The sequence below is a fragment of the Pleurodeles waltl genome, chromosome 5 (genome assembly GCF_031143425.1).
Source record: "Pleurodeles waltl isolate 20211129_DDA chromosome 5, aPleWal1.hap1.20221129, whole genome shotgun sequence".
NCBI lineage: Eukaryota > Metazoa > Chordata > Amphibia > Caudata > Salamandridae > Pleurodeles > Pleurodeles waltl.
The window spans coordinates 1,776,546,800-1,776,618,888 of record NC_090444.1 but is presented as its reverse complement, the minus strand read 5'-3'; the positions used below and the strand labels follow the sequence as shown (position 1 = coordinate 1,776,618,888).

Sequence of the window (72,089 nt, the reverse complement as noted above, 5' to 3'; positions counted from 1 at the left end):
CCTCCCAACGTAGGAGGGGTGGCTCCCGTCAATTCACCCCCCTGATGTCCCGGATCCTGGCGGTGGCCTACCCCGATTTGGATGGGCGCGTGAGGACATCACAGCAGACACAAGGGGGTGAGTACCAGCACATTCTGCTATGTTAGCGCACAGTGGAGGTGTCTGGGTGGGGGAGGAGGGCTGTGGGTATCTCTAGGCCAGGGCGACTTCTGTAGGCTGGTCCCCTCCGTAAGGCATGGCCCTGTGCCCCCGCCCCCCACCTCTGTAGGGTGCTAAGTACAGCTATCCATGGCCCTGGGTCACCTATGTGTGCAGTTGTCGTCCATAGGCTTGTAGGCCAAGTCACAATAATTGAGTAGTGTACACCGAGTGCGCGGCGTAGTGCAGGGGGCTTCTGTGTCTGTCCTCTCCGCCAACGGTGTCGCCAATGCATGCACTCAACATGTCATTTTTTCTCCTCCCCCCCCCCTTTTTTGTGGTCTTCCTGTTCATGTGTGCATTAGCATCATCAGGCGGAGGAGAAGTGGCATCGGAGCACGAGGGAGCTGCATCTCACATGGCCCCGGAGGGCCATGCAACCGACTCCGAGTACACCAGTGAGACGGAGGGCGAGGGGAGCTCCACAACGGGGACCCGTGGAGACGTCAGCGACACAGACACGTCCTCGGAAGGGAGCTCCCTTGTGGTGGCGGCAACATCCGTGCCCACCGCTACAACAGGTACAGCCGCCACCCCGCGCACCAGCTCCGCCCTCCAAGCAGCCCTTCAGTGTTCGCCCCGTGCCCGCTCGGCCAGGAAGGCGGGCATCTCCTTCGCCCCAGGCACCTCAGGCCCTGCCCCAGTTACCCCTGCTGCCCTCAGTGAGGAGATCATTGACCTCCTACAGACGCTCATTGTTGGGCAGTCTACCCTTTTGAATGCCATCCAGGGTGTAGAAAGGGAGGTGCACCGGAGCAATGCATACCTGGAGGGCATTCATTCGGGTCAGGCTGCCCATCAGCGATCGTTCAACGCTCTGGCCTCAGCACTGACGGCAGCCATTGTCCCTGTCTCCTGCCTCCCCCCTCCAATTTCCTCATCCCAGTCCCACTCCCCTGTTCCTCTGCCTATCCCAGCCACACCTACAGACCAGCCTGCACACACATCAACACCCAAGGGCAGCTCATCCAGACATAAGCACCACAGATCACACAAGCATTCACACATGCAACATCCACATGCAGACATGCCAACAGCCACTGCCTCCTCTGTGTCCCCCTCCTCCTCGTCTCCCTCCTCCCTCCCTGTGACGTCTCCACTCACACCTGCATGCACACCACCATCAGCCAGTACGTCCATCACCAGCACACCCACCAGAACACTCCGCACACGTGCAGTCACCACCCCCACTGCCATTTACACGTCCCCTGTGTCCTCTCCCAGTGTGTCTGTCACCCCCTCTTCCAAACCACACAAACGCAGGCAGCCACCCACCCAACAGCCATCCACCTCACGACAGCCTCCGTCACAAGCACCTGCACCCAAAGACAGCACACTTGACTCTCCTACAACCACATCCTCTTCCTCCACTCCCATACCCACTGCACCTACCCTTCCCACTGCTCCTAAAAAGTTTTTCCTCTCCAAAATTAACCTCTTTGCATCACCTGACCCACCCCCTCCATCTCGTAAGAGTCCAAACAGCACCTCAGCCACCACAAGCCCTGCACCTACAAGGACCATAGTCCAGGGCTATTGGAGTCCACCAGCTTCTAGGGCAGCAGCAACGGGACAGCCAGCCCACCCCCTGGGAAAAAAACAAAAAAAGGGAAGGGCCGGCGCGAGAGGCCAGAGACGGCAGCCCCCAAAGGCACTACCCTGGCACCGTCACCTGGCACATCCACAAAGGGAGGCAAGGGCCCCAGAGAATCGGCGAAGGAGGGCAAGGGCAGCAGGGCGGACATTTCCGGCAGCAGGCGAGCTGCCCAGGAGGGCCCCACCAGCCCCATTTCGGGTGTGAAGGAGGACACCCACGGGCCAAGGACTCCAGCACAGGAGGGCCCGCAAGCGAAAGGTCGGATGGCGACTGAGCGGAAAATATTGGCCCGATCTGGTTCCCTGGGAACACATGTCAAGCACTGCCGAACAGGGCCCCGCTGTGACAAGCACCGCTGAACAGGGCCCCGCCGTGACAAGCACCGCCGAACTGGGCCCCGCCGTGACAAGCACCGCTGAACAGGGCCCCGCCGTGACAAGCACCGCTGAACAGGGCCCCGCCGTGACAAGCACCGCCGAACTGGGCCCCGCCGTGACAAGCACCGCTGAACAGGGCCCCGCCGTGACAAGCACTGCTGAACAGGGCTCCGCCGTGACAAGCACCGCTGAACAGGGCCCTTCCTGTCAAGCACCGCTCCGCTGGGCCCTTCATCTCAAGCACCGCTCCGCTGTGCCCTTCATCTCAAGCACCGCTCCGCTGGGCCCTTCCTGTCAAGCACCGCTCCGCTGGGCCCTTCCTGTCAAGCACCGCTCCGCTGGGCCCTTCCTGTTAAGCACCGCTCCGCTGGGCCCTTCCTGTCAAGCACCGCTCCGCTGGGCCCTTCCTGTCAAGCACCGCTCCGCTGGGCCATTCATCTCAAGCACCGCTCCGCTGGGCCCTTCCTGTCAAGCACCGCTCCGCTGGGCCCTTCCTGTCAAGCACCGCTCCGCTGGGCCCTTCATCTCAAGCACCGCTCCGCTGGGCCCTTCCTGTCAAGCACCGCTCCGCTGGGCCCTTCATCTCAAGCACCGCTCCACTGGGCCCTTCATCTCAAGCACCGCTCCGCTGGGCCCTTCCTGTCAAGCACCGCTCCGCTGGGCCCTTCATCTCAAGCACTGCTCCGCTGGGCCCTTTCTGTCAAGCACCGCTCCGCTGGGCCCTTCCTGTCAAGCACCGCTCCGCTGGGCCCTTCCCTTCAAGCACCGCTCCGCTGGGCCCTTCCTGTCAAGCACCGCTCCGCTGGGCCATTCATCTCAAGCACCACTCCGCTGGGCCCTTCCTGTCAAGCACCGCTCCGCTGGGCCCTTCCTGTCAAGCACCGCTCCGCTGGGCCATTCATCTCAAGCACCGCTGGCCCATTGGCAGGGCCGGATCTGTGTCGGCCAGGGCTTCACGAAGCACTCTGGGCACCATGCCTCCTCCAGAACCAGTGGAGTCTGTAATCCACTTGATGGACTGTGGCTTTGCACTCCCCAGGATGGATCAGTGGGCAAGCCACCCACTGTAGAGACTTGAGAGACTGTGGCTTTGCACTCCCCAGGATGGTACAGTGGGCAAACCACCCACTGTAGAGACTTGTGAGACTGTGGCTTTGCACTCCCCAGGATGGTACAGTGGGCATGGAGGCCCCTCGTGGATCTGGCGTCGTGGACTCAACTGGCTGAGGTGCCCCCCTTCCCTTCCCCCTGAGGTGCCTGTAGTTTTACTATCTGATGCCCCTGCAGTGTTCTCTCCAATGGAATCGGGTCTCGTGGGTGGGCTTTGCCCATGTGTTTAGGCCCATTGGCCCACGAACAATGGATGATAGCCAATATGGCCCGGACTTTTGACCTATGTATATATTGTTCATGATGTAATATATTTTATTTATATATTTCATATTTCACTTAACTTCAATTATGCTATAATATACTTCATTTTTAATGATCATTTTATTTTGTCTTTGCATTCTTCCGGGGGGATTGGGGGGTGTCACTCTGACTTGTTGCTCTGCATTGATGTGTGTGTTGTAGTGGGTGAGGGTGGGGGTGGGTGTGTGGCGTATGTGTGTCCCCGTAAATTTTTGCCTCCCCCCTCCCCTGTGTCGTAGGTGCAGTACTCACCGTTGTCTTCTGCGCCGGCGTTCGTGCTCCTGGTAGAGGAGCAGGTAGACAATAGCTGGTAGGATGTGTAGTTCGGGTTCCATGCTGTCCAGATTCCTCGTGGAGTGTGTAGAGGTGAGCGTTTTCCCGTTCAAAGTCTGTTCCCGCCGTGTTTTTATCGGCGGGGCTCCCGCCCCGGAAAAGGTGTCGGATTGGTGAGTTGTGATAGGGTGGGCGGTACATTGTCTGCCGCCTGTCTGTTGGCGGTGACCGCCGCGCTGCTTGTCTGTACCGCCGTGGCGGTCGGAGTGTTAAAGTGGCGGGCTGTGTTGGCGGTTCCCGCCAGGGTCGGAATTCCATTTTGTTGGCCGCCTGCCTGTTTGCGGGTTGGCCGCCGCTTTTACATCGACCGCCAGGGTTGGAATGACCCCCTCTGTCTCTTGTGCCTTTCTCCTTGGGTCTCTGGCCGCTGTGCCCTTTGTCTTCTCTCCATCCCTCCTCGCAGGTCTCTTTTGGGTTCTCCTCTTCTTTTCTCCTTTCTCCGTCTCTTGTTACGTCCCCTCCGCTCTTGGCTCCTTCCCTGGCTCGCCGCAGGCCCTCCTCTCCTCTCACGCTCCCCTCGACAATTTTCTCCCAGAAGTTATAGCAACTTCCGGGAGAGTCGCTCTCTGGTGTGCCCCTGGGGAACGACTTGGTCGGCTTTAGGCTTGCCACTTTGTCCTTGACTGTTCGTTCACAGCCAGCTCCACTGTCACACTGCATCCCACCTACGTCCGGTCGGGACATGAATATGGTAGTCGAGAGAGGAAGTCGGCTGTAGTCTGGCCTTTTCCTGGGACGTGTACGGTCTGAAATGAAAAAGGTTGAAGGGCCAAGAACCACCTTAGGACTCAGGAATTGGTATCTTTGTGTCATGCAAGCAAAGACAGTGGGCATGGTCCGTCAACAATGTAAAGGAACGCCCCATTAGATAATATTGTAGGGTCTCTATTGCCCACTTAATGGCTAAATATTATTTTTCTATGGTGGGATAGTTAAGCTTGTGACCCAACAGTTTTCTACTGATGTAGGTGACTGGATGAACTGCTGGGGTTCATCAGGCTGAGATAGGACTGCTCCTAACCCCAGGTTGGATGCATCGGTCTGTAGGACAAATGGTAGGGAAAAATCCAGGGACCTGAGGAAGGGGTTGGTACAGAGAGCGATTTTCAGGGACTCAAAGCTTTTGCATTCCAAGTCAGTGAGGTTTCCCAGCTTATTAGGACTATTTTTTAAGAGCTCGGTGAGCGGGTTGGCTTTATCTGAAAAATGGGGAATAAAGTGCTGGTAATATGCTATAAGTCCCAAAAAGGATTGGACTTCCTTTTTGGTAGTGGGATATGGTAGGTTTGGTATGGCTTGGATCTTTCCTATTTGGGTCCGTATATGTCCCTCGGATATGTTGTAACCTAGGTATTGTATGGATTCCCTTGCTACATGGCATTTCTCCGGGTTGGCTGTTGACCCTGTATTGGGAAGGGTTTCCAAAAGGCTGGATAGATGCGATAGGTGTTCATCCCATGAGGCGCTGTATACAACGATATCATCCAAGTAAGCAGCTGCATGGGATTTATGCTCTTGGAGTATAATGTCCATCAGTCTCTGAAAAGTGGCAGGAGCCCCATGGAGACCGAAAGGCATAATCCAAAACTGATACAACCCATAACTCGTGGCGAAAGCTGTTTTCTCACTATCTTCTCTAGCTAGGGATATCTGCCAGTATCCTTTGGTGAGGTCCGTAGTAGATAGATATTGGGCTTTTCCTAATTGCTGTATGAGTTTGTCTACTCTAGGCATGGGGTAGGCATTGAACTTTGCTATTGCGTTTAGGTGGTGGAAATCGATGCAGAAACTAACCGTTCTGTTTGGTTTTGGGACTAGTACTATAGGCGAGCACCAGGGGCTTATGGAAGGCTTGATAATTCAGTTTTCCAACATCACTTCTACCTCTTGTTCTACAGCTACTCTTCTGCTTTCTGGTATGCGATAAGGCCGTAATCTTACGACCTTATTTGACTCAGTTTGTATCCCGTGTTGGATTAGCATGGTTATTCCTGGTTTGAAGGAAAATACATCCCGGTTTTGATCGATTAGCTTTAGGATTTGGTTTCATTGTTGTACTGTAAGTGATGACCCTACCATAGGTGTATCCGTACTCTCGTGGTTAGTAACAGGTACGAAATGGATATCTAATGACTTTTTGTTAGTGATCAGAGAAACTTCTTGGGGTACCGGCTGTTTTCCAGCGGGTTCCTTCCACTCTTTCAGGATATTTATATGGAATATCTTTTTGTCTGCGGTATAGAAAGTCTGTATGTTACCAGAGTGACCTGTTCAGTGACGTATAGGGACATTGCCATTTGGCTAGCAGTTTATTGTCCATGGATGGAAGAAGGATCAGTGCTTTATTACCTATGGTTAGCTGGCGAAACTGAGTGTTTCTGTCATACTACTGTTTTTGTTGTTTCTGGCTCTTTTCCATGTGTTGGTGGACCTCCCCCCACAATGTCTGTATTTTATTTTTAACTCAATCCAATAGGGTTTTTTTCCTCATCTTCCTCGAATTCCCATTGTTCCACTGCCATGTCCAATAACATTTGGGGTTGCCTCCCAAAAACCATCTAGAACGGACTAAAGTTAGTGGAGGACTGGGTCTGAGTACGGATGTCAGAGAGTACAAGGGGAAGCTTTAAGTCCCAGTCCTTGCCGGCCCCAGAGATGTTCTTTTTCAGAAGGGACTTAATGGTTTTATTGTACCTTTCTACGAGGCCATCAGTCTGGGGATGGTATACGGATGTTCTTAGATGTTTTATCCATAACAAGTTATATATCTGAGTCATGAGTCTAGACATAAAGGGGTTCCCTTGATCTGTCAAAATTTCTTTTAGAAACCCCACTCTAGAAAAAAGTCAACCATGGCTTGAGCTACCGTTCGAGCTTTTTAATGAAACAGCCTTTGGGTAACATGTGGCAGAGTCCACTAATACTAGGATATATTGATAACCCTTGGAAGAGGTGACTAGGGGTCCTACTAGGTACATACCCACCCTAGTGAACAGTATTTCAATAATAGGGAGAGGTTGCAACTGTGCTTTTTTTGGTACATGTGGGCTAACCAATTGACACCTTTTGCATGCAGCACAATAATTTTATATGACCGAATAAACCCCGGGCCAGTAAAATCGGGACAACAGGTAGTCCTCGATTTTTTCCCCTTCCATAGTGACCCTCTCCCGTCTGACCGTGGGCTAAGTGTAGTACCTGAGTATGAAAGGGGACAGGGACCACTAGTTGGGTCCGTAAGGAATCAATTTAGATTCCGGTATAATAGACCCTTCCGTACTGTAAAGTAAGTCCCTACCTTCTCTTGATTCTTGGGTACTACTTGGGCCCATGCATGTTTTAGAGTTGGGTCCTCTCTCTGACAGACGCGGAAATTTCCTGGGGGTTGCTCCTCTGTGTTTTCTATGGGGGGAAAAGAAAAAACATTAACCTGATGTCCCCAAGGGGTTAGTACCCTATTTCTTCTCTTTGTCTCTGTATGTGTACCTATGGGGTCAGCCTTCTCCGACAGTTCAAGACTCTGGAAGAGGGGACCGAATCCCTGATAGTCGGTTCCCACCAATAGGTCCTCAATCAAATGAGGTATAACCCCTACTCGTGGGGGTTCGTTATATCCCCTCCAGTCTGTCTCTATCTGGGTGACAGGATAAACGCATGTTTCCCCGTGAACACAGGTTATGGCTGCCTTTTCTACTTGCAACCATTTTGTCTGTTGGTATTAACGCCTCTAAAATGACTGAGTGCCTGCACCCGGAGTCGGCAAGAGCTGTAATGGGCCTATTATTCACGTATAGGGAGACGGAAAATGGTGTTCTGCTTACATTGGTACAAAACACTCTTCCGTGTGACAAACCCACTTCCATGGGTTCTGGCATAGATCCCTTCTGGGGGCAATATCGTGCTAAATGACCCCACTCGGCACAATGAAAACACTGAAGCCCTTGTTCTCTCTCTCCGTTCCCGGGCTTTTAGGGGTCCTTGTGACCTCAATCGCCCTCTTAGGGATGCTCCTCTGTATCGAATGGCTTTTCATCATGGGTGTATTAGGGATACTTTGGGGTGGATAGACCTTATTGAATCCTGTGGAGCGGTGATAGGCATAAGCTAGCTCTTTAGCCTAGGGAATAGATACGTCAATGTGTTGTCTTATCCAGCTTCACGTGGCGCTTAGAAGGGCATTGAGAAATTGTTTCAGCAAAATTGTGTTTATTATTTCCTCCTTGCTCGCTTCATTAGGTCGCAGCCGTTTTAGCCCCAGGTCCTGAATCCAATAGAATAATGCTTGGGGTGTGTCCTAGGGACCCCATTTCTCTTACCTGAACTTGATACGATAATATTCAACATCACAGCCAAGTCTTTTGAGTATTGCTTTCTTTACTTCGCTATAAGAGGTCTCCCCTCCTGGGTTTACTGCCTAATATGTGGTCTGTAATTCCCAGGTCAACAAAGGCGCAATGTATTGTCTCCACCTCTCTCTCAGCCAGGAGGCTGAAGTAGCCACCCTTTCAAAATTGACGAAGAATGAGTCTGGGTCTTCCCCTGTCTGGTATGTCTGTAGCACAGTACTGGGTATGTTTGGGTGAACCGTGGAACTAGCAATAGTCTCAGTAGGTTTTTGAAGGGCGTTCTCATGGACCGACTGATTACTTGCTATAATGGTCACTTGGGATTTTAAGGCCTCCTGTAACTGTTCTTTGTCTTTTTGGGTGGTACGGGCCTGTTCTTCTATGACTAATTGTAGGTGTCTTTGCTCTTCGGCTAACTGACGTATCGCCTCGTTTAGCAATATGCGGCCTTCTATGTCCCGTAGGCGTGTTGTAATCTCCTATTTGGCCTGCCACTGTAAGACTCTCGGAGCCACAAAAGGGATGGCGCTATGGATGATATCACACGATGGCATGTCTTAACAAGTCTTTATTGTAAGAGTCATTTAGTTATATCGTTAACCCACAACCCCCTTTTTCCTGTTCTTCTGCGGACCACCTTTTGAGGGTTATCTGGTTGTTTCCAGTTGTTCTTTTTCCAGCTTTCCTGGACTTGTCTTGGAGAATGATACCTCAAGAAAAGTTACAGATGGGGAATTATCAGGTAAGTGCTCCTTTTGTTTAATTATAATTGGGTAGGGTAGTGAGGGATCACCAATATCGTGCTCGCAGGAAGTAGGGAGGGATAAGTGCTCGTGCTGTCTCCAGGATTGTTTTTGGGCGTTCTTACGGGGCTTGACTGTTCTTCCTCTGTATTATTTTTTGCCCCAACACCCCTCTCCTGTCTCTATTCCCCTCCTTTGGGTCCTCCCCTTTCTTTCCCAGTCCTGAATAGGAGTCGTACCTTGTCTAGCCACGATCTTCCTGGAACATGGTTGGGATGTGGCACCTGTAGTCCCCTTCGGGTTGACACTCCATCTCTTGTGCTTTCTCCTGGTGTCTCTGGCTGCCGTGTCCTTCGTCTTCTCTCCGCCCTTCCTAGCAGGTCTCTTTTGGGTTCTCCTCTTCTTTTCTCCTTTCTCTGTCTCCTGCTATGTCCTCTATGCCTTTGGCTCCTTCTCAGGCTTGCCGTGCATCCTCTTCTTGCACTCCCCTCGTCGATTAAGTCCCAGAAGATATAGGAACCTCCAAGTGAGTTGCTCTCTGGTGTGCCCCTGGGGAACGACTTGGTCGGCTTTGGGCTTGCTGCTTTGCCCTCAACTGTTTGTTCACAGCCAGCTTCACTGTCACAGGGAGCTTGACTTTGCTGCTCCATTGCCAGACCGGTACTCTTCCTAGGCTCCTGTTGTTCTCTCCTGCTTTGGGGGCATCTTCCACGGCTCCTCCACAGCCAGAAAACAAAACACCCTCCCTGCTGCACTCCCCAGATTGCACAGCGTCTTGCCTACTTGCAGGGCATCTCTGTGTCAGCAGAGTCAAGGGCCAATCCACAGAAGTCCCAAGAGAACCGTCCAGAGCCCCACATCAGGTCCATTCTCCCAACGAGTAAGAGGGGGCAGAGGCATGGAATCTGATTATCGCTGAGCCAGGGAAATATGACAATTCTAAAAGTGCCTTATGGAATATAGTTATCCCAAAATGACAGTGTATCTGCAATCGTTGTATATGTTTACCCTAAAATTTATAACTGGTCTCCTTAGCCCCAATTAAGGGGAAACTGCAATAGTGCTGATTACACGCATCAGGTATAATGCAAGCGAGGGCACAGCCTTTCAGCAAACACTGCCGACCTGTACTATGAATTCTCACTCACATTAGAAGACCTATACCAGGTCAGCACCAATCCCTGAAGGGTCCCTTATGCAACAGGCTACTTATGTAGGGATAGAGGCTTGGACATCAGGTAGTCTTGCATATTCATCCCACGCATATGTAAAAACATCAAGGTGATGGGTATAATGCTGATGGGTGTAATGCTTGAATGAATCTCAACCACTGGCAATCGCTCGGGCCGCATCCCTATCCATTGTTTTTACCCACTATGCCTCCTCAGCTTGGACCCAGACATATGCACATCAGTCCTGACCTTGCTCCTTATGGGACCAGTCCAGCCCATACTGCCAGGCCAGGTCCTCCCCGAACTGAAACACAAGTAACCTTGGACTAGTTTTGCCCTAGTTAGGGCTCTACAGCCAGGTATAACTTGGTTCCAGTGGCACAGTGAGCCCGAGATCCATGTCTGAGCATACGCAGTACACTTAGGGCGTCAAATGAAAAAACAGCAAGGTGAAGTATGGAATCGTTGAATTAATCTCATCCACTAGCAATTGCTTGAGCTGCATCCCTATAAAGCTCACACATATGAGCACCCAAGTGTAACCAGTCAAGAGACTCTTATCCTAGCAATGCAGCAACATCCTTATCTTGATCAGTCCATTTCCACATAACTGATCGTGAGTGAGACTCAGGTGGCAAAAATAACTCCCAGTAACGGTGCAAAACTGAATAGTCAAAAAGCAAACAAAATCCAAGGAGCTAAATGTGGGTAACCCATTCCCTAAACTGAGGAGCACTAGGTAAATGAACAATATCTTGTGACAAAAAACTTGTGATAACTGCCTTAGATATGGGTAGACCAGATAGGATACAAAATGGACCATCTTTGTCAAATGGTCTACAACTACTAGAATCACTAGATCCTTGGGCGACTCTACAATAGAGTCCATTGGCACGGTATACCAAAGTCTATGCAGAACAGGCAAAGGACTCAACAATCCCTCCGGTTTACTATGTGACCTCTTGAATTGGGCACAAGTTGAACAAGTTAGTACATAGGTTTTAATATAAGCATATAGAACTGGCCACCAAAAGTATATCATTACTGCTGACAAAGTTTTAGCAATTGCAACATTCCCAGCCATTGTTGAATCACAAAGCCAAATCGAAGCATGATGTCTTACCTGATCTGATGAGAAATACACATCTTTTTCTTGATACAACAATTCATACTTTTCGGATCTATTTCCTTGACTTTTACCCAAACCGCTTTATCTTTGGATTGCCTTTCTAAACCTACTTTAATCAAAAAATTAATCTACCTTGAGCAATACAACAGAATGACCACACAACTATTTCGGAACAAAATCAGTGGTGGATTCTTAGTCATGTGGTTTTCATTCTCCAGCAGGTTTTTTCTAGACAAATCATCAGTCATTCCATTCTTTGTACTTGCTCTATGGTTAATCACAAAATCATAGCGAAAAACAAAGTCTATCTGAGTTGCAAAAGTGCATTTATTGACATCAAACCCTGCATTTGTCTGCAATGTGTATATACAATAGTGCAGCGGTCCTTAACCTTTTGACTTCTGTGGACCCTCACAGAATTACTGGTGAAAGCTGCAGACCCCGCCTTAAGCAATTTTATAACTTAAACCTCAAAACAATATACAAAAATACAGGACCCAGTATACATCCAATAAGGACACAAATTATGACAAATGTATTTACTTCACATACAAACAGATATCTAAAAATTGAAATGTAATTTTTTTGAGAAGGTTCAAGTTTTCAAGTATGTAAATTTATTTATAAAATATGAAGCTATATGCTAGACTCTCACGCATTACTTTGTATTTTTTTCTGATAATGCATGCTCTCTTTTTTGTGCATACCCCTGCCACCCATCGTCCATACTAGATTCCATTTGCTGTACTTTTGCTGCTCCCACAAGTAATGCTAAGGATAGCAACTTAACTTATTTTTAGCCTCCAATTTCAAATTCCTTCTGTATTTACAGGGAATTTTCAATGTTTCAATTTTACATTTTGCTCACTCACGTGTATGCACTTTATTAATCTACTAATATTAGTCACAGACTGTCAGAGTAGGCATTGTGGGCCCCCAGGGGCCTTGGACCACAGGTTAAAAAACACTTCTATAGTGTGTTTGTCTCTCACCAGATAATGTCTCTATTCTTCAAAATATTTTTAATGACTAAACATTACTTGTCAGTGATAGTAGCATTTAAATCTGATGTCAAAATGTCTCAGGAAAGTGGACTGGTAAATGAACCTGGCTAGTATTTGGATCTCTATCAGATAAAACACCTCCCATCCCATGATAAGAAGCATCTGTCTCAATGAACCGTGTTACACATTTGAAGCACTGGAAAAACAAGAGAAGGCATGCACTCCTGTAAAGTGCTGAAAGTAAAAGAAAAAATAGTTCCTTGAATGTAAGCAGTTGAAGGATAATAGTCATCCAACCTAAAGGAAGATAAACAAGTAGTGCTCCAAGGGAGGGACAAACAGAAGAGAAAGGAAAGCCTTTTTAAAAGGAGCAAGGTATTGAGAGCAACCAATTGGTAGCACTGGGCTACCAGATACTGGTGTCCCTCTATCTCACTGTTTCTGGTTCTTGCTGTCTCCATCTGTCTAATCCAGCTATCTGCCAGTGGTACTCCCCAATTGTTTTGCTGAAATCTGGCATTTCTTTGCATAGACTCAATGCAATCAAAAATACAAAACTGCAGGATGAAGCTGCTTTTCCTCCTATTTGCAAATTCAGTGTCACATAATTTGGATGATTGTTGAGTCATGCTAAAACATGAAGAAAGCATTTTACAGCAAGTATGAAAAGGACATAAGCTAAGATTATTAGTATTGTCAGAAAGCAGGTGGCCTTGAGCATGTTCTAGAACAGAGGTCTCCAGCCTCGGAAAAATGGAGGCACTACATACCCATGTAGGTTTTTTAGGATTACAACTGACTGAAAACAACTTACATTTAGATGTGTTTTATGTAACTTTCCTTGATGTAAGCAATACCCACTGCCATCATGTGTGATCAAGACATGAAAAGGAGCAGGTCCTGCCAGGTCTCAAACCTGACAGTAATTAAACCTAGCTTTGAAACAGGTCCCTAGCAAGCCCCATATACAAGGCTTTAACTTTACAAACAGACCAATGATCCATTTATCAACAAAGACTGTAAAATCCCTTAAGGCAACGGTTCCCAACCTGTGGTCCGAGGTCCCCCAGGGGTTCGTGACACATTCCCAGGGGATCCATAGGCCTGGGCCAGAAGGAAGGCACTTCTCCAGCTGGGGTCTCTCAACAGAAACAACATGTGTTTTTATATTTATTACTTCATTTGTGCAGCATTTTTAAAAGCACTGCAGAGTTCCTTGTACTTCCAGCAGCTTTCCAGCAAAAATAAAAGTGTCAAGATAACTCTGGTGATTAATGTACCTGCTGGAGAGAGATGGGAATTTTATCTAGTGGCAGTTTTGACTACTGCAAAGAAAATGTATCATGCAAAGAACAGTATTTTATGTGCATGGCACAGTGGGTTACTGCTTTTGTCACAGAGATAATTTGGTTACTGTGCAGATCAAAAGTTACAATCATAATCTAGCACAATGAGCTATGAACTGCCACCAAAGAGCTGCATGCAAACTACATGGCACAAATTAGAAAGTTTTGTTTTTTCCCAGTCTTTCATTTTCCTTATGCTGCTAACAAAAAGGTAGAAATACATTCTTATTATTAAAGTCAATGCTACCCACTGAGTTATGTTCTGAATCCTGAGTTTGTGCTTCTTCAGACCAGCACTCTTACAAAATGCCTACCAGTGTAGATGACATGTGAATCCTACACCTTATAGTGTCCTGTAAAGTGCTCCAACACCCTCCACTGGTATGAGAGGTGCTATAAACTAATTATGTGTGACAGAGGGGCTATGGAGAGGTGAAAGGCCCTTATGGTTTTACTTCCTTTCCACGTCACATATTTATGTGAAAAAGCTTTCTCAGATCTTATGTACCTACAAATTAAAAACAGAAATTGTTTGGGAAATGTAGAATCAGACCTGAGGATTCAGCATTCCTAAATAAAACCAAACATTGTAAAAGTTAGTCACTGAGAAACAGCGCCAACCTTTCCATTAAATGTTTTTGATTTTTGCAATATAAAATAATCACATCTTTAGTAATTCAAGTATTTGTTTGGTGTGTACTTGTTTGTTTATTTTTTGTGAATTACTGTTTTACTGTGTGAAATTTAAATCGTACAAATTGCTTGGGGGTCTACGGCTTCCAGTAGTGATTCAGTGGGGATCCTCAGAAGTCAAAAGGTTGAGAACCACTGCCTTAAGATATTCTATGTCAGCAATGCAGTCCATTTACATTTCACATGTTTTACTTTATCTTGCATTTCCTTAGGGTACTTGCTTTTTAACATGTTTTTCTATAGTTTTTCCATGCAACATGTGACTCTATAGTATAGTTCATACTGTGAACTGAGTCAATGCTAGGTGCCTGGGTGAGTTCAGTTTGTGGGTGGGTGTTCATTACAGTGTTGACGGCACAGTAAACCTTTTAGGTTGAGGCTGAAAGCAGTGCAAGTTTTTCACAGTATCAAAGAATACCAGAGCACACCAAAAGTAGTCCTAGAGTCAATTCCAAGGTGGAAAGAAGAGTCCAAAGTCCAAGCACAATGTAGAGGTTGATGAGATTTTATTCTTCGCGAAAAAAGTAAATTTTTCAGACAGCCGACACGTGTTTCGTCACAAGAACTTTTTCAAGGCAATAATCCAGAAAGGTTATAGGCGAAAAAGTCCAAAAAGCCCCTTCCTGATTAAATGCCCAGTTAAATTATGTTTGTATGTGGGAACTCAAAGTCAAGGGGTGTGGACCATAACCCCTTCAGAAAGAATCCAAACCTTTACAAAAGTGAGAACCCACTTAGATAATTTGTATGATGCACAGTCTTTATTGATAAGTCCTTATATCCATTCAATTTAATTTATAAGTCCATAAGTCCATTCAAGAACAAAGAGTGAGAGTTGGGCCATCTTAAGATGGTGCCCAAACAGGACGCGTCTTCGGCAACTTTTTGCCGTCTTTATTCTTGAGGGATTCCCGTTTGCGGGCATTAGAATCAGAGACCATTCTGATGTGCTGTATTATCATGACAATCATGTTGCCTTGAGAAAGCCCCAGGTGGATTCACCATAGGGGGCGAAACACGTGTCGGCTGTTGAGTCTCTGCAACTATTCAATTTTAAAGACTGGCTCTGTTTGGCCCAACTCTCACTCTTTGTTCTTGAATGGACTTATGGACTTATAAATTAAATTGAATGAATATAAGGACCTATCAATAAAGACTGTGCATCATACAAAATATCTAAGTGGGTTCTCACCTTTGTAAAGGTTTGAATAATCCAGAAATGTTCATGTTCAACGTGACTGGAAAAAAACGCGTTGGTCGACATCTTTGAGTTCTTCTTTGGCTTATCATGGTCCTGTTTCTCCATTTGGTCATCATTATATTGGTACATGGTACATTATCTACCAGATTCACTACATGAACATTTCTGGTTTATTGCCTTGAAAAAGTCCTTGTGACGAAACACGGGTCGGCTGTCTGCAGAATGTACTTTTTTCGCGAAGAATAAAATCTCATCAACCTCTACATTGTGCTTGAACTTTGGACTCTTCTTTCCACCTTGGAATGGACTCTAGGACTACTTTTGGTGTGCCCTGGTATTCTTTGATGTTGCTTTAGCACAGCTCAATTTATTTGATCAGTGCACCAGCACCCGTGGTGGTTGGGTGTTTTACCAGGTTGGCACCCAAAACAATCTCATTGAACTTGGATCTACTTGTCATACATATGAATGCGGATGTGCGAACATTAAGCATCGACCACCAATTGTTTTATCTTTGATACAAGTTTTTCACAGTGCCTGCCAGTGGGACATAAAGGTATTCTAACTACATACTCATCAGAGTACACATACTCATCAGAGTGCGCACAGCAGTGATCATATATGTGCCAACTGCAGTCACTATTTCATGTCAAAGTGTGTGAAGAATGGGCACAACTGTCAAACTATTGACACTGTAAAAGTAAAACAAAATGTGTTTACAGGTGAGGTGAGAGAGTGTGTGTGAGAGAGAGATAAAGATGGCATAGTGAAGGGGAGGTAACGTAAGGAAATACATGCAGAAGGACAGAGTGGAAAGACTGATGGAGTGGAAGATGACGTGAGATATGCAAATGAAAAAGTTCAGAAAGATGTGGGAAGAAAAAAAGGCAAAGGTTACTACAGAGTGAGAGACTGCAGACGGTGTGAAATGAAGAACAGGGGTGACTGAGTGTTTCCAAAGACCACACACCTTCCATAGACCTTAGTGATGTTTTAATCACAGTCTCATATATTAAAAATGTAAACATTTTCAATTCTAATTATTCACGACAAAGATCATTATCACTCATATGTCTAATGAGACTAAGGATTGGAAAAGCCAATAGGGTTTGCTTGTTTTGGGAGTTGTTTGGAGATATGTCTGGGTGCAAAACCAGAATAGTCAGAGAGTGGCAGGTCTTAAGCCACACCCTAATAACATAGGCTATACCCAGGGGCGGCTCCTTCGCTGTGGCGAAGGAGCGTTGCTCCCCTGGCTGAGCCACCAGCAGAAAAATAAAACCATAGTTGTTTTATTTTTCTGCTGCTGGCTCAGCCAGCAGGGAGTGGCAGGACTGGGCCTCGGGAGTTGGGAGGGGGGATGAGGCGAGAGTGCACCTAAGTGCGCATGTGTGTTTGGCAGGTCGTCTCAAGCAGGACTAAGGTTTCTTCAGCCTGGCTGTGTTGAACAGCTGGGCTGAAGAAACTGCACAGACCCCAGGGTTGTGTCTGAGCGCAGTCCGAGCTGCTCACACCAATCCTGGTGCTGCTTTCATGCTAGGTGTAGCATGAAAGCAGCACCAAGATTGCTAGGGAGCCTGTGCTGGTGTCCCAGTGAATGCTGGGACACCACATCGAAGGAACAGGAGCGAGGCGGCGGGAGACAGCAGTAAGATAAATTTATTTTTTATTTCCCACTCTGTCTCACCCCCCCTCCCCTTTTCAGATTTGAGGCAGCCACTTTTCAGATTTGAGGCAGCTGCCGCTGGCTATACCACTTGGAAAAGGATTCCTAGTTACTCTTCTTTGGCCACGTCTCTTTTTGGTACACATATATTTTTCATCCATCTTGAAGCACTGTCTCTAATGCATAGGTTATAAGTTCAAGTCCTGACAAGGCCAAAGCAGCCTTTCCTCGTTTCATGTAAATTGAAGGATAATCTGGGATTTACAACCATTAGAAAATAGAGAAAATTGGTATGAAACATTATGTATTCTGTTTGACCTCCAGTCTAGACGCTTGGGTTTGCTCGACCCTTCCCTCAGGCGCGCGCGTGTCTCCACTTGGGTGCTCACGCGCAGCGCGGGTGCGCAAAGCCCTTCGGACTGCTGCTGTCTGCGTGCCGACGACATAAGGCGTGATCCCTTCCAGGCGGCTGAACACTGACATTCTGCACTTAACGTCACTCACTCCCGGGCTTTCATTGCTACGTCTAAAAATAATTCACCCCAGAGCCTCCATAGCCCGTACTTGCTCCCAAATGGCTAATTTATTCACAGCTCCTATATTTTATCTGTCACAGCGGAGGGCCTGAGGAAAGAGACACACAGAAAGAGTCATGATCGGAGCTCCTGTTTTTAAATCCAAATACTAGTCTATTTCTGGACAGAAAGCCGTCGCAAATGAGAAGAGGAAAAAAGAAAGTAAGAAAAAAGATGCAGTGGATAAAACATTCACCCGAAGTCATCCCCTTTTTCTATGTTTACTTGATTTTCCTTTAAAAATGTTGTTAGAATGCGGGAGTAATGCGTATTTACGCAGGGAACAAAGGACGGGAGACCCCAGGAAAAGATGGAAAAACAATAACAACTTTCTCATTTGAAAACTTCGAGGTAATACAATTCCGAAGGATGCAAATAAAACAGATACGATTGTTCGGACAGTTGCAAACGGAAAATAGTATGTGAGCCCACAAATGCGCAGGTAGGTCACACAGCATTCCGGACAAACAGAAGCACATCCTTGTGGAATGATTATACGAAGGAGCAACCTTGGAGACTTTTTCCTTTTCTACTGAACTTCTGCAGGGTTCAGCCTTGTCAGAGGTGGTTTGTCCAGAAAGAGACCTAGGTGGGACCAGGTGATGTGAAAGCCTGAGTTGGTCCCTGTGCCACTGGCATCTATCGTTTCACAAAAGTGTGGGTGGTATAGGGTGTTCCACCAGTGCTGGCAGGCTGGTGTGCAGGTTCCTTCCAAGTGTTTGTTACCAACTTTAAAGCAACGGCTAAAATAGTGTGTGGGGTTTGATTGAGGTCTAATTACAATAAATGGGAATGTGGCCTTGCGATAGTACCTTACGGTTAGGTTTTACATAGGGTACAGGTCACTCCACATAAGTAGATTAAGCACGGAAAGACAGAGGGGGTCATTCCGACCCCGGCGGGCGCTGCCCGCCGGGCGGAAACCGCCCAAACACCGCCCCGCGGTCAGATGACCGCAGGGGCATTCCGACTTTCCCGCTGGGCCGGCGGGCGATCTGCAAAAGATCGCCCGCCGACCCAGCGGGAAAGCCCCAGCAAAGATGAAGCCGGCTCCGAATGGAGCCGGCGGATTTGCTGAGGTGCGACGGGTGCAGTGGCACCCGTCGCGATTTTCAGTGTCTGCCAAGCAGACACTGAAAATCTTGCTGGGGCCCTGTTAGGGGGCCCCTGCACTGCCCATGCAGTTGCATGGGCAGTGCAGGGGACCCCAGGGGCCCCACGACACCCGTTCCCGCCAGCCTCTTCCTGGCGGTGTAAACCGCCAGGAACAGGCTGGCGGGAAGGGGGTCGGAATCCCCATGGCGGCGCTGCTTGCAGCGCCGCCATGGAGGATTCCTTTGGCCAGGGGAAAACCGGCAGGAAACCGCCGGTTTCCCTTTTCTGACCGCGGCTTTACCGCCGCGGTCAGAATTGGCCAGGAAGCACCGCCAGCCTGTTGGCGGTGCTTCCATGGTCGTTGGCCCTGACCGCCAGGGTCAGAATGACCCCCAGAGTGTGGCATTCTGTCTAGACAAAGTTATGACCTGTAGTGGTCGCAACCTGCGCTGGCATAACAGTGGACTATCAGTCCTGAGCATGGGCATGCGCCGTAGGACTGTCCCATGTGCTGTACCCCCGTGACTAAACAAGGCGAACAAAACGCCTCCACTTGGAGGCTGACACTATATAACTGCAATAATACTCCTGATGTGGCATTTATGTTACTGAAGTTGGAACGTGCAGTATTACCGCAAAACATGCTGAAATCTCATCCTTGAATTCTTCCGCACTTAGGCCGAGATGTACGACCCAAGTTTTGCGACTTGCAATTTGCGACTCATTTGCAGGTCGCCAAACCATGTGTACAACAGTGTACTTCACACTGTTTTTTTTCGAGTCTCAATGGGGTCGCAAATGACCTACCTCATTAAGGGCCAGATGTAGCAAGATATGATTTTGCGAATCGGAAATTGCGAGTCGGTGCGACTCACAATTTCCGAGTCGCAAAATCATATGCAGAATGGTGTCTCAGACACCGTCTGCGAATCGCAAGGGGGTCTCAAAGACCCACCTCATTAGTATTAATGAGGTGGGTCGCAATTTGCGACCCCCTTGCGATTCCCTGCACTCACAGGGATGGTGGCCTGCTGGAGACAGAAGACCTCCATGTCTGTGACTGCTTTTTTAATAAAGCAGTTTTTGTTTTGTATTGCAGCCTGTTTTCCTTAAAGGAAAACGAGTTGCAATACAAAATAAAAAATGAAACCATTTGGTTTCATTTTTTCAGAGTAGGCAGTTGTCCATTGGACCACTGCCTGCTCTGAAAAAATATTTTTAGCGACATTCACAAAAGGGAAGGGGTCCTATAGGGACCCCTTCCCTTTTGCGAATGAGTTAGCACCCACTTGACATGGGTGCTAACTGCGAATTGCTTTGCGACCGCGTTCGCGGTCACAAAGCAATTTTGCATCGCGGTGCGAATCGCAAATAGGAAGGGAACACCCCTTCCTATTTGCGAGTCAGTACTGACTCGCAAAATGGGAATGTGCATCGCGATGCGCGTTTTGCATGGCGCAAACTGCGAATTTCGCACTTTGCGCCATGCAAAACGCTTTCTACATCTGGCCCTAATATTCATGAGGTAGGTCGCAATTTGCGACTCCATTGGGAATGGCCGCACTCACAGGGATGGTGGCCTGCTGGGGACAGCAGATCACCATGTCTGTGACTGCTTTTAAATAAAGCAGTTTTTTTTCAAATGCAGCCCGTTTTCCTTAAAGGAAAACAGGATGCATTTCAAAAACAAAAATGAAAAGTTTTCTTTTCATTTTTTCAGAGCAGGCAGTGGTCCGCTGCCTGCTCTTAAAAAATATTTTCACAAAGGGGTCCCGATCCCTTCCCATGTGCGAATGGGTTACACTTATGAAGTAGGTGGTAAAATGTGAATGTTTTGCTACCTCATTTCAGCCACAAAACATTCCTACATACCACTGCGATTCGGTATTAGGAAAGGGACGCCCTGAACATGTCCCTTCCTAATACCGAATCGGTATACATTTACAATTCACATGTTACAAAATCAAAATTTGGAATTCATACATACCAAAATGCATTTCACCGGTCGCAAACACCCCGATTCTGCTAATTGCGCTGTTTGCGACCAGTAAAATGTATGATACATCTGAATAAAAATGTGTACACACTTAAATATATAAAAAGCATGCAGAAAGTACATAGGAGAACATGTGCCAAATGCAGGTATACAAAACTAATTTAGGTAAAATCATTCCTAAATATGACAAGGTAGTGTTCACAGGTAGTGTTCACAGGTATTTCTCAGTCGCACAGCAGCTTTTTTTAAAACTAACTACGTTCAGAATGATTTCTACAGGGAGCATTTGAAGGTACATAGGAGCCGGTCGAACTTGAGGAAAGTTTGCCTTCTTTAGCAGAGGGATAATAAAAGCCTTTCTAGGGACCACATAAAAATTGCAAAACATGGTGAAGTGTAAGGTGTCCTGCAGACACACATTATCGCAGCTGCAGGACTCAAGGATGTGACCCCTAGTACTGCCCGAGGGGAACGCTAACAAGTAATGCAAAAAATTCAACCTGAACCTAATGAGTAGAAAATGATCATACATGCTTGATACCACTGATAGGTAGGGTTCGATAGCCGGAACTGTTTTCAATTAAAAAAAAATGGTTACATATATGCGTCTTCATTAAAGACACCTGTTATCTACCTTTGCTGCATAAACTGGTCTTTAAGCCATGTCCAGTCAGCCTTGACTATGCGCTCTGGTGTATATAAAGCTCAACCCTGCCTAGATTCTGCAAAGTTTCCTTGATTTACTGAAGCCAGGGGATGTGGTGAGCATGGTCAAGGGAAAGACAATACTTTAAGATCTCTTTATTCAGTTTTGTCTTGGGCTATGACCAAATGTCTAACCAGACAGAAAGAGGGTGAAATGACGTAATGTCTGTTATATAGCCAGCTCTCAGTTCTTCATGTACTGAAAAGGTAGGGGCACTCTAAGGGACACATAGGAGGCATCACAAAAAGGTGTTTGCAGGGCGGCCTGCTTGACATATCCCCATGTCTCACTCCTGTAAACCACCTTGGAAACACATTTAGCTCCATAGACCTGTAACGGGACCCTACTAGGTTTTTTACCGAATCGTGCAGCGCAGGTAAAAAACACAACATTAGCTTGTGCAAATTCCTGTTTTTTCTTGCCCCAGATGACGCCAGGTCAGAGAAAAGTCAAACAATATATGCCCAAATAAGGGAGAAATCTGGCCTTAGGTAGGCAATAATCCCTAGGTGAAACTATTTGGTTTTAGTGGAGTGAGGACCAACCACCATAACAAACGATTTTTAACATTAACCGAGAGGTCCAGTTCCTCCATAAAGCTAGCAAAGGAATTCAACAGGGACTGCAGACCCATTGCCGTCTTGCCCATTGTGACGGCATCGTCCGCATACAAGAGCACCGGTAAGCGGCGAGACCCCACCAGTGGACAATCAGCATTAGTGGAAATCAAGGCCTGCTCTAATTGGTTCAGATATAGATTAAATTTTAAAGAGGCCAAAATGCAGCCTTGCCGCACTCCTCTGAGAATACTGATGCCACATGTGCATTTTAAATCTTTAGAGTAGCTCACCGATGCCATAGTGTTCCTGGGTAAATCCCTTAGAAAAAGAACCATGTCCTGCTCCATCCCCATGGATAGCACGATTTGCCATAATTTGTATCTGCTTATCCGGTCAAAGGCCGAGGTAAGATCCATGAATGCTAGGTGAATAGAACCACGGTGGGCGACTGTGTGTTTACCAAGAATGATGTACAGATTCAAACACTGGTCCACTGTCGAATGACTAGAACAAAAGCCATACTGCACATCAAATTCCTCAGCCCATGTCTCCAGTCTATCCAGAATGACACACCCCACCACTTTCACGACAGAATCAAGCAGTGAGATAGGCCTGTAACATTGAGGATTGTCTCTATCCCCCTTCTTAAATAGAGGAACAATGATTGAGGTGGCCCATGACTGTGGAGGACTCTCGATGACTGCCGCAGTAATGACTGACGTCAAGGTAGAGGCTCAAACCTCATTATCATTGATGGATAAATTGGGGAATTCAGTTGGGTCCGGGAGCCTTGTTCTTAGATTACCCCATAATCCCCATTTTGACTTCATCAAGGGAGAAGGACAATGTAGAAGTCCCCTCCACCCGGTTATCTCCACTATAATCAATGTGGGATGATACGTTGTAGGCCGCCTCAAAATGGGACACCCAACTATCCTCGATGATATGCAACCCAAGTAAAGCTACAGGTTCTGGAGCTAGAAAAGGGCTGTTTATTATGCTCCAGAATTTGGAGCTGCATTTCAATGCGCTCGCCTCCAATAGATTCTCCCAGGCAGTGTCCTTTAGAGCATTCTTCCGCCTCACTAGTTCCTGTTTGTATTGTTTACAACTACTTTTAACAAGAGCAGGATCCTAGGTCTGGCACTGAGGGCACGTTTTAGGTTCTTTAACACCAGGAAGCATCCCGTATCATACCATTTCGGGGTCTCAAAAATGTTCCATGCACCCTTATCTCCATAAGGGAAGACACAATGGCAGAGATCTTTGCAAAGACCCCTAATATGTCACAATAGCTAGGCTTGGTAGACCAACAGATACTAAATTCATTTTCTCAGAGGGAATAAAGGGTCCTGTAAAAGCTGTTGGGGACAACCTGGGACCACCTAAGTCTTCTCCCTTGGTTAGTCTTCTTTATGACCTCAGTTGCACCCGAAGTTCGTGCCTGCAGCGGTATGAACCAACATAGTGATACACACACTGGATTATGGTCACTGAGGGGACTCAATGGTATCTCAGCCTTTGTTACACAAGAAAAAAGTGGTGCAGGAACAAAAATAAAAACAATCAATGACTCACACCCCCTCCCAGTAAACGTGAGGTTAACAACACTAGCTTTGACGGAAATAAGCTTATCAAGAGATAACACTGGGTTGGATTCATTCATAATTACATTAATAGTTGAGTCTTGAGTAGAGTGTTCCATATGTAAACCAGATCGGGACATACAGCCGTAAACACAGTCCCTTCCACCTATGGGCTCCCCACATAGGTGAACATTAAAATCACCAACCAGAATAACATTTAGTCCCATTCAGTTTTCTCATAAAGGAGTCCAACAATTGAATGTGACATACATCAGGCGAAGCTGGCTTGGCATTATAGAAATTCAACAACAGCAGTTTGGTGAAACCAGTCATAGAAAATGAAAAGGCTTTGATGAGGAGACTCCGTGCTACACCATCTACACACGTAAGAATTAAAAACCTGGCTCTTTGACCAAATCTAGATTTAGTTGGCCGGCTTTACTCTCAGTCACTTTGCTTTGAGCGCCAGGACACATCCTCCTGAAGGGGCCGTGCATTGTATCATTGCTGTTGATTGATTGAGCATTGCCACAATCCTCCAACACCCATACAACAGGTAAGTACACCGCTGCACCAATAAACGTGATAAATATAAGATAGCATAAAATGTCAAGCAACTATATCAAGGCGTACTTTTCTTAAGGGTCTGAATGCTTCTGTGCTGCTCATCAACATAGACGCGTAGAAACGCCAAACCCACAAGTATTGTAGTAATCAGTGATTAATTTGAGCCGGTGGTTGCAGGGGGGCACTCCAGCACTCATTTTTGGGGGCCTGCTCTTATTTTTCCTCCTCAGACTCTGACCAAACGTAAGAGAAAGAAAAACACAAAAGGAAGGATTAAGAAGGAAGAGAAAGTCGAAAAAACTGTGACAAAGAAAAAAAGAATGGATGAAAGAAAACCTAAACGAGTGAGATAAAGAGGAAGGGGTGTCTTGCGGTGGGCATGAAAGAGTCATGAGATGGAATCAAGACTATGCAGGCTCGGTATGTGGCAAGCCTAACATCAAATAGTTCTGGCCTCGGGTTTTTTAGCACGACTTTGGGCCTCGCACTTATTCTTTTACAAATTAAGCACTGATAATAATGTACGCTTCAGTACAATATGTTACTCTATAGACATTTGCAAGTATAGTAAGGAAGACCATACTCATGGTGGGACAAGATGGAAAAGACCTGTATAAATGTTTGAGGTTAGATAAGTTGCAGGAGCATAGCTTCTGGGGAGCTGTTGGGGCGTTACACCCCCCGCCCCAATAGATATATTTTCTGGTAAATAGTTGGATACAAGTGATTTCATTCAGTTATGGTGATGTGTTTTCAGATCTCACCAGGAACTTTTACAAACAGACAAATAAAACGCACACTCTCTCTCCCTCGCTCTGTTTTGAAAGTTTTCAAAACTATTGTTTATTTTACAAAATACTGTGTTTTGTCTCAGTTAGTAGCCCTAGAAATCTGTATTTATTTTCCGTTCCACTGAACCTTAAGTCCCTCTCACGGGCCCTGCTTATTGTAAAATGTATTTTAACATTATATGCCAGCCTGATTGTTGGAAAAACTGAAGCTCACCTCCCCACTAATCCTAATGACCAAGCTACGCCCCATAAGTTGGCAAGTCAGGTTTTCCAAAAAGTATTTCAAAAATAGGTATTTCCATAAGTATATTGCCAGGTGCTGTGGACAGTGAAAAACAATCCTAGGTACTGTGCCTACAGGCAGGAACCTCGCATTTTCCATAGGAAAGTACATTTAAAAAAAGGCAGGATGTATCAAGTAAAAAACAGTTGTTTCATTGTATATCTGTGAATATAGCAGCACACGTAAATTCTGGCAAGTTTCCTTTAGGCATAAATACAAAAATATGTGGGGTATTTTTGTGTGTTTAAACTTGCCATGGAGGATAATGTACTTGAAAGGGGTGTTAGACGTTACAACACCTTCCTTTTGCATACTTAGTGAAATCCTATTACATTACTTTCACCCCAAAAATCCGGGCTACACGATGACGATGGATACAACAGAAGCAAAACTTTGCAGAAAACAGAATTTCCCCCCCAAAAAGGCACTTTTATTATGGTAAGAATATTTGTTGCTGAAATCATGGCTTTGGAAGCTGGAGAGAGCTAGGCATGGCATGAATGAGCATGTTCCAGTTAGGAGGTACTCACTCCATCGACAGGTACTCGAACGGTGGGGCCATGTGATGGTCTATGACGGGGCATCGTAGGAAGGGAATGACGTAAGGACCTGGAAGAAGTTGTGGTCCCACTCCTCTGTCAGATGCAGGAGAAGGACAGAATGCCGCGGGCCCCTGCCGCCTTGTGGAGGTCACACAACGCCTCAGCTGATGCTCACTCTGCTGAGTAATATTTGTAAAGTGTGTGAGGGTTTTGCCGAGAACTAGCTGGAATGATGGTCAGATGACGAGCATGTCATTGGTGGTGGTGACAACAGGTGTGTGGGTCAGCAACCTCCAATGGCATTCATGCCTCAGTGTCCCAGGTGGAAGGAAGCCTTAAGTCATGTAAGTTGACAGCGGGCTTGGGAAATGAGTGCCTAATTCCAAGTGCAGAAGTAGAGAAGCAGGGTAGGGTGATCACAAGCAGGTGGCCATCCTTAGATGGTAAAGGAATCAGGCTAACAACGGAACTGAGACGATGAAATGCCGGGTACCAATGAATGTCAAGAAGGTGGAGTGCCCCCGATATAACTATTGTCAAACTCTGCCTGGGACAGAAAGCAGTCAATAAAGAAATGGGGGACACCAGAAGGACTTTGTATGGAATAGTTACAGGTTATGTCACAGGAGAAGTAAGGGCAACTCCGGCCTCCTCCAAATTGGCTCTGGTGAATCCACAAACAATTCCACGGAGGTTGCAAAAAAAGAAGTTTCAGGGCTGAAATTCCAGGTTTGTGTGTCATCAGATCAAAAGGTCAGCATTCAATAAGCGGAGGATGGTGGAATATGGTATAATTGGGAATATTAAAACTCCAAATTAAATTGAAGATCATGCAGGCAAAATTCAGCATCCTTTGTCATTTGTGAAAGATAACACAATAACATTGACACCAACTCGTATGGTGAACCAACAATTAAAAAGCATTTACTGAAATACTGATGTGTGATCTAGGTAGGGTGGTCACTACAATACTCAACACGATAGTACTCTATACTCTATGAAAGTGATTTTTTTTTATCTGGACCCATATATTTTTATGCTAAAAAGGTTCACAGTATCCAATTAATTTCGCAATTTAATATTTTATTATGTTTTAGAACTCAGAAGAGATCCACATAAAAAATAAAAAAAATACATCTTTATCTTCAGCACAACATAGCAGTTCTAATACAAATTTCCACCACGAAAAATGTGCAAAATTCTTACTAATTACAAATACTCAATATCAGTGCTAAATACAGTACTGTATTATAAGTGCAAAACTAAATAGTACAAATACACAATGCATGCTATTCAAGTAATTGCATTCAATGCTCAAGCACAATACAGAAAACAATACACTCAATATTAAAATACACAAGATTAAACAAGTGCACATGAGCAAATAAAGTGCCAACCATACAAATAGGTGCAAGCATGAAATAAGCAGTTCTGCCCACTCAAATAATAAAATGCAGTAATACCATTATATTTGTTAAGCATCCTACTTTAACACATTACATATAATGTACAATAAAACTTGTGTTTGCATGTCAATATTTGTTGTCTTCTACAATACATGCAAGGTACCAAACATAAGTATTCATATACATACAAACATAAAACATGTTTAAAAAAACATGTAAAAAATGTTTACATTTTTACGAAAGCCATTTCATTTGGCGGGGCAAACAACAATGATGAGCTGCAACTGCCGAAATTATGTTATATTTCAGGAAGATCAGTATCAAAAAGTGACGATATGCAAAATGGAGGGCTGGACAGACATAATTTAAACCTTAAACATGAGACATATGAGGCATAATCTTGGACAGCCAACTGACCATGAAACAAGTCATATCAGTCGCCTCCTCCTGTTTCCACACCCTCCGCAAGATCTTCAGATGGATCACAGTAAACACTAGAAAGATCATCCCACAAGCCCTCGTCACCAGCCACATCAACTACGGCAACGTGCTCTACACTGGCATCCCCTCCCAGCTCCTTGGAAAACTCTAGACAAAGCAGAACGCTGCAGCCTGACTCGTCCTGGACCCCCCCAAGCGTGCCCATGTCACTCCTCACCTCAGAAAACTCCATTGGCTCCTTGTCCAGAAAATATGCCAGTTTAAGACACTCACACACACCTACAAAATCCTCCACAAACTGGGACCGTCTTACATCAACCACCATCTTCGCTCGAGACACCTCTGCTCTTGTTCACTCGCCTTCGCACAAGTCCCCCGCTTTTTCTCCTTCATTGCCGCCAAAGCCTGGAACGACCTCCCCTCCACCTCCGAATGGCATCCTCTCTGACAGTCTTCAGAAAGCAACTCAAGACCTGGCTTTTCAAAGCAGACGCAGCACTCTCAGCACCCAAATAGCCCTAGGGGTGATAGTGTGTGCGTCGCAAATGACTGATTGATTGATTGACAGGCAACGATCACAGAACCTCTCATCCTATGGTATGCCTTCCCAAATTCTTGTAATAACTCGTAACTGGAGCACATTTAGGCCCATATTTATACTTTTTTAGCGCCACATTTGCGTTGTTTTTTTACGCAAAATCGGCACAAACTTAACGCAAAATCGGCACAAACTTACAAAATACAATGGTATTTTGTAAGTTTGTGCCGATTTTGCGTAAAAAAACGACGCAAATGCGGCGCTAAAAAAGTATAAATATGGGCCTTAATCTTAAAAGCGGAATAATTCTCTTTGCTCCGTGTGGTAGATTTCATAGGAGATAGGGCTGTTTTTTTGTTTTTTTTTACAAATGCTACTTTCTATTATAAGTGCATACCTTACATACTGTAAACAGTGCAAGATATCCATTTTCCTACTCAGTGTGTACAAAGATTTTTTTTAAGTTTTGGGAAAGGAGAATCCCCACTATGAGTAATCTCAAAGATTTCCGGAGCTTTTATAGAATTAGAATAAAGTGCACTTCTTCCTTTCAACCTATGAAAAATTTCAAGTTTTAGTGCAGCTCAAATGGAACTCATTTCACTCCCCAACAGACTGTTCCCCCATCTCAGGCCAGCTCACACAGTGAGGAAAGTTGTAGAATATAGCCCAAATTCAAGCCCAAGGGCAAACGGAGAAGCCATAAAATTCAGATTACAAATTTGGCGCCATATGCATGCCTCTATTTTCTCAAAAAAGGACCAGTGACGATCATTCATCACTTCACAGGCATAACTCGGTGTAGACAGTATTTTTACCGTGTAGTATCCATAGGGAAAATGCGAAGATTAATGTGAGTGTCAAGAGTGCAAGAACCTTGTTTTTGTTTCTTAACTCTAGTGAGCCCTTTCTTTGGGTTCATTATTTAGTGCTTACCAATAACAAGTTTCTTTGACTGCCCGAGCTTTTATAACATTATGTAGTCCAAGTCACTGGTCTCTGATAATGCTGAAAGCTGCCGCTTTTTAGCATTATCATGGATTTACCACACTTGCCACATAATCTGTCATCTGTTCCAAATTCTTCTGGTTTCAATAAAACATGCGTGGCTAGTTTAAACTAACCAAAAGCTACTGACAAGAGTGTAACACCTAGTGCCAGGCAGTGGCAGGCAGGTTTGCAAACTTAACAGTCACTTTGCAGGGAATGATTGGTGTATTCAGTTGTTAAGCTGTTGCTAACGAGGTGAAACTTTTGCCCAGACAGAATTCATGTGTGTTAAAATGACAAAATAGGGAGAAAATAATGCCACAGAATGTACTGCACTATGCCATATATTTTGCCTTTTGTTTTCACATTAAATAGTTAACAATGCCACTTAATTTGTCCCCCTCTACCACATAATTTCCAGTTGCCATATATATAGGTTATACACGATCTACCCTCTATTCTCACAGGGTGAACGCCATCTCCCCTGCCAAGAAGTTGGGTACCACGGAAATATGCTGAGCTCGCTCGGTGTAACTCTCAGACACCGGGTCACTTTCAGCAGTGCATGCATGTTGTCTGTTTAATTTCGAGCATCAACATGCAGGTGAGGAGACTTTGTTATTTTAAATTCCAGCTGAGCCCAAAACAGTGGCATAAGTTAAGAGGCCAGCAGTCCTCCTTTTAATTGAGTATCCTGGCAGGGTAGCTATCTGGAACCTCACACCCAGCTGCAAATGCAATGGAGGGGAAACAAGGGCACACACCTTGATGTTACTTCACAGGTACTTGAGAGGTATACTATTGACTATGTTCAGTCTGTATTTAAGAAATATGCATGCGTTGCAGGAATGTCAGGTGTGGTGGTCTTTCCCAGAATTTACAGAAATAACAATTTAAATACCACTATTTTGTTTTATTTCTTTTATAGCTCTAATCATCTCAATCTGCGTTATGGCACACGTACACATTGTACATTGCTAATAATTAATATGTGTGTAAATAAATACAAGATATGTTATATAAGATGGTGACGGTTACAAGGTCTAAGAGTCACATGTTCTTCATAGCTCACTGTGCTATATTAAAGAGATTACAATGTATAAACCGCAAGTAACAAAAGTATATCCGTGTGAGAAGCAGTAACCCACTCACCCATCTAAAGAAAATAAAAATCTGCCATATGCGTGTCACATTTGATGTGCATTGCAGGAGACATATTAACCCTCTATGCTACTTTGATTCAAAACTGGGACTACACAAAACACAGACCTCTCCAACAAGTGCATTAACCTCCACAGATATCTTACCATTATTATTCCCTGAGATTTACTGGGCGCACAGAGATCTCCGCAGCAGGAGCCTTAACCCCATAAGATATTTTAAAATGCAGACTTTGCAACGAGTTAACAGAACAGATTTATTGCCACATTTCTCAATGCTGCCAATTTCTTTGGGGCAGTTTAAAGAAATAAGGGGCTTATTTACAAGCCCCTTGTGCCGCTGGTGCAAACTTTTTCCCGTATAAAAAGTGATGCACCCACGGCGCAATGGGCTTGTAAATAAGCCCCTAAATGTGTAAATTGAGGCCCAGATTTTGCATCAGGGTTGTGTCACTTTTTTGGCATAACTCCGGCGCAAAATCGAATTTGTTAAATATTGTAATACGTTCAAGTGTACTCATGATATACCTGATAAACGTATGTGTGCGGTCTTAATATCTAATGTCACTTCTTGTGATGTCACTTCCTGTGAGGTCATGGGTTGTGCTGCCACTTCATGTGATGCTACGTGTAATGTCATGCTTCGTGATGTCATACTCCGTGATGTGACTTGTCTCCTTCCTTACTTGGTTAGCACCACCCCTTTCTGTTTTTAGGTTGAGCATTTCGGACGTGTTGGTATGTATCTGGCGTTTTAGCCACACCCACAGTACACCCATCACTATCACTCGTTCATGGGCTTGCCTTCCAAAAATCCTGTTATCATTGGTAACTGCTTTACATCTGTCCCTCCTTAGGGCAGTTTTGTTACCGCCTTGGCCATCGACCTTGTTAAATGGATAATTGCACTTTCGCGATAACTTTGACTGCAAGCGAACTTCTTTTTCCTTTTGTCTCTCTCTCCGCGCTCATGGCGGCGCTTTGAAACGGCTCGCTTGTGTCAACTGTTTTACTTTTTATTTTCAGTTTGTGCGGCAAGCAAAGTCCAATTTGGAATTTGCCACGTCAATAGCTGTACCTCGAGCAAACGCGAGACCCACTGCAGTGCAAACGCTTATGCCCTGTATAATGTGGTGTGGCGTACGAATGTTTTCTCCACCAGTAAGCTCAGGCACGCTATGTCCACTTGCAGCGCGGTGCTCAGGGAGCGCGCACTGCGCCTTTAAAGCTTTCAGGTCAAGTGCCTATTTGCAATCCCCTTTTAAAACTCAGCTTGATGCGAGCAGAGAATAGAAGGCTGACCTTCGCCTGCCTCCCCAGCTGCACAACGTGCGGGCGTGTAGGACGCAGGTACACGCTGTTCGCGCTGCAGCCTCCCAGCCTTTCCATGACGTCTGTAGCTCGCGGACAACAATAACAGCTGGCATCTCCCAGAATAGCCTCTACGCCCATTCATAAAAAGAGCCAGGCGCGCGCGCGCCACACACGGGCCACCCGGGCGGCCTGCTACCCGCGGCCCCCATTCTGCTCACCCAACAGAGCAGAAGCGTTCAATCAGGACCGAAACATCCTGTTTATCTCGCTTTATCCTCCATGTCGAAATCCAAAAGCGTCTCGTTTATTCTATCTCGCTCTTCCCTTGCGGGCCTACAAATGTGGCTCATATTGTGTTTTTTTAAATCGAAATTTGACCTTCGAATTCACGGTGTATATGGTACAGGGGAATGTAACGAATGGAAGAGATTTTTTCACAATTAACCCTTACCTGAAGTTATTATTGATGCAGTGATGCAGCTAGTGAGCTATAGACTTTAATTCAAGAAGGTATTATGAGCCTTTCTGCCTCCAGGTTGGGTATTAAAAACAGCTATTATTAGGATATAATGTGCTGTTCCTACTTTTGGGGTCCTGTGCCACTGCACCTACTGCACTTTTTGACAGTAATACCCTTTTCTATATGACTTCACTTTTTAGTCAGCTTTACATTCTAAAATGTGGGCATTGAAATCTGGAACGTTTCATCCCGTGCTAACATTGCTAAGTTATAATTCATTAATAGCTGATAATGGACTCATGCTGACCTTCAGCCACTGCTGTGTTTTTTAACCTATGATAACTGCATGGTTGGATTTTTGATCCCATACCAGACCTGCCAAAGTCTGAAAATATTTCACCGTGTGAGGAGGCCTGGGGCTTTCTGCCAAGCACAGGCTGAGAAACTTTAACTCCCCACCTTCCCCCTCCCACAGCAAAACAAGCATTTGCAATGCAAGGGGTCTCGCGTTTGCTCGAGTTAGAGCTATTAGCGTTGTAAATTCTTAACTGGACTTTTCTTGCCCCACAAACTGAAAATAAAAAGTAAAACAGTTGACATAAGCGAACAGGTTCAAAGCGCCATGGCCCCAGAGAGCTTGAGCGCGAAGGAGAGAATCAAAAGGAAAAAGAAGTTCACTTGCAGTCAAAGTTATTGGCAAAAGTGCAATTATCTATGTAACAGGGTTGATGGTCGAGGCGGTAACAAAACTGCCCAAAGGAGGGAAAAACGTAAAGCATTTACCAGTAATAAAGGATTTTTGAAAGACAAGCCCACAAACGAGTTATAGTGATGGGCATACGGTGGGCTTGGTTAAAAGCCCAGATACATACCAACACGTCCGAAAAGCAGCCCTTCCGTGCTGCAATGCTCGACTTAAAAAGATTGTAAGGTTGCCGCCAATGTCCTGGAAAGGTTTACACCCGTAGTGGACTTTGGCTGCGCAGACCTTCACACATTTACCTGGAAACCTGCTTTCTGTGGGGTTTCCAGTTAATTATGCGCCCAGTACATGATATCGGCTCATCACCAGGAGACCTCATGAAGGGAGCTGATATTGTGTGTGTTGGAAGGTCTGCCATAGTTACATGTAAAATGCTAAATTACAAGTTCCAGAATGGAAAGTACTGTTGGCTTCGAAGACAATACTGGCTCAATAGGTCACATATGGCAGGGCCAATTGACAGCTATGCAAGCCTCAAGAATATGTGTCACATCTTTTCCTTCGACTCTCTTTGGAAGAACTAAGCATTTGACGTTAAAGGTTTCATTGTTAGAAATCCTAGTTGACCTGCTGCAGTTGGATTTTACTAAATTCAGCCAGTGAGATATAGGCTTTAGACCTTCAGTGAATTCCTCAGAAGAACCTGTCATTGGTCTATCTATCTTGGTCCAAGGTACGAAAAAATGTTTTGGCACGCTTTTGGTCACAGTCAATTCAGAGAACCAACAAGGGGGACTGCATCAATCCACATTAAGAGCAGGTGGTAGCATGGAAACTTACATGCTTAATATTATAGATGGCTCCGCATGAATATTTGATGGGTGCAGACACTGCATTTTTATGCTCTTTGACTTACTCACCGCCTTCAACACCACTGACAACATACTCCCCAAGATCTTATATAACACTATGGGCATCAAACATGGTGTTAAATGGTTAAAACAGTGGTTCTTATCCTGTGGTCCAGGGAACACTGGGGATCTGCAAAACCGACTCAGGGAGTCTACAGCTGCTTAAAACATTAAATTTAATATTATTACCAGAATAATAAAGTGTATATGATTAAAGAAAAAAAATGTAAAACTGAAGAATGTAAAGTATTCTGTAAATGTGAAGAAATTTTAAATTGGAGGCTAAAAATTAAGTTAGCACCCTTAGATTGATTTGTGTGAGCAGCATAAGTGCATCAAACTGAATACATTATGAATGAGTGATATCAGCTGAATGTAGAAAAGCGCCAACCTTGCCATAAAAATGTTGTTTTAAAAAAAGTGTGTTTGTAAATTAAACAATTTTTTGCTAAATGCTTGTTTCTGTATTTTTTGTGTATTGATTTGCAGTTCCAATAATAAAAAATGCTGAGGTCGGGATCTCAAGCTTCCAATAATGACTTAGCAGGCATCCCGGATTCCAATAATGATTCAGTGGGGCTTACCTGTTTCCAGTAATGATTATTTGGGGGTCCACAGAAGTCAAAAGGTTAAGAACCACTGGTTTAAAACATGTGTGGCTGATGGAACCCAATATAGTAAGCAGGAAACCCCTTATCTTCCACTGCTGTTCCTTTTGGAGCATCCAGGAATCCATCCTTGGCCTTTTCTGTGAACTCTGTATGTTGATCCACTGGGTGACATCATGCTTTGACTTCCACCATTATATAGGTGACAAACAGCCATCAGAACATCAAGATTGACAGCACTCATACCACTGACACTCTTGTCCAGTGCCTCTCTGCTACTGAATCATGGGTATCACGGATGAAAATAAAACTTAAGCCACTAAAGCAGTGGTTCCCAACCTTTTGACTTCTGAGGACCCCCGCTTTATCATTAATGGAACCCAGGGACCCCCACTGAATCATCATTGGAATCCGGGGACCCCCCCAATGAGTCATTACTGGATGCTTGGGACCTAATTTGTCAATATTTGTTAATATTTTTTAATTTTCTAAGCAGTCACGGACCCCCTGAGAAGGCTTTGCGGACCCCCTAGGGTCCCCAGACCACAGGTTGGGAACCACTGCACTAAACGGCAGGCGATCCACAAGGTTGGCAGGGATTATTGCCACAGCCTTCCCGGCAGAAGACCACCAGTCAGTTAAAAATCCCTATCACTAAAGCAGAGATTGTTTTGTCATAATCACTTCCCGCGGCGCAGTGGAAACTCTTTTGGCAAAACTGAAACAGCTGGCCAACATGCATGGTGAATGGTGGACATTTTTGTGTTTTTTATTTGGCAGAATCAAAACCCTAAAATGGTGCTTTATTTCTGCAGCACAAGTAATTGGTGGCCCTAACACCCCTGTAGTTTTTGCTCAGCACGTTGTGGTAATTTCTCTCATTTTCCGTTTGGTCCTGTAGTGTGGAAATATAGCCACTTTTAACTCCTGAGGCTTTTCCTTCCAGCACTGAGCCCCTTTTTGGCTATTTGAGGTACTTTGCACTTAGGCCCCCATAGCCTATTTCCCATATAATGTAGCCAAAACAAATTAGAATCCTTTTTTGCTAACATCATGGGGAGTCTAAAGGTGCTCAGGGCTTGTGGATTCTCCTATAGATGACCGCGAAAAGAGCTAAAATACAACTATTGTTTTTTCTAAATGGGGCCAAACGTGTTGTACAAGAAAATGGCTGGGGTTTTTCCAAAAACAGGCATTAATAAAATGTTTGGTGTGATAAAATTACCATCTTCCTGGCTTTTAGGAGCAAGCAGAGCTGAATTGAAAAACATTTTTTACCACAGCTTTGGCATTTTTTAAGCGATAGCCAATTTTTCTTACTTTTTGTGCTACCAACACACTTCCAGTTTGTGTTGTGGGTGATGTTAAAAACTATACATTTCTAAAAAGTAGGCAAAATCCTGAATCCAGTAAGGGGACATTTGTGTAGAACCCTCAAGTTTTTCGCAAAAAAATGACATGTTGAAATGAAAACCGTATTGAAAATGACTTGTCACAATGGCCTATTTACAAAAACAATCTAACACTACACCCACTAGATTCTTCTTGTCGCAGGGACACACAAGGCTTGCAGTTTCTCCTAGAACCTGAGGTCCCTAGCGCCGCCAACAACTGAGCTTCACCTTATAACTGTTTTTTATTGTGCACCAGGTATAGAGCACTACATTTGGTAAAAATAAAGAGTGAAAAATGGGTATTAAGGAAATCTACACATTTCTGAAATGTACACCGCTGACTTAGTTTGAGACCAGTGGTTATTTGTACATCTCTGAATTTGTGGGTACCCATGGTAGCATGTGATTCAGTGGCATTTTACATAATCTTTCCTTTATTGCACACTTGCTAACATTTAGAAGCACAAATGCGGAGAAATCCAATTGGTAATTCCTTTAGTTTTACTATTCTGTGTTCCTGCACGTCTTCCGATAAAAAAGTACACCACTTGTGTGGCTGGGTCGTGCTTTTGCACCGTGAAAAAACACCTCGAAATGCAACCTTGAGACATCATATTTCACCTAGAAGAATCATTACTTTTTTCCAAAGTGGGTAGCTGGGAATTTCTGCCCGAAATTCAGCTGTCACCCAGGAAAACCTACCACACCTAGACAATTCTGAGAACTAGACACCTGGGGTGCTCAGGGTGGTGTGATCTATGTGGGTCTAACAGGAATTTCTTGCCCAAAAGTCGCTGAAAACCTCAACGTTGAGGTAACAACACACATTTACCTCACATTTGTGTGAGGAAACATTCTGAAATATGCAGGAAGCCACAAGTTTTCTGCCATACAGCTTTTCCCCAAGGCTCCCGAAAAGAATGGTACCTCACCTGGGTTGCTAGGGCTTAGCGCTTCTGACAGGAAAAGGCAGAAAATGTACCATGGAAGCATCAAAATTATTCACTGCAACCTGACCCTTTTTTGCATTTTGGGCCTACCAAACCTGCACAGTTCTGAAAACTAGACACTAGGGGGGCAGGGGGGCAGAGTGGCTTGGCTTGCATGTTCTGGTATCTGCAGGAAGCCACACATTTCCTACCACTCTGCATTCTCACAAGTCTCCTTAATAAAATGTTGCCTCACTTGTGTGGGTGAACCTAGCACCCGCAATAGGAAAGGGCAGAAAACGCAACATGGACACATCATCTTTCGACTGAAAACGCAACCCTTTTCTTGTAACTTGGGTAGCTGAGGATTTTGGGCCGTAGTTGAGCTGGCAGTTAGGGAAGCCTACCAAACCTGCACATTTCTGTAAATTCGACACCAGCGGAGTTCAGGGTTGCATGACTTGCATGGCTCCTACCATGTTTTTTTCCTACCGAACAGCCATTGCAAAACTCAAACTTTGTCTAAAAACACACATTTTCATTGAATTTCTGTGAGGGAAAATTCTGGAATCTGCAGGAAGCCACACATTTCCTACCACTGAGTATTTTCCACATGTCGCCCACAAAACACTGATTCCACACATTTCTATTATAGAAATGTTATAAAAAAGTGAGATTTGAAGCCAAATTTGAGGTTAACAAGGTATTATGGCTGAAAAAACACTGGGATGTGCACAAGTCACATCATTCGGCAAACCTCTGGGTGTCTCCTTTTAAAAAATGTCTGTGGTTGGTAGGTTAGGTTTCCATGGGTAGCAGTCAATCCCTGCCCAAATAACACAGCTACCCCTGTTGATGAGCAGCTACCCCTATTCCTGAGCACTTTCGGGCCTTTGTGTTGTGGTCTCTTGGCCCACCCACTCAAGCAGGCTACACTTGTTACCAAGTGACTTGTGGGAATGCTAGACGGTACGACATTTGTGGATTCCCCCAGATTCCGAAACTTTCTTGCACAGAAATGTGAGAAAAGAGTGTGTTTTAATCAAAATTTGAGGTTTGCAAGAAGTTAAAGGTATGAACACCTTGTGAGATCCATGCACGACACAAGTGCTTATCACACTCATATGCCACAGGATGGAATCACCAGCCAAACCACCTCTCACCCAGTCATCAACCAACTTGCATACAAACCCAATACAAGCAAAGCTCTGCACACATATTGCCGGACATGTTGTCGCTTCACAAAATGAAGAGAATCTTTGACCACGTCTTTACTACCTGTCAAGTATCTGCCCCTCTCAACTTTCTGAGCTACACCAAACATGTGTCAAGTGAACCTTTACTAATGCCTCCCATGACAGCCACATGAGACTCGGGAAGATGTATCTTTCATGCGCCTTTAAGGCACTGATTGTGCTGAATCAACTCATTCCGGTTTCTAGATGTGATTTGGGTATTGCGTGCCCGGCGAGGCTCAGGTCCTAAACTGAGTGAGCATATCCACCTTCAAGACTAAGGTAAACATGCTGGGGAAGACCATCCTAAGGTCCCCAAGAGCATGTCCAATACTACTAGGGGCGTTAGTTTTTGGCATGCGGGGTATTCTGTGACAATGTGGCATATCCACCATTATGTGCACTGCTGTGACTGTAATGCACTTGTGACAAGGCAAACAGAACATCTACTACATTCTGACAGAGGACAAACACGGCAAGCAGGCCATAAATATGACCCCTATGTGTAGTATTGGTTGCAGATTTCTGTGTAATGGTATGTGTATTTTTTAAAACTTGCTACCACCTGGGAGGGTATTCTGCCAATGACACAGGTGCAGTCTTGACCAACCCATGGACTTGCCTAGTTGAAGAGCCAAGTCTTTATCTTGTTGCAGAATTCAAGAATGTTGGAGGTAGAGAAGATATGTAGGGGCAGTTCCTTCCTGGCTTTCAAAGCAAGGTAGGAGAAAGCACCAGATGCATATGCATGGGATGTGTGCAACTAGGAGTCCAGCTGAGCGGAGGTGTCTGAAAGATTTCTGCCTGGCTGCCGCATTCTGTATGGTTTGGAGCAATCGGATTAGCTGAATGGGGAAGTCATAGAGTATTGACACTAGTGCGATGCCCATGGTGTTGAGCCTTTTGGTGAAGATGAAGTGATGACATATTTGTGACTATCTGCCTTCTACCTTTGCGATATATCTATGAAACAACACCTAGTTTTAGCTTTTCTTACCTGTTAATGTCTCTGCGTCCTTCAAAGTACTGACTAATATCTTATACTTGCCAAGTGAACGTTTATTAATGCCTTCTGTGGCAGCCACCTGATGCTCAAGAAGACATGTCTTTCATGTGCCTTCAACACACTCACTGTGCTAAATGCAACTTCGCCCGGGTTATGGATGCAAGTTGGAGGTATCCAAGGATGCCTCCAGGCCTAGATTCCTTGAGAGACTATATTTGTCTTTGAAACTTAGATAAATATGCTGGTGAAGACTGTCCCAAATTCCCTAAAGAGCACTTCAAAAACGACTAAATGCTTTATGTTTTGCCACACAGGGTACTCTGTGACAACTTGGCCCATATTATGTCGACCATTATGTGCAGTTCTGTCACTATAATGCACTTGCCAAACAGCAAATAGAACACCTATCTCTTTCTGATGACAGATAACGGTGTAAACTAGGCCAGAAGTAAGTTCAAGATTTTCTCTACTAGAGGAAACAATTTGAAAGGCTGCTTGCCTAGTGAATTATTATCCATGGAGGCTATGTATCAATGCACATACATTGAAAGGTATAAATTAGGACACCCCCCCTCAATCAAGATCCCATTACTTCACTTTTATATGGTATAACATAAAGCAAGTTGAAAAACATGGGGCTGGATGAGATAGGCACTAAGGATGGTAACAACAAGTCTCCTGCTTATCATATTTCCTTGCTTTGGTGCTTATAGTATGGGGTTTGATCCATTCACGAAAATGAGGGCAATCAGTGAATTTAAAGAGTGATTTAATTATTTCAAAAGGAACAAATTAAATATCCAGAGTACACTATTGTTTAACAAAAGAACAGTATTCTTTAAAATCAATTCATTATGCTTGACATATCAAATATCAATCACAAGTTGCTAGACAACAAAAGCAATATAACCGAGCAACAATGGTATGTGTACATAAATGAGATTTAAAAAACGAAAAACCAATAGTGGGCGTTTTCAGGATGTTTGACTAATCTCATTATTTTCTGCTCCCTGTCCTATTCCCTAGGTTGATTAAATATACCCCTTGTTTTGAGGAAACCTGTTGTGGGTTCACTAGCACATCCAGGAGCTCGATTACAGTAAGTTGCTGTTGCTTGCAACATTCAGACTTATTTGGGTATATTCATTACATCCTTGAATATCAAGTTTGCTATAACCAATGCTTGTTAAATGTCTAATTTATTATAACCAATGCCTGTTGATCATGCACATTGTATTCCACCTGCTCCAACTATAATTGCCAAAAGATGTGCTCTTTACAATGTGATCTTTATTGAACATTTGCCACAATCAGGAGGATATTTGCTCATTTCCTTAACAAGCAGTCAACTGCCAAAAGGCACGTGCACATTTGATTATTTAGGATGCTTGTGAGTCTGAGGCCTTGCGTTTCTTTGTACCTATTGCTCTGCCACCTGTTTTCAGTCAAGTTGAGTTCCTTGTTCTCCAGCCGAGTTCCAGTGCAAGTCAAGTTCCTTGTTCTCCAGCCTGCCTTCAGTCGAGTTCCGCAGTTCCTTTTTCTCCGACCAGCTTCCAGACGGGTTCCAGCATTTCTTGTCCTCCAGTCGAGTTCTGGCGATCCTCGCCCTCCGGTCAGCTTCCTGCAGAGTCCCAGCTCTCTTCTGTCTTCTGCTAACGATCCTGTATTTCCTGTAAAAGAGAGAGAAAATAAGAAAGGTGAAAAAAACCAGTTCGGGTTCTTCTGAAATTTTCAAGCAAGTAACTTAATTTCAAGGTAAAGAAAGATTAATCGCTTAAATGAAACAAAACAGAGCTCTGTCTTTTAAATAGTTTATGACAATAAGAACTAGCGTGATTTATCGCTTGGGTGGGAATCCAAGATATCACTAAACAGACATTAAGGAAGCCTTAACAAACCTCAACAACCCGAAGATACTCGCCACACACAAAGATACCAAAAACCTCCACAACTCCATTTACTGCCTACTCCTGAACATCTGCTCCCTCCACAAACACGCCACCAAACTCTGGGACCAGATCGAAACCACCCGACCAGACATCGCCTTCCTCACCGAGACCTGGACCAAACCCACCTCGGGTGCAGAAATCGCCATTCCCGACGGTTACAGCATCCTAAGTAGGGACCTGCCCTCCCACCCAGGCGGAGGACTTGATATTGTACACAAGTACTCACTACGTGCTAAGGCCGTCCAAGAAGATCACTGCACCACCATGGGACACCTTCACTTCCTGGTCCACTCCAACCACAACTCCTCCATCCACGGCACCCTGGTGTGCAGGCCACCCGGCCCCCACCCAGCTTTTGTAGATGACGTCGTAGACATTGCTAGCCCCCAGGCCCTGGCGGGAGTCGACTACCTCCACCTCGGCGACCTGAACTTCCACCTTGAGGACCGCACTGACCCAAACACCACCGCTCTACTCGACAACCTCGCTACCCTCGGCCTCAGACAACTGGTCTCCGCACCCACACACATCGCAGGACGCACTCTGGACCCCATGTTCACCTCAAGCAACCGGATCACCAGCAGGACCATCTCCACCCCAGACTGGACCGACCACCGCTGCATTCACTTCACAATCACCGGAGCCGCACCTCCAGGACCCCCCACAGGAAATGGAATGAAATCACCAACGAGCAACGCACCTCATTGCTCGCCAAATCCCTCCCTCCCCCATCTGACGACACCAACATAGCAGCGCACAACCTCACCGCATGGATCACCGAATGCGCCGACACTCTAGCCCCTCTCCGGCTGACATCGGCCAAAAGTATACCTAAGAAGGCCAGCTGGTTCACCACCAAACTCCAAGAATTAAAGCGTACTCGCAAATGTTTAGAGAAAAAAATGGAGGAACAGCCAACCCAGCAAAGACCTTGCCTCATTCAGAGCCGCAACCGCCTCCCACTGCTGTGTAGCCATTTTATGTATAGCTCCATGCACGTTAGTTTAACATACTAGGCCGCTGTGCACTTTGCCCTAGATATATTTTATTCAGCTTCGCACTGTTATTTTGCAATAACCAGTTTTTACGGTCTTGTTTTAATTTCTTCTATCACACTGTTTAGCTTAGTTCAGCACTGTGTTCTCAAATAATGCATTCTTTATCGCCCTGTGCTTCAGTCAAGGCTACAGTCTGGTACATTGCCGGTAAACGTGGTAGAAGTTTAGTCTCCAGCATTCGTGTTAGTTATAAAAACACTTTCTAGTCCTAGTACAGGTCAAGAGGGAGATTCCAGCCAGGGAACCACAACTGTATGCTGAATGCCCCGTTGCAGATGCTGATGCAGATTACAGGCCTTTGCTCAGGTATGAGGGTTGATGTCCTTCCGGGGAACCTGAAAGGCAGGCTTAGAGCTTAACATGCTGTGCTCAAAATATAACTTAGAGAGAGAATAAAATAGTGGCACCATGATAGCCTTATTCTTGTGTTTCACTCTCATAGTCACTATTTTAATATTACTGTATTGTGTAGTTCTGGGTATTGCGGCTCACGCTTTGCTATCCAAAATGCAGTTGTTTTATTAAACCAGTCTTTAAAACTTATACTGCTTTTTTTTGTCATTTATATATGAGACCGCATTGTGTATGAGAGAACCGGTTGTAACCTGAGTGACCACGACTTCCCTGAGAAGTACTTATATTTCATGCGCTCGGCTGCCCAATTGTCTCTGCCATTTGGGAGAGATGAGGCACTGCTAGTTAGCCGGAGCAAAACCCGGACTTGGAGTGACAAGGGTCATCCACCGTGGGTCAGACTCAGTCCCCCACATTGTGGACGATCTTGCTGCTCAAAATCCAGTAGTCTCATTAAGATAATGAGAGCCTACGCAACATGGCGCCGCCAACGTTTGGTCAGGCTCTAATTTTCGGGTCCTCCGGAATATATCTCAGTCTCATTTTATAAAATGACACCTCAGTTCCGTATACGGAGACATCCGTGGTACTGAGGATTTCCACCAAAGCCATATAGGTGATCCTATTTTCAGCTGGCGGTTGTTCAAGCTTGAACTTTAAAAGGAAAAAAAAAACATCTTGATGTGCCTTCTCTGAACTCTTAGTGCTTTATGATGGCGATTCTCCAGGTTGTACAAATAGCTGTTAACATGAGACAACCTCTCACAGCACACTTACTAGCAAATGGCTTCACGGCCCAGGGAGATCCAGTCACGTTTGTGGTGGACGCCCATGCAGCTTTTAGAACAGAGCTTTTTTACTCTTGGGTCACATTTCCAGCAGTTGATGGAAACTCAAATACATTTCACACATATACAGTTGCGAACGCGTCTGGACAATACAGGGCGTACGCATATTTAGAGATACCTTTATCTTATCAAGAACATAATAATTGGCTTGATGGCGCCCTACCCCATACAATATTACCAGTAAGGTTAGGTCCACTAAGTAATGACGGTCCTACCTGGCCTTTATTGTCTACATAAACACCAGATCCTGCGGTTGCGAATTTAGCAGTAGCTGAGGTTCGACGCTTATACATTGAGTTAATAGCAATATACAGACGATTAGTGCAATTTGTGATGCAAACTTTAAATACAAACCCAACGGGTGCTGCTCCAGCACAACCACATGCAGTAACACCAGGTATAAATCCGGTGACTGTACATTCAATTATGGGTAAGGTCCCGGCCAAACGAGAGGAGACTCCATTCTGGCTAGCACAAAAAATTAATACGCTGGAAGCAGTATTTCCCCATACGGGACCTCAGGATAAACATAGAATATTGACTATGTGCTTGCCCTTTGGGATGGTCCCTACAGTTGAACACTGTAATACATGGGGCACGGTATTTGCAGCGCTCTATACAACGGCACACGGTACACCGACACTTGCCAACCTACCGGAAGTGCTTAAACAAATTCAAGATGAATACGGGGCTGCCCCGGCCCTAAATTTGGGAATGCAACTGATGGGCTATTTTGCCACAGTTTCTTCAATCATCCTAAGTAACATTAAAGGGGAAGCAGTTGCACTTGCAGTGCGCATGCGCCTCCGTGACGTACCGCAACAAGATCAGGAACGGGAGCTGCCTAAAATAATAGCGGAAACATATTCAAGTATTGTAGGAAGTTGGCTCTGTATGCACTATTTCAAAGTAAGGAATAGTAGGCACAGAGTCCAAGGGTTCCCCTTAGAGGTAAGATAGTGGCAAAAAGAGATAATACTAATGCTCTATTTTGTGGTAGTGTGGTCGAGCAGTAGGCTTATCAAAGGAGTAGTGTTAAGCATTTGTTGTACATACACACAGGCAATAAATGAGGAACACACACTCAGACAATTCCAGGCCAATAGGTTTTTGTATAGAAAAATATATTTTCTTAGTTTATTTTAAGAACCACAGGTTCCAATTTTACATGTAATATCTCAAATGAAAGGTATTGCAGGTAAGTACTTTAGGAACTTTGAATAATCACAATAGCATATATACTTTTCAAATAAAACACATATAGCTATTTTAAAACTAGACAGTGCAATTTTCACAGTTCCTAGGGGAGGTAAGTAATTGTTAGTTCTTGCAGGTAAGTAAACCACCTACGGGGTTCAAGTTTGGGTCCAAGGTAGCCCACCGTTGGGGGTTCAGAGCAACCCCAAAGTTACCACACCAGCAGCTCAGGGCCGGTCAGGTGCAGAGTTCAAAATGGTGCCCAAAACGCATAGGCTTCAATGGAGAAGGGGGTGCCCCGGTTCCAGTCTGCCAGCAGGTAAGTACCCGCGTCTTCGGAGGGCAGACCAGGGGGGTTTTGTAGGGCACCGGGGGTGACACAAGTTAGCACAGAAAGTACACTCTCAGCAGCACGGGGGCGGCCGGGTGCAGTGTGCAAACACACGTCGGGTTTTCAATTGGAATCAATGGGAGAACAAGGGGTCTCTTCAGCGATGCAGGCAGGCAAGGGGGGGGCTCCTCGGGGTAGCCACCACCTGGGCAAGGGAGAGGGCCTCCTGGGGGTCACTCCTGCACAGGAGTTCCGATCCTTCAGGTCCTGGGGGCTGCGGGTGCAGGGTCTTTTCCAGGCGTCGGGATCTGGGAGTCAGGCAGTCGCGGTCAGGGGGAGCCTCGGGATTCCCTCTGCAGGCGTCGCTGTGGGGGCTCAGGGGGGACAACTTTGGTTACTCACAGTCTCAGAGTCGCCGGAGGGTCCTCCCTGAAGTGTTGTTTCTCCACCAGTCGAGTCGGGGTCGCCGGGTGCAGGGTTGCAAGTCTCACGCTTCTGGCGCGAAACGCTGTTGTCTTTAAGTTGCTCCTTTGGAAACAAAGTTGCAGTCTTGGGTGAACAGGGCCGCTGTTCTCAGGAGTTTCTTGGTCCTTTTAGAGCAGGGCAGTCCTCTGAGGATTCAGAGGTCGCTGGTCCTGGGGAAAGCGTTGCTGGAGCAGTTTTCTTCCGAAGGGGGGAGACAGGCCGGTAGAGCTGGGGCCAAGGCAGTTGGTGTCTCCGTCTTCTCTGCAGGGTTTTTCAGCTCAGCAGTCCTCTTCTTCTTAGGTTGCAGGAATCTGAGTTCCTAGGTTCAGGGGAGCCCTTAAATACTACATTTAAGGGCGTGTTTAGGTCTGGGGGGTTAGTAGCCAATGGCTACTAGCCCTGAGGGTGGGTACACCCTCTTTGTGCCTCCTCCCAAGGGGAGGGGGTCACATTCCTATCCCTATTGGGGGAATCCTCCATCTGCAAGATGGAGGATTTCTAAAAGTTAGAGTCACCTCAGCTCCGGACACCTTATTTCCTCCGGCCTTGCCGCCAAAAGTGGGGCCTTGGCCGGAGGGGGCGGGCAACTCCACTAGCTGGAGTGCCCTGTGGTGCTGGAACAAAGGGGGTGAGCCTTTGAGGCTCACCTCCAAGTGTTACAGCTCCTGCCTGGGGGAGGTGATAGCATCTCCACCCAGTGCAGGCTTTGTTACTAGCCACAGAGTGACAAAGGCACTCTCCCCATGTGGCCAGCAACATGTCTCGAGTGTGGCAGGCTGCTAAAACCAGTCAGCCTACACGGGTAGTTGGTTAAGGTTTTAGGGGGCACCTCTAAGGTGCCCTCTGGGGTGTATTTTACAATAAAATGTACACTGGCATCAGTGTGCATTTATTGTGCTGAGAAGTTTGATACCAAACTTCCCAGTTTTCAGTGTAGCCATTATGGTGCTGTGGAGTTCGTGTTTGACAGACTCCCAGACCATATACTCTTATGGCTACCCTGCACTTACAATGTCTAAGGTTTTTCTTAGACACTGAAGGGGCACAGTGCTCATGCACTGGTGCCCTCACCTATGGTATCGTGCACCCTGCCTTAGGGCTGTAAGGCCTGCTAGAGGGGTGACTTATCTATACTGCATAGGCAGTGTGAGGTTGGCATGGCACCCTGAGGGGAGTGCCATGTCGACTTACTCGTTTTGTCCTCACCAGCACACACAAGCTGGCAAGCAGTGTGTCTGTGCTGAGTGAGGGGTCCCCAGGGTGGCACAAGATATGCTGTAGCCCTTAGAGACCTCCCTGGCATCAGGGCCCTTGGTACCAGGGGTACCAGTTACAAGGGACTTACCTGGATACCAGGGTGTGCCAATTGTGAAACAAAAGTACAGGTTAGGGAAAGAACACTGGTGCTGGGGCCTGGTTAGCAGGCCTCAGCACACTTTCAAATCAAAACATAGCATCAGCAAAGGCAAAAAGTCAGGGGGTAACCATGCCAAGGAGGCATTTCCTTACAAGTATCGGTCGAGATAGCCTAGGGGCTAGACCACAAAAACCTAAATTTCAGGGTAAAATTAATAAAGATAATACTAAGCAACAACCTGAGGGTAATAAGAAATGCTGGGATAAAAAGCAACAAACACCTAAAAAGGAAAGGGGAGAATCCCTGCGTATGGAGACCCCACAGAATATATATAATCTCAGGAATAGAGAGAATATAAAAACGCCTGATAGATATCAATATACTGATACACGCCAATCTCGTTCCTTTCAGGACTCATCGGAAAAAAGAAATGAGAGAGGTGGGCGATCAGAGCGAAGAACAGAGTACGTGAAACCGAGACAGGAATCACAACGCTCTTCGGAGGTTTCTGTTAAAAAGGAAGAGAAACCAGTACAACAAAAACAACAATCTAAAAAGAAAAAGGTGGCAGCAGTCTTAGTTCGACATGCCACACAGGAAGAGGGTGCTCTTGAAGAACAAGAATTGGGCTCTAGCACTGCTAGACAGCGCAGGAGAGGTCACAATAGTTCGCCGGGATCTTCTAGACCATCTGGAGGTGAAAGCAACTGATGACTTTATACAAGTAGAAACAGCGGACATGCGTGTCTCCAAGCCTGATAGGGTGTACAAAGTAACACTATAATTAGAAGGAGACATTGAACACACGATACACGCAATCTTTTGGGACCGTGTAGTTAAAGTATATGATATCTTGTTGGCTGAACAACATTGGCCACCTGATTTCGTCCGCACCTGCCCATATGGAGAAGAGGTCATTAAACCTTCTTTCTCGCCACTTGTTCCGGAGGAACTCGCCGAGTCCTATTCTATAGAATGGGCTATAGCACAAGCACCCGCGTTATATAGAAATCACGTGGAGTGGGATTAGGACTCTCCCTACCATGTCATTCCTATTAAAAGTGAACCTCAGCCACAACTGCAGTATTCCATAAAACATGAAGCAAGGGCACCGGTGAGAGAAATACTTAGACAATTATTAGAATACCAGGGTGTGATTGAACCCTGTGTCTCACCGATGAATAACCCTTTACTTCCTGTAGCTAAGCCGGACCATTCATACAGAATAGTCTTAGACTACAGACATTTAAACGGACATACACGTACATATGCTATACAAAACTCACATAGCACTGCACTAATGAGCAACATAGTGCGGAAAAAATACAAAACAACTTTAGACATCTCGAATGGGTTCTTCTGCCAGAATATAGCGCCTGAAAGCAGGGACTTAACACGTTTTAGCGCATTAGGCTCTCAGAAAAAATTCTGTTGTTTGCCCCAGGGGTACAAGAACAGCCCAGGACTGTTTGCGGCTTGTGTGACTGCTATTTTACACGAGATAGACCCTGAAGCATTGTCATATGTGGATGATATATATCTCACAGATGACGAGTTACTACAACATTTAAGACGGGTAGCCCGCATTGTTGTAGGGTTTGCCGAACTTTGCTACAAATTTAACTTTAAAAAATAAAAAATTGCCTTCCTCAGCGTCCTGTTCCTGGGATATGAGCTGTCGAGTGAAGGGAAAAGCCGTGCGCCACAATTTTTAGAAAAATGTGCACAATTACAACCACCGAATACGAAAAAAAAAATTCAATTGTTGTTGGGTTTTCTAAATTTTGGCAGAACATACATTCCTGATTATGCAACACGCATAAAACTTTTATATGACTTAATACGTCCCGATTTTTCAAGTAAATTCTGGACAGTTGAACATACAGGCACTCTTCGAGAATTGCAGACAGACATGCTAGAAGCAAAACATTCACACACAAGGGACAACAAAACACATTTGGTCATCATTGTAATAGCTGGGGCCATCGGTTTCACCTATGTAACATTTATTGAAGGTGAGACAGTCCCGATTGCATACAAATCACATTTGTATTCAGCTGCTGAACAACGCTTTGCACCGACGGAGAAAATTCTCACTGCTGTACAGATGGCTGTTGTTAAAGATAGACCTCTTGCCCAAGGGAAACGCATCATTGCTGTTTCTCTAATTCCAGCCCTAGAGGCTGTGACAAAAGCTAGCTCTCCGAACGCAAAAGCACTTCATCCACGTTGGATACAATGGGCTACGTCTCTAACAGCCACTGATGTAGACTACATTTTCGATCCAAAGTTACAAACTCAAGAATTTTTACAATATGAAGTAGAATATCCAGTTCCAGTGAATACCTTGCCTATTGATCAATATCATAGAGTCATGTACACCGATGGCTCTGCGCAACCAGCGATTGGAACTAAACATCAATATTCTGCTGCTTGCGCAGTCGTAAGCGGCTATATGGAGGAGGAGAAATTCTGTCCCCTACATGCCTACACACAGACCTTAGGGGATTGTACAGCACAATTGGCTGAGCTAAAAGCTCTGCTGATGGCACTAGAACATACGGATCCAGCGCACTCCACACTGATTGTTTGTGATTCATATTACTGTGTCCAGTCCTTTAATGAATATCTGCATTACTGGCGTCAGAATGGGTTCAGAGATTCCAAAGGCAACACCATAAAACACAGACTCCTGTGGGGGAAGATAGCAGACTTGAAAGAGACGCTACCGAAAGTCCATGTTGTGCATACACTTGGACACCAGCGCGTTGGAATATACGTTGCTGGAAATACTTTGGCAGATGAAGCCGCAAAGTCAGCAGTGGCAGTAGCCACTGTAGCTGCTGTGACTCGTTCGAGTTCCAAACCAGACACAGACAGTTTGGCTGCCATAAAAGCTACTTTTGATGGTACGCCTTATCCTTAAGGATTCCCTAACAAATATCAATACTATATGGGAGGTATGCTGAACGCTGAAGTTAAAATTCCAGGCGTAGGCGTGCGTGACATCCCTAACAAAGATATAAGACCACAATTGATCAAAGCAGCGCATGCAGGGGTGGCATCTGCACATGCTGGTCTGGCGGCTACAATTTCACTCTTACAGGTCCATTATTGGTGGCCCGGTCTCTACAAAGAGATTAAGCAGTATGTCCTTTGTTGTGACATCTGTCAACAAATTAAAGTTTTAACGGCCAAGCGCCTGCCACAGACACCACTCTTGATTTCCAATAGACCGTTACAGTGTGTGTACTTGGACCATTGCGGTCCACTAACACCTGACAGTGCATACAAATACATATTAGTCGCTGTAGATTCATGCTCCAGATTTGTGTGGGTGTGGCCACAACGCTCGGCTGATGCTCGGACTGTTATTAAAGATTTGCGAGTCTTTATCAGTACATATACCGTTGCGGCGTTCCATTCGGGCCAGGGCCCTGCTTTCGCCTCAAGGGCAGTCAGGGACACCATGGCTTCATTGGGGGTCTAACTGCAGTACTCGTCTCCATTTCATCCCGAGGGAAGTAGTGTCGTGGAGTGAATGAACTGCGATTTAAAGCAATCCTTAACAGCCAGAGTCTTAGGTACGGGCCGTAGTTGGCTAACCCACCTGTATGGAGTTCAGAGAGCACTAAATAACCTGCCTAGAAGGTCCCTGGGGGGTCATACTTCATATAAGTGCCTGTTCGGAACTCAAATGTTTGTTCCGGATCTTGATGGTCCTGGCGTGGAGGCAGCAGAAACACCTTTTGACATAAATGATTGAGTCACTGTTTTACAGGAATTCCAACAGTTCCGTGAGGATAACTCTTCTAAAAGTGCTGCCTCAACAGGAATTAAGGATGTGCCTGTAACATCTACCGGCTGGATTCCCGGGGTTGGGGATCTTGTACGTGAAAAGGTTGCAGTGCAAAAAGAATTTGGCCCTTCTTATCGGGCACCAGTCCCTGTACTGGGGATACATGGTACCAGAACTGTTATTCTACCACCATTGCCAGGTGCCAAAGAAAATCGTTTTGTTTCAATTGACAATGTCAAACTACAACATGTGGCCGATTCTGCACAGCTGACCAAGAGGAGCATCCAGTAGTTCCTGAATCCCTCACTACTGGAGAAGAAGTTCCGCTTCAAGTTGTTTATACCAACACTGATACCTCTCCGAGCTTGGGAAGAGTGGATGATGATCTTGCATTAGTTCCACTAACAACAAGCAATTTAGAAACCTTTGATCAAGTCACCACGACTATTCACCAGACGGATGGTGCTGTCTACAGTGTACCACCCCAAGAAACACCAAGTCCACCATTGACCACGGCTACGCCATTTGCACAAACTGCCTCTGGTTACTTTGCCGACTTCAAAGACGGTCTATCGGACTCATTTGCCTCTTCGACAGCTGACCTGTCAGGTGCACGCAAGCTAATACATTGGCTTAAAGACACATATTTCGTTTTTCCATGGAACTATGTATGGCTTTCTTTGACTAGCCTTTCTGCTTTGGATTGGTTTTGTTATTACCTTTTTCTTGTTGATACATGGTCATTTTCTTCCCGAGAGATCAGCAGTTGAACAGGTGGAGGAGGTTTTGAAACCACATTTTTCATCACATAAGGTCCGAAGAGACTTATCCTTTGTGAACATTTCCGCAGTGCCAATTCCTGATGGGATTGTTTGGGACAAAATTATGTTTGATATATATGGTCCCACTGAAATCATTCAAATACCGTATGTGTTAAAGTTATCTATGAATGATATAGTCATACCAGGCATTGTGTCTGAAGATTGGGATGTGAAAACAGTTGATTCTATGATGACAGAATTGCAATATTATACTGTCTATGAAGACGAAGATGTTTACCAGTTTAAAGAAAATTATGGTGATATGTTTTGCTATAATTATTATGAGCACCACTTCATGCATTAGAGCGAGTAGTCCCAAAATGATATTTAATTACACACAATGGGAACATTGTCCAACTCCACCACAACAGAGTTCAAAAACTTTTACTGAAAAGTTTGCGTATTTTTCTGGGCATCGTCAAAAAAATGCTGAGTTATATTACTTTAAAGTAACTCCAACTCAGAACATACATATGTTATTGACCAACACGAAATTCATATATTAGGAATCTTTTGTTTCCCGGTTATCAATTGAAGGTTATGAATATTGTTCCAAATATATTGATTTTAAAAGTGTTTGGGCAACAAAAAATTGGCAGACAAAGGGTACAGAAACATTGTTTAGAGCATGTCTCATCCCTGTTCAAATTATCTTTTTAAATGAAACAGTGCAACAAACAAGTTGTTTAGGCTTAGCAACAATTAGAGAATTAAACATGCCCAGTATACCTGCCCCTGCAAAATTTGGCAATTGGCAAAAATACACAAAAGCAACCATACACGAGCTTCATGAGTGGGTCCAGAATGGTACGTTTAATGTTTCACTGACACGTCCAGGCGGGTGGTTATTGTGGCCCATAGATACCAACGGGTGTCATCAACGTTTTGTCACCTCCTCGGGGGGGTTTCCGGAGGAGTAGGCCAGACCCTCGCTATATATCACCAGGACATGCTGACATAATTACAACATATAGTGTAGGAAAATTGTGCCAACAGTGGCTAAAATCGTCCTCACTTGATGCGGTTAAAGCGCACCTCAATCTCTTGTCTAACAACACTGACTTACAAGATTTCTTGTCAGACCCCAAGATAATACGTAGGAAGCGTTTCTTGTATGAAGTATACAATGAAATATGGAAACTTTCCCAACAAGAGGCTGCAGCCCGGTTAAGGCAAATGGACCAGGAAAATTTGAAAAAGGCATTAGCTGTTGTGGATAATGGGATTCACACGTTGTCCGACCAGATATATACAATTAACAACATTGTTTCTTCTGCTATAGACAATATACGATCTGAGATGTCTTCTTTATATCACGGACAGAGTTAGACCAGGTCCATTATGCAGTTGGGTTGGAAACTTCAGACATTGAAGGTGGGTCGCGTTCCGTGGCAGCACATCAGTGCCAGGGAAATATTTTTTTCCTTTAATTTGACGTGGCAACAATAACTAATGGCTAAGAAAGAAGCGACTTATGTCATGCTTAACATTGAAAAGATAGAAAGACTGCCTTTTACCGTGGCTGAGATTCCTTCAGCAGAGTGGTTAATACACAGGGTTTTTAATCTGCCTATTTTAACATTACAATTCACTTCTTGTTTGAAACACGTTCTGGTAGGCAGATATGAAAAGTTGAGAGATAGTTACATCCATGAGGTGTGGGAGCTTCCCTTTTCGTACAAATGCCTCAATGGCATGAAAGAGGTCATTCCTAGCTGTAGTGAATGTGAGACTTCAGTCAGCCATTCGATGATTTGTAAGCAGCTGTCCTTGCATGGGGAGTGTAATGCCTCGGTTGCAAACATGGCTTGCTACCTGAAGGGAGTTCCAGTCCCCATGATTAAAAGCACGTTCCAGGTGCTTTCAAACGGCAGCTACGTCCTTCTCAATAGTGAAGACTTTTGTGGCATGCGGGCCGGAATAGTTTACGTTGTTTCGGTCTCTAAGGTTGTTACATGCTGCGGGAACGTGTTGTTTCCCCCCACTAAATTAAGGGAGGTAGCTGACATCTGGCCTCATATTGCTACTTCCAAGGTGAATTTTGACAAGTTGAGTAGACTCAAGGCTTTATTGCTTCAGAAGCATGTGGCCCTTACATCTGCACGCGAGACCTACGCACTTTAAGTGGCAAGGTCGTCGGCAGGAATACAGTCCCTGTTAAATACAAACTTTCCAATATACTTTGGTGAACTCGTGGGACGAAGTGTTTCCGTAGCTTGGAAACAATGTTCCTGGTTCGTTTATGATTTATGCAGATTTGGAATACACAGCTCGTAATTACAGAGCACATGAAAACCAAGGATTTTGATATATGTTGGTGCACTGATAAGCCATATTAAGATTATTACAGATCGTTTGAAGCAATTTTGAATTTCTACTAACATTTCATTTGACATTTGACTTGAGCCCTGAAGAAGTCGTTGGGACTAAAGAACTTTCCCATGACGAAACACGTGTTGGCTCGGAGTGTATTTCCATGAAGAATGCTGTAAATTTGAAGATATGATCCAATAAACTTCTGGACTGGATTGGACTTTATAAAGACTGGCGTGGAATTTCAGATTGCGTTTCTTTTGAACTTTACTCACTTGAGTTTTGACTTACTTGATTTGTGATAAGAATACTTTGGGTGAGGGGGGCCGCATGTCATGTGAAGTATTGTTGGGTTCATTTGAACCTTGAAGGGATGGGTGTTTTCCCTTGTGTAGGCAACCCCTAATATGTTATTTGGCCAATTAGTTTCCTGAGCGCCATTATTCCCCTGTCATTACACCCCATTTCACTCATTAACTCGTGGGATGTATATTTAATGCATCCAGCACGGCTGGAGTAGCACATTTTTTCAAAGCTGTTGGTATTGGTTTTGTTCACACCTTCTCCTCTATATTCGGTTTGATACCTTCAGCTATTCACTCCATTTTAGGAAGTATTTTTGGGGGATTTCCAATAACTTTGGCTTTATTAACCGGCATTTTGCTGGTGTTTTTCCGCAATGGCTGTCCCCGCAACAAGGACAAATGAAGGCGCTCCCATCAGTGCAGCTGTGTCATGAACGCATGATGCAGCAGTTTGGAGCAACACTCCTGGAACATTTGGTCTGGTCTTTGTCATTCAGACCAGTTTTGGATTCTGTGCAGCCCATGTTTCGGTGCCGTTGGTGCTCTTTTGAACATGCACTGGCAGTTTGTCTTTCACAGCAATGCCCCTCAGTGATTGAGGCTGATCTGTTGATGTTCTCATTGAGGGTTCATTACCGGACATCCGCACTGCGGCTGCGTTTGCTGAGAGAAGCTGATTACGAGCTACCTTTCCTGGAGGAAGTTAATTTCCACTCGTTAATGGGCACTGCACGGGATGCCGCCTTAGTAGATACTGGGGCTATGGAACACACCTGCTCGATAGTCGTTTTTGGCGTGGATTTACCGGTTCTGTCATCTGCCGAAGTGGAAGATCTCCTGCTTTCCATGAATTGTGGTTGATACAGAACTGTTCTAAATTGACATTTCAATTTGAATTCGGCTCTGAACCGCATGCTCATTTCTAAATTGTCAAGTAATATGCTTGTGCGTCCTCTTAACTTGTAAAAATTAAGTAGGGTTTTACACATATTTTAGGTTAGGGTATTTTTAGCTTTGGCTTGAACCACTTTCTACCGACAAGGGGAGGGTGTTGAGTAGCCATTTTATGTATAGCTCCATGCACGTTAGTTTAACATACTAGGCCGCTGTGCACTTTGCCTTAGATATATTTTATTCAGCTTTGCACTGTTATTTTACAATAACCAGTTTTTACGGTCTTGTTTTAATTTCTTCTATCACACTGTTTAGCTTAGTTCAGCACTGTGTTCTCAAATAATGCATTCTTTATCGCCCTGTGCTTCAGTCAAGGCTACAGTCTGGTACATTGCCGGTAAGCATGGGAGAAGTTTAGTCTCCAGCATTCGTAGAAAATACACATCCTTACGCAGGGACATTTTCTTAGAACATCTGCGTGTTAGTTATAAAAACGCTTTCTAGTCCTAGTACACATCAAGAGGGAGATTCCAGCCAGGGAACCGCAACTGTATGCTGAATGCGCCGTTGCAGATGCTGATGCAGATTACAGGCCTTTGCTCAGGTATGAGGGTTGATGTCCTCCCGGGGGGACCTGAAAGGCAGGCTTAGAGCTGTGCTCAAAATATAACTTAGAGAGAGAATAAAATAGTGGCACCATGATAGCCTTATTCTTGTGTTTCACTCTCATAGTCACTATTTTAATATTACTGTGTTGTGTAGTTCTGGTTATTGCAGCTCACGCTTTGCTATCCAAAATGCAGTTGTTTTATTAAACCAATCTTCAAAACTTATACTGCCTTTACTGTCATTTATATAAGAGACCGCATTGTGTATGAGAGAACCGGTTGTGACCTGAGTGACCTCGACTTCCCTGAGAAGTACTGATATGTCATGAGCTCGGCTGCCCAATTGTCTCTGCCATTTGGGAGAGATGAGGCACGGCTAGTTAGCCGGAGCAAAACCCGAATTTGGAGTGACAAGCATCATCCACCGTGGGTCAGACTCAGTCCCCCACATTGTGGAGGATCTTGCTGCTCAAAATCCAGTAGTCTCATTAAGATAATGAGAGCCTACGTGACACCACCAATGACAAATCAAAAACACAAGGAAGGACGCACTCCGGGAGCGCATCAACTCCTCCGCACACAATTTGAAGGAACTCTTCTCAGTCATCAACAAATTCACAGATCCCCCCTCCTAGGCCACCAACATCCCCCGTGACAGGACCTCTGCAACAAACTCTTTTTCCACCACAAGATCTGGGACAGCTACAACAGCTTTCTGTCACCTGGCACCAGTACCTGCGACCGACCCACCTCCTCCAGAACCCGCATAGACCATCCACAACTGGTCCATGCTCACCACAGAGGAAACAGTCAACATCATGAAAAGCACCCACTCCGGAGCGCCCTCGTAACCCTGCCCGCACCACATATTCATCAGAGCCAGTGCATCCATCACCCAGAGCTTTATACCACAATCAACTGCTCCATCAGCACGGGCATCTTCTCTGAGGACTGGAAACATGCCGAAATACGCCTTCTCTTGAAGAAACATTCAGCCGACCCATCAGAACTAAAGAATTTCTGTCCCATCTCGCTGCTACCCAACCCTGCCAAAATACTGGAGACAGCAATCAACGCACAACTACGGAATTTCATTGAGGCCAACAACTCACTGGACAGCTCCCAGTCCGGTTTCCGCAGCAATCACAGCACAGAGATAGCACTCCTGGCAGCCACCTATGACATCCGATTACTCTTAGACCGCAGCCACACCGCAGCACTCATACTCCTCGACCTCTCAGCAGCTTTCGACATGGTCTCCCACAGCACTCTGCGCACCAGACTCCACGACATAGGAAACCACAGAAGAGCCCTGGAATGGATCCACTCCTTCCTTTCCGGGAGGATCAAACTCCCGCCATACACCTCCAGACCCACAGGAGTCAACTGCAAAGTGCCCCAAGGATCCTCACTGAGTCCAATACTGTTTAACTTATACATGGCCCCTCTTGCTGCCATCGTCAGAAGCCACGGTATGAACATCGTGTCATGTGCTGATGACACACAACTCATCATTTCCCTCACCTTAGACCCATACACGGCCAAAATAAAACTTTCAAGCAGGAATGGAAGCCGTTGCCACCTGGATGAGAGAAAGCTGCCTCAAGCTCAACTTCGAGAAGACGGAGCTCATCATCTTCGGAAACGCCACTTCAGCTTGGGACGACTCTTGGTGGCCTACATCCCTTAGCGCCCCCCCGCGTCAACCAAGCACACCCGCAACTTAGGAATCATCCTCGACTCCTCCCTATCTATGACCCGCCAGGTAAACACTGTCACCTCCTCCTGCTGGCACACACTCAGCAAACTCAGGAAGATCTTCAGATGGATCCCAACAGACTGTCACAGGACAGTCACCCATGCCTTAGTCAAGAGAATGCTCGACTACGGCAACGCCCTCTATGCCTGCACCTCAACTAGGAACATCAAAAAACTTCAATTCATCCAGCGAATCACCTTCAAGCTTCTCACCCACAGGTACAAGGCCATACACAACACCAGACCAGCCTACCTTAACCACTCCATCTCATTCCACACCCCCGTCAGATCCCTCCGTTACGCCCAGAAAGCACTGGCCACTATTCCTCGCGTCCACAAAACTACCGCCGGAGGACGATCCTTTACCTACACAACAGCGAAAAGCTGGAACAACCTCCCCCTGCACCTCAGACAAAGCCCGTCATTCACTATCTTCAGGAAGAACCTCAAGACATGGCTTTTTGGATGAGGGCCCTCCTCCCCCCCCCCCCCAACACCTTGAGACCCTAACGGGTGAGGAGCCACGCTTTACAAATACTGATTGATTGAACAACATATTTCCTTCAACAAGCGCTCCCCTGAAAATTAGGAGATTGGAAATAGAGCAAGTTTATCAGAACTATTATTGGCAAGACATTACGCCCGAACACAATAAGCCCTTTAGTCAAGTTGATTGTTTTTGAGTTTGGACATTGTTTCAGAGACTGTGAAAGTATTGTAAAAAGAGGAAGAGCCTTGTTCAGCCATATAGAAATGTATGCACAATGTGTCAACATTAACTGACATTATACAATGTAAAATAGATTATGCAAGTTCAATGTATTAATGAAGTAATTCTTTTGCAGTCCAGAACCCTAAAAAAACAAAAGAACCCAGTATTTTGAGAAATAAGAAGTCCTGATGCCCAACAAGACACACAGTCCAGGGTCCAGCAGTCCAATTCTGCAGTCCACAAAGCTGAACCTGGTATTTTCTCTTTTTCTCTTCCCAAAACCCCCTCCCCTTGAGGACTTGCGAGAGGGCAATGTACTCTTCATCGTGGTCACATTAGTTCTCACCGGGATTGGGGAATTGTCATCACCCCATCAGAACGGCTGGAATTCAGGTGAGTGGCTCGCACAAAACAAAAAGCCAAGCCACAACCTTAAAGTTCCCTTGCAGACGAGGTCATCATGGATCACAAGTCTGTAACTAATTCAGATCATTTAACCCCTACTGAGCAGTTAGCAGTTATAGTACAAGATTTACAGGAACAAGTTCTGAAATTATGAACAGAGAATCAAGAGCTCAGGGAGACTCTAACACGTGCCACATCCTTCACGCAATGGAGGGATCCCTCAGGTCCAAGGCCCATTAATATTCTCCCAAATGTTGGTACTCAACCCTCCACTTCCACTCCTGCTAATCCCTCTGACCACAATCTACATATAACAGCAACCACTCCGACATCTGTGCCGTTAGCCAACCCAGAAAAATTCACTGGGGATAGTTCTCACTTTGCTGCTTTCATGAGCCAATGCCAATTGCATTTTATGTGTAAATATCAAATATTGGCATCTGATGCTGCTATGGTAGCTTTTGTAGTTTCCTATTTTGGTGGTGTTTCCGCCAATTGGTGTATTCCACTTATCAAAAACAATTATCCAGTCCTATATCATTTTGCCGCCATTAAGGCAGCCCAAACGCAACTGTTTGCTAAATGTTTTTTTATCCAGTATTGTGATAAAAAATTATTACATTTACGACAAGGGTCCAAGGACCTCCTCTCTTACATTACTACTTTGAATTGGTTAATTACTGAGACTAGAATGGCTGAAAAACAATTTCCTCACTTTTTTACAGAGGCCTGAGGGATGATTTAAAAGATAGTTTAGCCCATATCGTTGAATTACTAGAAGATTGAGCTGAATTTATTAATTTAGTATTGAGACTAGATCATCGGTTAGGGGAAAGGTAATTTGAACATCCTCGGAGTGAACCAAGGGTAGTTGTTTTAAAAACAGATAAAAAAGAAATCAAAGAAAAAGCACAGGAGCCAGAACCCATGCAAATTGGGGGCGTTAGAAGCTCTTTATCTATTGGAGAGAAGGCATGGTGCCATAAGGCCAGTCTGTGTCTATATTGTGGTAAATCCGGTCACTTTCCACGAGGCTGCACAGTTAAACCTAAAAAGAAAAAAGCTGTTGCTAGTTTGAGTGTTCCCGAACTGCAGCAGGAAAACTAATGATCTTGGAGAGAAATGAGATTGCCTCTCCGAGAGGGTCCCTTTACCAGATCTCACAATACTTGACTAGTGTCCTAAACCGTGTACCTAGAAACCTGACCATTAGAGTAACCCTCATTCTATCACCTCAGAATAGACAAAGGGGGTCATTATGACCCCGGCGGTGAGTGTTAATGTGGCGGTATGACTGCCAATAGGCTGGCGGTACACACCGCCACATTATTAGATTGGCGGGTTGGCTGCAGCCAACCCGCCACTTCTCCACTCATACCGCCATGGCAGTATGAGCCGCCGTGTTGGAGATGTGTATCTCCAGTCCGGTGGCTGGCATAATACCATCGGCGGCATTATGAGCCTGCCTACCACCATGGTTTCCATGGTGTTAGCAACACCACGAAAACCATGGCTGTAGGCCCTACCGGTGACAGGGAATTGCTACCCTGTCACTGGTAGGCGGCTACCTCACCACCCAACACTCACCTGACACCTCCCCTCCATCCAAACACCCCCCACTCCCTCCAATCCTCACAGACACACCCACACCCTCCGATCCTCACACACACCTCCACCCCTCCAATCCTCAGACACACACCCCTCTCCCCCATACACGCACACACCCACAGACACGCACGACACATACACCCAATCACTCACACTGGCATACACACATTCATACACACACTGGCATACACGCATTCATACACGCATACATCCAGACATGCTCACACACATTCTTACAACGATCACACTGCCATGCAGACACGCACTCACTTCACCATTCTTAGATGCATTCACTAACACACATACAACCACGCAAACAACACAATACACACAGACACGTTCACACACTCACTCACACATTCATGCACACACTCAGACACACACACACAACACCCCCCATCCCCCCACCCCCCCTCTCGGAAGCCTGACTTACCTTGAACGAGGAGGGGTGCTGCTACCGCCAGCAGCGCCCCACAAGCTGAATTGTCATAATACAGCTGGCGGTGTTCTACTGGCGAGGCGGTGCTGGTGGTAGCAGCACCACCTTACCACTGTCCACCTCCATGAGCACTGCCAGATTTCCACACTTCTTGTGGTGGAAGTCCGGCAGTGCTCATAATATGGCAGACAGATGGCGGTATTTTGATGTCCGGCACCGCAGTGGTAGGCATTTTGTACCGCCGATGTCATAATGACCACCATAGTCTGCCAGTGCTCATAGACTCAGGTACTACAGGCAACTTCCTTGATCTGGCCCTAGCAGCCAGCTGGGAGTGTCACATGTTACCAAGGCAGTACCCACACCCGTTAGGGCAGTTGATGTCTCAGCCTTGGCCTTATTCGGTTTCACACTAATCCGTTAACCACAGTATGTGACAATGGTCATACAGAAGATACAGACTGTCTTAATTGATACCCCCACCTTTAGCGTTATTTTTGGTATAACTGTCTAGAATGCCATAATCCTAAAATTTACTGGGTTTCTTGAACATTGGGGGCGTTAGAAGCTCTTTATCTATTGGAGAGAAGGCATGGTGCCATAAGGCCAGTCTGTGTCTATATTGTGGTAAATCCGGTCACTTTCCACGAGGCTGCACAGTTAAACCTAAAAAGAAAAAAGCTGTTGCTAGTTTGAGTGTTCCCGAACTGCAGCAGGAAAACTAATGATCTTGGAGAGAAATGAGATTGCCTCTCCGAGAGGGTCCCTTTACCAGATCTCACAATACTTGACTAGTGTCCTAAACCGTGTACCTAGAAACCTGACCATTAGAGTAACCCTCATTCTATCACCTCAGAATAGACAAAGGGGGTCATTATGACCCCGGCGGTGAGTGTTAATGTGGCGGTATGACTGCCAATAGGCTGGCGGTACACACCGCCACATTATTAGATTGGCGGGTTGGCTGCAGCCAACCCGCCACTTCTCCACTCATACCGCCATGGCAGTATGAGCCGCCGTGTTGGAGATGTGTATCTCCAGTCCGGTGGCTGGCATAATACCATCGGCGGCATTATGAGCCTGCCTACCACCATGGTTTCCATGGTGTTAGCAACACCACGAAAACCATGGCTGTAGGCCCTACCGGTGACAGGGAATTGCTACCCTGTCACTGGTAGGCGGCTACCTCACCACCCAACACTCACCTGACACCTCCCCTCCATCCAAACACCCCCCACTCCTTCCAATCCTCACAGACACACCCACACCCTCCGATCCTCACACACACCTCCACCCCTCCAATCCTCAGACACACACCCCTCTCCCCCATACACGCACACACCCACAGACACGCACGACACATACACCCAATCACTCACACTGGCATACACACATTCATACACACACTGGCATACACGCATTCATACACGCATACATCCAGACATGCTCACACACATTCTTACAACGATCACACTGCCATGCAGACACGCACTCACTTCACCATTCTTAGATGCATTCACTAACACACATACAACCACGCAAACAACACAATACACACAGACACGTTCACACACTCACTCACACATTCATGCACACACTCAGACACACACACACAACACCCCCCATCCCCCCACCCCCCCTCTCGGAAGCCTGACTTACCTTGAACGAGGAGGGGTGCTGCTACCGCCAGCAGCGCCCCACAAGCTGAATTGTCATAATACAGCTGGCGGTGTTCTACTGGCGAGGCGGTGCTGGTGGTAGCAGCACCACCTTACCACTGTCCACCTCCATGAGCACTGCCAGATTTCCACACTTCTTGTGGTGGAAGTCCGGCAGTGCTCATAATATGGCAGACAGATGGCGGTATTTTGATGTCCGGCACCGCAGTGGTAGGCATTTTGTACCGCCGATGTCATAATGACCACCATAGTCTGCCAGTGCTCATAGACTCAGGTACTACAGGCAACTTCCTTGATCTGGCCCTAGCAGCCAGCTGGGAGTGTCACATGTTACCAAGGCAGTACCCACACCCGTTAGGGCAGTTGATGTCTCAGCCTTGGCCTTATTCGGTTTCACACTAATCCGTTAACCACAGTATGTGACAATGGTCATACAGAAGATACAGACTGTCTTAATTGATACCCCCACCTTTAGCGTTATTTTTGGTATAACTGTCTAGAATGCCATAATCCTAAAATTTACTGGGTTTCTTGAACAGTCACCTTGGACTCCCCCATCTGAATGACCACACATGCTATCAAGAAGCCTGCTGTCCTGTGACACTCCTACATTGTGCTGCAACCAATGACCCATCTCCCACTATTCTACTAGAAGAATATCAGGATTTCCCAATTGTCTTTGACCCAGTGAAAGCAACCCAGTTGCCACTCCATAGGGTTTATGATTGTCGGATAGACCTAGTTCCTGGAGCAGTCGTTCCTTGTATTAGAATATATGCATTAACAGAACCTAGAATCAATATCTGTGCAAGTATTTGGATGAGTTGTTGCATTTGGAGATTATAAGACATTCTACTTCTATTTCATCGCCTCTTTTCTTCGCGGCAAAAAAATCTGGAGATTTGCGGGCTTGTATTGATTACAGAATCGTTAAATAAAGCAACCATCAAAAATCGTTACTCCTTGCCTCTGATACCGGTCCTGTTGGACCAAGTCCGGGAGTTCACCATTTACACCAAGCTAGACTTGCACAGTGCATATCATCTGATCCGTGTCAAGGAAGTAGATGAATGGAAGATCGCCTTTTGGACAAAGTTTGGTGTGTTTGGATACACCATGAACCCCTTTGGGCTTTGCAACACCACTGCGGCATTACAATACTTTATCATCAACGTATTACATGAGTTCCTAGAATGTTTTCACTGTCGTCTCTATAGATGCCATCATGATATTCTCTAAAAATAAGCAGGAACAAGCTCAGCTCATTAGGGCCAATCTGCAACAACTTTGTGATAACTCCCGGTATGCCAAATTAGAAAAATTGACATTTAACACTGACTCAATAGAGATCCTTGGATATCACTTATTACCCAGATTACCTATCATGGAAAAAGGTAGACACTATTCTTTCATGGACGACCCCTACATCTTTCAAGAATGTCCAAAAGACCCTTGGTTTCGCTAATTTTTATAAGCGCTTCATCCCACAATTCTCACAAATAGTGGTCCCTATAAACACCTTATTGAAGAAGGGACAATCATTTTACTGGTCTCAAGCAGCGGAACATGCCTTCACAGCTCTCAAAAAAAGTTTCACCTCTGCTACCATTATACACCACCCAGATCCTGAGCAGCCATTTTATGTTGAAGCTAATGCTTCTCAATTCGTTCTGGGAGGTGTGTTATCGCAAAAACAAGCACAAACAAGGCATCTCCATCCTGTAGCCTTTTATTCTAAAAAAAATCCTTTCAGCTGAACAAAATTATACCATTGCTGAAAGAGAACTATTAGCTATTAAAACAGCATTTACTGAGTAGTGACATAATTTGCTGGGAGCAAAGCACACTGTCACCTTCTACACTGACCATAAACATTTTCAGTTCTTTAGTTCAGTCAAGGATTTGACCCCTAGAAAAATGCGCTGGCTTCACTTCTTCAGCAATTTTGATATTAATATCACATACAGACCAGGGGACCTTCAGAAGATATGTTGTCACGTATAGGGCACCTAGAGGATGCTAGTTATTGTAGCCCTACCAGTATAATACCTGCAGGCAAAGTGCTAGCTCTAACCACAATAGATACCTTTATGGATAATGTCAAGATGGCATCTCATGACCTCCCCCCTTAACAGTGGCTCAGAAAACCATATAATACGATTGAACAGGACTATTACTTACATGCAGAAAAATTGTACATTCTAATGCAGGAATTGCAGCATCAAGTACTAGTCTGGAGTCATGATTCTGCTCTGGCTGGACACCCAGATATACAAAAGACTTTAGAAAACTTTTTAATGAAAATTTTGGTGGAAATCCATGCACCAAGATTTTTATGACCATGTAAATTCATGCCCGACCTGTGCTCGGAACAAATCCTCACATCTAGCTCCCGCTGGTCTTCTCCAACCCTTGCCAGTTCCCTCTAAATCATGGCACATAGTCAGCATGGATTTCATTACAGACTTACCAGAATCTAACAAATATACTACTGTGTTAGCTGTAGTAGACCTCTTGTCAAAAATGGCACATTTCGTGCCACTCAAGCACTCTAGTCCTACACCATATAATCAAACTCCATGGCTTGCCCATGAAAATTATCTCTGATCGTGGGGGTTAATTCACATCAGGATTCTCAAGGCCTTTTGTTCTAGACTTGGCATAGAAATGGCCCTATTCACTGGTTACCACCCTCAAATGGAAGGTCAAACGGAGACAGTTAACCAGACATTAGAAACAACACTCAGGAGCCTCCTGTCCTCACTAACAGGGACTTGGCCTTACCATTGGCAGAACTCACATATAATAACTCGATCCACTCAGGGTTAGGGTGCTCACCATTTTATTTTCTCACCGGCACCCATCCCCGTAATCTTCCAGGAACCCTTCCAGTCCCCTCCGTCACTGAATGATTAAAGATTTTACAGGACATCCAATGGAAAGCAAAAAACAAGCTAGCTAAACACAAGACCCAAATGAAATTACAAATTGGAGATTTAGCATGGTTCTCTACTCGTAACATTACCCGAGCAGGTCCCAGAAAACTGCAACCACATTATCTAGGACCTACAATACAACAGACAAGGTGGTTGATGCTATGGAGTTCGCATATCCAATTCAATGTCTGTATAAAGGTTTGAGGAAAAATCCTTGGGCCCATATTTATACTTTTTTAGTGCTGTTTTTGCGCCGCTTTTTTACCCAAAAACCGCACAAACTTACAAAATACGATTGTATTATGTACGTTTGCGCCGCTTTTGCGTCAAAAAGTGGCGCAAATGCGGTGCTAAAAAAGTATAAATATGGGCCTTAGTCTTTGCAAAAACGAATAGCGAGAGTGCCAACCTAGTGTAACACCCAACCACCCCGGGTATCAAAATGCTGATTGGGAGGCCAATCAGAATTGAAAACTGTCAATGTATACCAGGGCACAGTGATGTAGTCCAGAAATATTCGTCCAACTGGAAGAGTAAATTCAGAGTCCAAAAACACGTTATTGGAGTTGATAGGAGTTTATTCCTGTTAAACATTGATGTATCCAAAAACAGCTGACACGTGTTTCGTCAGATTGACTTTCTCAAGGCTGCAGATCAAATAGGCAAGAAAAAGGATGGCAATGAGAACATTGTAGATGGTAGGAGGGGATTCTTATCATATAGTGTGAAAAGTTAGAAAGAGAAAAAAGCTCTTGTGGTGATCATGCCATCTGTCAAGCTGGCTACTGTGTCTATGGAAAGTGGTTGATACTGAACAAATTTCGTGTATGGTGGAGACCAGAGAAGAGAAAGAGGTTATGCAAGACACAGATACAGTGCAATGGAATCATTGAATGTGCATGTATTATAACCCCTATTGTAGTTATACTGCCACCATGATACCAGTGAAGCATTAAAACACTTTTCGAGATGTTAAACATACCTAAAACGTATTATTAGAAGATAGTATTGAGAAGTGTTGGGCAGTATATATGCCCTCAGTTGCAATGGAAGGATGTGTCTAAGAGATCTTGTGCATACGGTTATTGTTAAGTCAGACCGGATTCTCTGTTGTCTTTTCAAAGAATGCATCCGTAGGAAATGGCCATGATAAGCCTAAAAAATACTCTAAAGAGTAAGTCGAGAGGTCCAAGTATTATAAGTATTAAAAACAAAGGGCCGTATTTATACTCCGTTTGCGCCGAATTTGCGTCGTTTTTTTCGACGCAAATTCGACGCTAAACTAACGCCAACTAACGCCATATTTATACTATGGCGTTAGAGGCGTATAGCGCCAAAGTTCCCGGAATGTGCGTCATTTTTTAGCGTGAACCCCTTCCTTGCGTTAATGATATGCAAGGGAGGCGTTCCCGTCTAAAAAATGACTCCCAGGTCTTTACGTGGTATTTATACTCCCGGGCAAAAGAGACGCCCGGGAGTGGGCGTGGCTAAAAACGGCGCATTTGCGCCGCTTTTTAACGCCTGGGTCAGGCATGGCGTTAAGGGACAAGTGGGCTCAAAATGAGCCCAGAGTGCCCTCCCCTGCCCCCAGGGACCCCCCCTGCCACCCTTGCCCACCCCAGGAGGACACCCAAGGCTGGAGGGACCCACCCCAGGGACATTCAGGTAAGTTCAGGTAAGTATTTTTTTATTTTTTTTAAATATTTTTTTTTGGCATAGGGGGGCCTGATTTGTGCCCCCCTACATGCCACTATGCCCAATGACCATGCCCAGGGGACAGAAGTCCCCTGGGCATGGCCATTGGGCAAGGGGGCATGACTCCTATCTTTACAATGATAGGAGTCATGTTGATGGGGGATGGGCGTCGTTAAAAAATGGCGCAAGTCGGGTTAAGACGATTTTTTTGCCTCAACCTGACTTGCCCCATTTTAAGACGCCCTAACGTCATTTTTGCCCAACGCCGGCGCTGCCTGGTCTACGTGGTTTTTTTCCACGCACACCAGGCAGCGCCGGTCTGCTTGCGCCGGCTAACGCCATTCCATAAATACGGCGCCCGCATGGCGCTTCAGAATGGCGTTAGACGGCGCAAAATTTTTTGACGCTAAACTGCGTTAGCGCAGTTTAGCGTCAAAAAGTATAAATATGGGCCAAAGTGGTGTAAATCTATAGTGTCCCATAAAAGGTAAGTATATTATCACAAAAAATGAAGAGTCTGGAGAAAATTCACTGAGTATAACATATCTACAGGACTGTAAGCCATAATAGATAACAAAAAAACGAATGATTATGCTGGGTCATTAAATATGTCATACAACGTGCCATAGCGGAGCTATTGTGCTAGTTGGCAACACCTAATTGTTCATGTAATTACCATGTGGTTAATAGAAATTGGAATGGAAAGAAAGTAAACATTACGCATTTTTATTATGCCCATGCCGTAAAGCCTTGATACTGGATTGTTTAAAAAAAGTATCTTATATTAGTAGGCATTTCTAGATGTAAGACGCTAACAACCAACATTATCGGCAATAGCGTATGGTAAAAACATTGAAAAAAGGAACACAAAATTGCCACGCAGGAGTAGAAAAAAGATGATAAATATAAATATATATTGCCCGTTCTTCTGTTTGTAAACAGGGGCATCAACAGATGTTAATCATTACTACTGAGAGGCTTCGGCAATAAGGTAGAACAAAAACGGTTGTCAGCAGCATGTATTGCTAAGCAAAGTAGAAAGGAAAGAGGTGTTAACCTCGTTCGTGTAGTCAACAGGCCCACCTAATTGACAATAACCTGAAAGGCTTCGAAAACAGAATAGTGCAAAAAAGGTAGTTAGCGACACAAGTTGCCGAGCAGTGACAGAGTTGAGAGAGGTGTGACCTCGTACCTTTGTTCGTACAGTCAGCGTGCTCACCTGATTAGCAGTATCCTGTGCCATGTAGAATGTAACGGTCGCGTTCGGTACGTGCGTGAGTGGGTGTGCCATTTATGTAAAATCAAAGTGATAGAAAGAGGACTGGCCAAAGGAAAGTAAAAGAAAAAGAATGGGCGCCATCTTACAGTGAACTAATTGGGTAAAACACAATGAAATTGGTGGTTCGTACCGAAAAATGTGAGAAAACATGGTGAGAAAATAATCTGATCACATTCAAAAGGAGCATTACATTGAATTCCTTAGTATGGGAAATATAATAATTTAGATCAGAACTGAAACAAAAACAGCAGTCATGGTCAAAGAAAAAAGATATATTCAAGCGACAGATCATTTACAGATAGGAGAACCAAGCACTGGTTTAGTCCATATATAAAGGCATATGAAGCACAGACTAGCATGTATGGTCAATAGACGGGAGTTAATCCATATAATTCCTCATTGTTAGGCTTAATCTAAAAAAAACATTTTTTATGTAAAATGCATTAAGTGCATATATTGGAAAGAAGGTAAGAGAGACAATGTCGGCAATTGGTGCCATTAGTTAAAGAAAAACATGTAGGTCTTTTTCAATATTTTATCCCTCCTCCACCGTCCTGATTTTGATAATCCAATTACTTTCCAGACGTCTCAGGGTCAGTGTTCCATTGCCAACCCGTGGTAAGGTATTTACAGCATCTATTCTATGTGCAGTAATTCCTAAGATTTCACATTGGCCGTGTAGTGTGTAGCAAAAGGGTAGTTGGTGTTTGTGCGGATAGCCCTTATGTGTTCCTGGATTCCCTCCTTCAGTGATCTGATGGTACTGCCAACATAGATACGGCTACATAAATATATAAGGCAATATACAACAAATTTGGTGTTACAGTTAATAAACTTGTGAATTTTATATGAAGTCTTGGTGTTGTATTGAAAGCTGACCATCTTATCTTTTATGTAACAACATATGCTGCAGTGGCCACACTTGTAGGGGCCATTTGGTGGTTTAGGTAACCATGTATCCGTGATGTCAGGTAGTATAAAACTATGACACAAAGAGTCCCGTAGTGTGCGACCTCTGCTATAGGTGATATTTGGTCTACTGGTGAGAACCTTTTTGAGAGTATTATCTGCTAGTAGGAAGGACCAATGTTTATGTTAAATTTTATAGATCTGTGGACTTAATGCACTGTGGGAAGTGATTAGAGATAATTTGCTGAATGTTTTGTCCTTTTTGGATGTAGTCAAAAAATCTGATCGTTTGGTATTGTTGATTCTGTTGCTAGTTTTGCATAGAATACTTTGGGGATATCCCCTTTGTATGAAACGTTGTTTCATTTGATTGAGTTCTTTTAGCAAAACATTGTTGTCACTACAATTTCATCTAATCCTAGTGATTTCTCCAAAGGGGATAGCTCTAATTCGTGAGGTGGGATGAAAACTCTTTGCATGCAATAAAGCATTGCAGGTTGTCGGTTTTCTATATAGTTTAGAGCACATTTTATTTTGCTTGATATACAGAGTAAGGTCCAGAAAATTGGTTAGTTTTTACAATTGATATTTCATTCCGTGTATTAACAAGATTCTGTGGGTGATTTTTTAATACTTCTGATTGAGAGAAGTCGATCTTGTCGTGACCCCCTCTCGTTCTTTCTCTAAGTCTTCAACTCTTGTTTTTCCGGCTCCTACAAGTGTGGCCACTGCAGCATATGTTGTTACATAAAAGATAAGATGGTCAGCTTTCAATACAACACCAAGACTTCATATAAAATTCACAAGTTTATTAACTGTAACACCAAATTTGTTGTACATTGCCTTATATGTATATGTAGCCATATCTATGTTGGCAGTACCATCAGATCACTGAAGGAGAGAATCCAAGAACACATAAGGGCTATCCGCACAAACAACACCAACTACCCTTTTGCGACACACTACAACGTGAAATCTTAGGAATTACTGCACATGGAATGGAAGCTATAAATACCTTACCACAGGACGGTAATAGAGCACTGACCCTGAGACATCTGGAAAGTAATTTGATTATCAAGCTCATGGCGGTGGAGGAGGGATAAAATATTGAAAAAGACCTACATGTTTTTATTTATCTAATGGCACCAATTGCCGACATTGTCTCTCCTATCTTCTTTCTAATCTATGCACTTAATGCATTTTACATAAAACATTTTTTTAGATTAAGCCTAACAATAAGGAATTATATGGATTAACTCCCATCTATTGAACATACATGCTAGTCTGTGTTACATATGCCTTTATGTATGGACTAAATCAATGCTTGGTCCTCCCATCTGTGAATGATCTGTCGCTTGAATGATATCTTTTGTCTTTGACCATGACTGCTGTTTCTCTTTCTTTTCTGATCTAAATATTATATTTCCCATGCTCAGTAATTCAATGTAATTTTCCTTTTGAATGCAATCAGATTATTTTCTCACCATGTTTTCTCACATTTTTTAATACAAACCACCAATTTCATTGTGTTTTACCCAATTAATTCACTGTAAGATGGCGCCCATTCTTTTTCTTTTACTTTCCTTTGGCTAGTCCTCTTTCTATCACTTTGATTTTACATAAATGGCACACCCACTCACGCACGTACCGAACACAACTGTTACATTCTAGATGGTACAGGATACTGCTAATCAGGTGAGCACACTGATTGTAAGGACGGAGGTACGAGGGCAACACCTCTCTCCACTCTGTCACTGCTCGGCAACTCGTGCCGCTAACTACCGTTTTTGCACTATTCTGTTTTCAAAGCCTTTCAGGTTATTGTCAATTAGGTGGGCCTGTTGACTACACAAACGAGGTTAACACCTCTTTCCTTTCTACTTTGCTTAGCAATACATGCTGCTGACTACTGTTTTTGTTCCACCTAATTGCCGAAGTCTCTCAGTAGTCATGACTAACATCTGTTGATGCCCATGTTTACAAACAGAAGAACGGGGCAATATATAATTATATTTATCATCTTTTTTCTACTCCTGCTTGGCAATTTTGGGTTCCTTTTTCAGCGTTTTTACCATACACTATCGTCGATAAATGTCGCTTGTTAGTGTCGTACATCTAGAAATGCCTACTAATATAAGATACTTTTTGTTTACAATTCAGTATCAAGGCCTTTACTGCATGGGCATAATAAAAATACTTAATATTTACTTTCTTTCCATTCCAGTTTCTGTTAACCACATGGTAATTACATGAACAATTAGGTGTCCCCAACTAGCACAATAACGCCGCTATGGCAGGTTTTATGACATATTTATTGACCCAGCATAATCATTAGTTTTTTTGTTATCTACTATGGCTTACAGTCCTGTAGATATGCTATACTCAGTGAATTTTCTCCAGACTATTCATTTTTTGTGATAATATACTTACATTATACGGAACACTATAGATTTACACCACTTTGTTTTTAATACTTATAATACTTGGACCTCTCGACTTACTCTTTAAAGCAGTGGTTCCCGACCTGTGGTCCGGGGACCCCTGGGGGTCCGCAAAGCCTTCTTAGGGGGTCCGCGAGAGCCTAGAAAATTAAAAAATATTAACAAATATTGACAAATTAGGTCCCCAGCTTCCAGTAATGACTCAGATGGGGGTCCCTGGATTCCCATGATGAGTCAGTGGGGGTCCCTGGGTTCCATTAATGTTAAAGTGGGGGTCCACAGAAATCAAAAGGTTGGGAACCACTGCTTTAAAGTATTTTTTAGGCTTATCATGGCCATTTCCTACGGGTGCACTCTTTGAAAAGACAACAGAGAATCCGGTCTGACTTAACAAGAACCGTATGCACATGATCTCTTAGACACATCCTTCAATTGCAACTGAGGGCATATATACTGCCCAACACTTCTGGATACTATCTTCTAATAATACGTTTTAGGTATGTTTAACATCTCTAAAAGTGTTTTAATGCTTCACTGGTATCATGGTGGCAGTATAACTACAATAAGGGTTATAATACAAGAACATTCAATGATTCCATTGCACTGTATCTGTGTTTTGCATAACCTCTTTCTCTTCTCTCGTCTCCACCATACATGGAATTTGTTCAGTGTCAACCACTTCCCATAGACACAGTAGCCAGCTTAACAGATGGCATGATCACTGAAAGAGCTTTTTTCTCTTTCTAACTTTTCACACTATATGATAAGAATCCCCTGCTACCATCTACAATGTTCTCATTGCCATCCTTTTTCTTGCCTATTTGATCTGCAGCCTTGAGAAAGTCAATCTGACGAAACACATGTCAGCTGTTTTTGGATACATCAATGTTTAACAGGAATACACTTCTATGAACT

The 72,089-nt window shown here is 44.8% G+C and overlaps 1 long non-coding RNA gene across 1 annotated transcript; it reads right to left on the bottom strand.

Moving 5' to 3' along the window:
• Positions 1 to 39,766: 39,766 nt before the first annotated feature.
• On the bottom strand, positions 39,767 to 67,830 carry LOC138297444 (uncharacterized). Its single transcript, XR_011204109.1, has 2 exons — positions 67,765 to 67,830; positions 39,767 to 40,684 (listed from the first exon to the last, which is right to left on the bottom strand). It is a non-coding gene; the product is annotated as an uncharacterized lncRNA (long non-coding RNA).
• Between the last annotated feature and the right edge of the window lie 4,259 nt (positions 67,831 to 72,089).